General features: G+C 47.0%; 1 protein-coding gene across 1 annotated transcript; it reads right to left on the bottom strand.

The window, feature by feature from the left end:
- Positions 1–15,867: 15,867 nt before the first annotated feature.
- Positions 15,868–60,204, bottom strand: LOC134932213 (inter-alpha-trypsin inhibitor-like). Its single transcript, XM_063926432.1, has 6 exons — positions 60,144–60,204; positions 59,385–59,579; positions 44,563–44,739; positions 39,828–39,884; positions 37,708–37,786; positions 15,868–15,980 (listed from the first exon to the last, which is right to left on the bottom strand). Exons 1-6 carry the CDS (start codon positions 60,202–60,204, stop codon positions 15,926–15,928), a joined length of 624 nt encoding a protein of 207 aa, XP_063782502.1. The 3' UTR covers positions 15,868–15,925.
- Positions 60,205–72,089: the final 11,885 nt, after the last annotated feature.

Raw genomic sequence — 72,089 nt, 5'->3', positions numbered from 1 at the left:
TCACATGGACTGTATGGCTATAGCTACAACCTGTTCACATGGATTGTGTGGCTATAGTTACACCCCGGTCACATGGACTGTGTGGCTATAGCTACACCCCACTGGTCACATGGACTGTATGGCTATAGTTACACCCCGGTCACATGGACTGTGTGGCTATAGTTACACCCCGGTCACATGGACTGTGTGGTTATAGCTACATCCCGATCACATGGACTGTGTGGCTATAGTTACACCCCGGTCACATGGACTGTGTGGCTATAGCTACACTCTGGTCACATGGACTGTGTGGCTATAGCTACACTCTGGTCACATGGACTGTGCGGCTATAGCTACACCCCGGTCATATGGACTGTGTGGCTATAGCTACACCCCACCGGTCACATGGACTGTGTGGCTATAGCTACGCCCCACTGGCCACATGGACTGTATGGCTATAGCTACACCCCACCGGTCACATGGACTGTGTGGCTATAGCTACGCCCCACCGGTCACATGGACTGTATGGCTATAGCTACGCCCTACCGGTCACATGGACTGTATGGCTATAGCTACATCCCACCGGTCACATGGACTGTATGGCTATAGCTACACCCCACTGGTCACATGGACTGTATGGCTATAGTTACACCCCGATCACAAGGACTGTGTGGTTATAGCTACATCCCGATCACATGGACTGTGTGGCTATAGCTACATCCCGATCACATGGACTGTATGGCTATAGCTACACCCCACCGGTCACATGGACTGTATGGCTATAGCTACACCCCACTGGTCACATGGACTGTGTGGCTATAGTTACACCCCGATCACAAGGACTGTGTGGCTATAGTTACGCCCCACCGCTCACATGGACTCTATGGCTATAGCTACGCCCCACCGCTCACATGGACTCTATGGCTATAGCTACACCCCACCGGCCACATGGACTGTATGGCTATAGCTACGCCCCACCGGTCACATGGACTGTATGGCTATAGCTACGCCCCACCGGTCACATGGACTGTATGGCTATAGCTACACCCCACCGGTCACATGGACTGTATGGCTATAGCTACGCCCCACGGGTCACATGGACTGTATGGCTATAGCTACGCCCCACCGGCCACATGGACTGTATGGCTATAGCTACACCCCACCGGTCACATGGACTGTATGGCTATAGCTACACCCCACCGGTCACATGGACTGTGTGGCTATAGCTACGCCCCACCGGTCACATGGATTGTGTGGCTATAGCTACGCCCCACCGGTCACATGGACTGTATGGCTATAGCTACAACCCGGTCACATGGATTGTCTGGCTATAGCTACACCCCACTGGTCACATGGACTGTATGGCTATAGTTACACCCCGATCACATGGACTGTGTGGTTATAGCTACATCCCGATCACATGGACTGTGTGGCTATAACTACACTCTGGTCACATGGACTGTGCGGCTATAGCTACACCCCGGTCACATGGACTGTGTGGCTATAGCTACGCCCCACGGGTCACATGGACTGTGTGGCTATAGCTACGCCCCACCGCTCACATGGACTGTATGGCTATAGCTACGCCCCACCGGTCACATGGACTGTATGGGTATAGCTACACCCTACCGGTCACATGGACTGTATGGCTATAGCTACGCCCCACCGGTCACATGGACTGTATGGGTATAGCTACACCCTACCGGTCACATAGACTGTGTGGCTATAGCTACGCCCCACCGGTCACATGGACTGTATGGCTATAGCTACGCCCCACCGGTCACATGGACTGTATGGGTATAGCTACACCCTACCGGTCACATAGACTGTGTGGCTATAGCTACGCCCCACCGGTCGCATGGACTGTATGGCTATAGCTACGCCCCACCGGTCACATGGACTGTATGGGTATAGCTACACCCTACCGGTCACATAGACTGTGTGGCTATAGCTACGCCCCACCGGCCACGTGGACTGTATGGCTATAGCTACACCCCACTGGTCACATGGATTGTGTGGCTATAGCTACGCCCCACCGGTCACATGGACTGTATGGCTATAGCTACAACCTGTTCACATGGATTGTGTGGCTATAGTTACACCCCGGTCACATGGACTGTGTGGCTATAGCTACACCCCACTGGTCACATGGACTGTATGGCTATAGTTACACCCCGGTCACATGGACTGTGTGGTTATAGCTACATCCCGATCACATGGACTGTGTGGCTATAGTTACACCCCGGTCACATGGACTGTGTGGCTATAGCTACACTCTGGTCACATGGACTGTGTGGCTATAGCTACACTCTGGTCACATGGACTGTGCGGCTATAGCTACACCCCGGTCACATGGACTGTGTGGCTATAGCTACACCCCACCGGTCACATGGACTGTGTGGCTATAGCTACACCCCACCGCTCACATGGACTGTATGGCTATAGCTACGCCCCACCGCTCACATGGACTGTATGGCTATAGCTACGCCCAACGGGTCACATGGACTGCATGGCTATAGCTACACCCCACCGGTCACATGGACTGTATGGGTATAGCTACACCCTACCGGTCACATGGACTGTGTGGCTATAGCTACGCCCCACTGGCCACATGGACTGTATGGCTATAGCTACACCCCACCGGTCACATGGACTGTGTGGCTATAGCTACGCCCCACCGGTCACATGGACTGTATGGCTATAGCTACACCCTACCGGTCACATGGACTGTATGGCTATAGCTACATCCCACCGGTCACATGGACTGTATGGCTATAGCTACACCCCACTGGTCACATGGACTGTATGGCTATAGTTACACCCCGATCACATGGACTGTGTGACTATAGTTACACCCCGGTCACATGGACTGTGTGGTTATAGCTACATCCCGATCACATGGACTGTGTGGCTATAGCTACATCCCGATCACATGGACTGTATGGCTATAGCTACACCCCACCGGTCACATGGACTGTATGGCTATAGCTACACCCCACTGGTCACATGGACTGTGTGGCTATAGTTACACCCCGATCACAAGGACTGTGTGGCTATAGTTACGCCCCACCGCTCACATGGACTGTATGGCTATAGCTACGCCCCACCGCTCACTTGGACTCTATGGCTATAGCTACGCCCCACCGCTCACATGGACTCTATGGCTATAGCTACACCCCACCGGCCACATGGACTGTATGGCTATAGCTACGCCCCACCGGTCACATGGACTGTATGGCTATAGCTACGCCCCACCGGTCACATGGACTGTATGGCTATAGCTACACCCCACCGGTCACATGGACTGTATGGCTATAGCTACGCCCCACGGGTCACATGGACTGTATGGCTATAGCTACGCCCCACCGGCCACATGGACTGTATGGCTATAGCTACACCCCACCGGTCACATGGACTGTATGGCTATAGCTACACCCCACCGGTCACATGGACTGTATGGCTATAGCTACGCCCCACGGGTCACATGGACTGTATGGCTATAGCTACACCCCACCGGTCACATGGACTGTATGGCTATAGCTACGCCCCACCGGTCACATGGACTATATGGCTATAGCAACACCCCACGGGTCACATGGACTGTATGGCTATAGCTACACCCCACCGGTCACATGGACTGTATGGCTATAGCTACACCCCACCGGTCACATGGACTGTATGGCTATAGCTACACCCCACCGGTCACATGGACTGTATGGCTATAGCTACACCCCACCGGTCACATGGACTGTATGGCTATATAGCTACACCCCACCGGTCACATGGACTGTATGGCTATAGCTACGCCCCACGGGTCACATGGACTGTATGGCTATAGGTACGCCCCACGGGTCACATGGACTGTATGGCTATAGCTACGCCCCACCGGTCACATGGACTGTATGGGTATAGCTACACCCTACCGGTCACATAGACTGTGTGGCTATAGCTACGCCCCACCGGTCACATGGACTGTATGGCTATAGCTACGCCCCACCGGTCACATGGACTGTATGGGTATAGCTACACCCTACCGGTCACATGGACTGTATGGCTATAGCTACGCCCCACCGGTCACATGGACTGTATGGGTATAGCTACACCCTACCGGTCACATAGACTGTGTGGCTATAGCTACGCCCCACCGGTCACATGGACTGTATGGCTATAGCTACGCCCCACCGGTCACATGGACTGTATGGGTATAGCTACACCCTACCGGTCACATGGACTGTATGGCTATAGCTACGCCCCACCGGTCACATGGACTGTATGGGTATAGCTACACCCTACCGGTCACATAGACTGTGTGGCTATAGCTACGCCCCACCGGTCACATGGACTGTATGGCTATAGCTACGCCCCACCGGTCACATGGACTGTATGGGTATAGCTACACCCTACCGGTCACATAGACTGTGTGGCTATAGCTACGCCCCACCGGCCACGTGGACTGTATGGCTATAGCTACACCCCACTGGTCACATGGATTGTGTGGCTATAGCTACGCCCCACCGGTCACATGGACTGTATGGCTATAGCTACAACCTGGTCACATGGATTGTGTGGCTATAGTTACACCCCGGTCACATGGACTGTGTGGCTATAGCTACACCCCACTGGTCACATGGACTGTATGGCTATAGTTACACCCCGGTCACATGGACTGTGTGGCTATAGTTACACCCCGGTCACATGGACTGTGTGGTTATAGCTACATCCCGATCACATGGACTGTGTGGCTATAGTTACACCCCGGTCACATGGACTGTATGGCTATAGTTACACCCCGGTCACATGGACTGTGTGGCTATAGTTACACCCCGGTCACATGGATTGTATGGCTATAGTTACACCCCGGTCACATGGACTGTGTGGCTATAGCTACACTCTGGTCACATGGACTGTGTGGCTATAGCTACACTCTTGTCACATGGACTGTATGGCTATAGTTACACCCCGGTCACATGGACTGTATGGCTATAGCTACACTCTGGTCACATGGACTGTATGGCTATAGTTACACCCCGGTCACATGGACTGTGTGGCTATAGTTACACCCCGGTCACATGGATTGTATGGCTATAGTTACACCCCGGTCACATGGACTGTATGGCTATAGTTACACCCCGATCACATGGACTGTGTGGCTATAGCTACACTCTGGTCACATGGACTGTGCGGCTATAGCTACACCCCGGTCATATGGACTGTGTGGCTATAGCTACACCCCACCGGTCACATGGACTGTGTGGCTATAGCTACACCCCACCGCTCACATGGACTGTATGGCTATAGCTACGCCCCACCGCTCACATGGACTGTATGGCTATAGCTACGCCCAACGGGTCACATGGACTGCATGGCTATAGCTACACCCCACCGGTCACATGGACTGTATGGGTATAGCTACACCCTACCGGTCACATGGACTGTGTGGCTATAGCTACGCCCCACTGGCCACATGGACTGTATGGCTATAGCTACACCCCACCGGTCACATGGACTGTGTGGCTATAGCTACGCCCCACCGGTCACATGGACTGTATGGCTATAGCTACACCCTACCGGTCACATGGACTGTATGGCTATAGCTACATCCCACCGGTCACATGGACTGTATGGCTATAGTTACACCCCGATCACATGGACTGTGTGGCTATAGTTACACCCCGGTCACATGGACTGTGTGGTTATAGCTACATCCCGATCACATGGACTGTGTGGCTATAGCTACATCCCGATCACATGGACTGTGTGGCTATAGCTACACCCCACCGGTCACATGGACTGTATGGCTATAGCTACACCCCACTGGTCACATGGACTGTGTGGCTATAGTTACACCCCGATCACAAGGACTGTGTGGCTATAGTTACGCCCCACCGCTCACATGGACTGTATGGCTATAGCTACGCCCCACCGCTCACATGGACTCTATGGCTATAGCTACGCCCCACCGCTCACATGGACTCTATGGCTATAGCTACACCCCACCGGCCACATGGACTGTATGGCTATAGCTACGCCCCACCGGTCACATGGACTGTATGGCTATAGCTACGCCCCACCGGTCACATGGACTGTATGGCTATAGCTACACCCCACCGGTCACATGGACTGTATGGCTATAGCTACGCCCCACGGGTCACATGGACTGTATGGCTATAGCTACGCCCCACCGGCCACATGGACTGTATGGCTATAGCTACACCCCACCGGTCACATGGACTGTATGGCTATAGCTACACCCCACCGGTCACATGGACTGTATGGCTATAGCTACGCCCCACGGGTCACATGGACTGTATGGCTATAGCTACACCCCACCGGTCACATGGACTGTATGGCTATAGCTACGCCCCACCGGTCACATGGACTATATGGCTATAGCTACACCCCACGGGTCACATGGACTGTATGGCTATAGCTACACCCCACCGGTCACATGGACTGTATGGCTATAGCTACACCCCACCGGTCACATGGACTGTATGGCTATAGCTACGCCCCACGGGTCACATGGACTGTATGGCTATAGCTACACCCCACCGGTCACATGGACTGTATGGCTATAGCTACGCCCCACCGGTCACATGGACTATATGGCTATAGCTACACCCCACGGGTCACATGGACTGTATGGCTATAGCTACACCCCACCGGTCACATGGACTGTATGGCTATAGCTACACCCCACCGGTCACATGGACTATATGGCTATAATACTAATGTAATTAGGCGGGCGGCAGCCATGGACACACGCTGAACGCGCCAGTGGTTTTTCAAATTGTAGCGCTGGCCACCAGCCAGTCAGAATGGCCAGTCCAGCAGCCAATAAGGAACTGCTGCTGCTTCCCTGAATAACTGCCGGTCCGCCAACTCTGATTGGCTGGCGGATGGCGCTACATTTGAAATGCTGCCACCGCATTCAGCGTGTGTCCATGGCTGCCGTCATCCTAATAGTAATAGTAAGTATTACTTACACCCAATCTAATCCCGTGAATCTCGGGATTGGAGGCTCCAGTCCTAGGATTCAAATCCCGGCATTTTTGCGCCAGAATCCCGGGATTGGCCTCCCTAATTCTGATATTCTGTGCTCATAACCTACGTCCTCATGCAGCGAATGTATTGACTGTGATCGTGACTAAGAAGCCGCTGTGGGAGGAGCTCCAAAGCCTGTGCTGGTGGCAATCCATATATTTTATTGTTAGCATAATGCACATAACACCAAGTCATGAAAGGAGTTCTGATGGCGGCACTACCACGAGGTTCCCAGAGGAAAAACATCAGGTGACGCTGCAACAACAGTTATTTCAGTTTAAGGGTTTGTGTCCTGATCCTTTGCAGTTCCACACTCCTTCCAGTGGTGCCGCTGTCACCCGCGGCACCTCTCCAGCTCCTTCCAGTGGTGCCGCTGTCACCCGCGGCACCTCTCCAGCTCCTTCCAGTGGTGCCGCTGTCACCCGCGGCACCTCTCCAGCTCCTTCCAGTGGTGCCGCTGTCAGCCGCGGCACCTCTCCAGCTCCTTCCAGTGGTGCCGCTGTCAGCCGCAACGCCTCTCCAGCTCCTTCCAGTGGTGCTGCTGTCACCCGCGGCACCTCTCCAGCTCCTTCCAGTGGTGCTGCTGTCACCCGCGGCACCTCTCCAGCTCCTTCCAGTGGTGCTGCTGTCACCCGCGGCACCTCTCCAGCTCCTTCCAGTGGTGCTGCTGTCACCCGCGGCACCTCTCCAGCTCCTTCCAGTGGTGCTGCTGTCACCCGCGACGCCTCTCCAGCTCCTTCCAGTGGTGCCGCCTTTCCAACTCCTTCCAGTGGTGCCGCTGTCACCCGCGGCACCTCTCCAGCTCCTTCCAGTGGTGCCGCTGTCACCCGCGGCACCTCTCCAGCTCCTTCCAGTGGTGCTGCTGTCACCCGCGGCACCTCTCCAGCTCCTTCCAGTGGTGCTGCTGTCACCCGCGGCACCTCTCCAGCTCCTTCCAGTGGTACTGCTGTCACCCGCGGCACCTCTCCAGCTCCTTCCAGTGGTGCTGCTGTCACCCGCGGCACCTCTCCAGCTCCTTCCAGTGGTGCTGCTGTCACCCGCGGCACCTCTCCAGCTCCTTCCAGTGGTGCTGCTGTCACCCGCGACGCCTCTCCAGCTCCTTCCAGTGGTGCCGCCTTTCCAGCTCCTTCCAGTGGTGCCGCTGTCACCCGCGGCACCTCTCCAGCTCCTTCCATTGGTGCTGCTGTCACCCGCGACACCTCTCCAGCTCCTTCCAGTGGTGCTGCTGTCACCCGCGACGCCTCTCCAGCTCCTTCCAGTGGTGCCGCCTTTCCAGCTCCTTCCAGTGGTGCCGCTGTCACCCGCGGCGCCTCTCCAGCTCCTTCCAGTGGTGCCTCTCCAGCTCCTTCCAGTGGTGCCGCTGTCACCCGCGGCGTCTCTCCAGCTCCTTCCAGTGGTGCTGCTGTCACCCGCGGCACCTCTCCAGCTCCTTCCAGTGGTGCTGCTGTCAGCCGCGGCACCTCTCCAGCTCCTTCCAGTGGTGCTGCTGTCAGCCGCAACGCCTCTCCAGCTCCTTCCAGTGGTGCTGCTGTCACCCGCGGCACCTCTCCAGCTCCTTCCAGTGGTGCTGCTGTCACCCGCGGCACCTCTCCAGCTCCTTCCAGTGGTGCTGCTGTCACCCGCGGCACCTCTCCAGCTCCTTCCAGTGGTGCTGCTGTCACCCGCGGCACCTTTCCAGCTCCTTCCAGTGGTGCTGCTGTCACCCGCGGCACCTCTCCAGCTCCTTCCAGTGGTGCTGCTGTCACCCGCGACGCCTCTCCAGCTCCTTCCAGTGGTGCCGCCTTTCCAGCTCCTTCCAGTGGTGCCGCTGTCACCCGCGGCACCTCTCCAGCTCCTTCCAGTGGTGCTGCTGTCACCCGCGGCACCTCTCCAGCTCCTTCCAGTGGTGCTGCTGTCACCCGCGGCACCTCTCCAGCTCCTTCCAGTGGTGCTGCTGTCACCCGCGGCACCTCTCCAGCTCCTTCCAGTGGTACTGCTGTCACCCGCGGCACCTCTCCAGCTCCTTCCAGTGGTGCTGCTGTCACCCGCGGCACCTCTCCAGCTCCTTCCAGTGGTGCTGCTGTCACCCGCGGCACCTCTCCAGCTCCTTCCAGTGGTGCTGCTGTCACCCGCGACGCCTCTCCAGCTCCTTCCAGTGGTGCCGCCTTTCCAGCTCCTTCCAGTGGTGCCGCTGTCACCCGCGGCACCTCTCCAGCTCCTTCCATTGGTGCTGCTGTCACCCGTGACACCTCTCCAGCTCCTTCCAGTGGTGCTGCTGTCACCCGCGACGCCTCTCCAGCTCCTTCCAGTGGTGCCGCCTTTCCAGCTCCTTCCAGTGGTGCCGCTGTCACCCGCGGCGCCTCTCCAGCTCCTTCCAGTGGTGCCTCTCCAGCTCCTTCCAGTGGTGCCGCTGTCACCCGCGGCGCCTCTCCAGCTCCTTCCAGTGGTGCTGCTGTCACCCGCGGCACCTCTCCAGCTCCTTCCAGTTGTGCTGCTGTCACCCGCGACGCCTCTCCAGCTCCTTCCAGTGGTGCTGCTGTCACCCGCGGCACCTCTCCAGCTCCTTCCAGTGGTGCCGCCTTTCCAGCTCCTTCCAGTGGTGCTGCTGTCACCCGCGGCGCCTCTCCAGCTCCTTCCAGTGGTGCCGCTGTCACCCGCGGCGCCTCTCCAGCTCCTTCCAGTGGTGCTGCTGTCACCCGCGGCACGTCTCCAGCTCCTTCCAGTGGTGCTGCTGTCACCCGTGGCACGTCTCCAGCTCCTTCCAGTGGTGCTGCTGTCACCCGCGGCGCCTCTCCAGCTCCTTCCAGTGGTGCTGCTGTCACCCGTGACGCCTCTCCAGCTCCTTCCAGTGGTGCTGCTGTCACCCGCGGCACCTCTCCAGCTCCTTCCAGTGGTGCTGCTGTCACCCGCGTCGCGTCTCCAGCTCCTTCCAGTGGTGCCGCTGTCACCCGCGGCGCCTCTTTAGCTCCTTCCAGTGGTGCTGCTGTCACCCGCGACGCCTCTCCAGCTCCTTCCAGTGGTGCCGCTGTCACCCGCGGCGCCTCTCCAGCTCCTTCCAGTGGTGCCGCTGTCACCCGCGGCACCTCTCCAGCTCCTTCCAGTGGTGCCACTGTCACCAGCGGCGCCTCCCCAGCTCCTTCCAGTGGTGACGCTGTCACCCGCGGCGCCTCTCCAGCTCCTTCCAGTGGTGCTGCTGTCACCCGCGGCGCCTCTCCAGCTCCGTCCAGTGGTGCCGCCTCTCCAGCTCCTTCCAGTGGTGCTGCTGTCACCCGCGGCGCCTCTCCAGCTCCGTCCAGTGGTGCCGCCTCTCCAGCTCCTTCCAGTGGTGCTGCTGTCACCCGCGGCACCTCTCCAGCTCCTTCCAGTGGTGCCACTGTCACCAGCGGCGCCTCCCCAGCTCCTTCCAGTGGTGACGCTGTCACCCGCGGCGCCTCTCCAGCTCCTTCCAGTGGTGCCGCTGTAACCCGCGGCGCCTCTCCAGCTCCTTCCAGTGGTGCTGCTGTCACCCGCGGCGCCTCTCCAGCTCCGTCCAGTGGTGCCGCCTCTCCAGCTCCTTCCAGTGGTGCTGCTGTCACCTGCGGCGCCTCTCCAGCTCCTTCCAGTGGTGCCGCTGTCACCCGCGGTGCCTCTCCAGCTCCTTCCAGCGGTCCTGCTGTCACCCGCGGCACCTCTCCAGCTCCTTCCAGTGGTGCCGCCTCTCCAGCTCCTTCCAGTGGTGCTGCTGTTGTCACCCGCGGCGCCTCTCCAGCTCCTTCCAGTGGTGCCGCTGTCACCCGCGGCGCCTCTCCAGCTCCTTCCAGTGGTGCCGCTGTCACCCGTGGCGCCTCTCCAGCTCCTTCCAGTGGTGCCGCTGTCACCCGCGGCGCCTCTCCAGCTCCTTCCAGTGTTGCCGCTGTCACCCGCTGCGCCTCTCCAGCTCCTTCCAGTGGTGCCGCTGTCACCCACGGGGCCTCTCCAGCTCCTTCCAGTGGTGCCGCTGTCACCCGCGGCGCCTCTCCAGCTCCTTCCAGTGATGCTGCTGTCACCCGCAGCGCCTCTCCAGCTCCTTCCAGTGGTGCTGCTGTCACCCATGGCGCCTCTCCAGCCCCTTCCAGTGGTGCTGCTGTCACCCATGGCGCCTCTCCAGCCCCTTCCAGTGGTGCTGCGGTCACCCATGGGGCCTCTCCAGCTCCTTCCAGTGGTGCCACTGTCACCCGTGGTGCCTCTCCAACCAGAGCCGGCCCTAACCAATATGATGCCCTAGGCAAGTTTTTGGCTGGTGCCCCCTAGCACTGCCGCTGGTTCCGCCTCTGACCCCGCACCCCTTTCCCAGCACCATCACCCCCAACACATAGCAGTCCTTTTTTTGTTTTCCTACCCCCTGTAATTTAAATAAGAACAGTGTGCACATTCGGTGCACAGCCCAAAAGGTAGGTGTTTTTGCTGGCAAGGGGCATGGCCACACAATAGTACCCCCAATTCAAATTATGCCTCGCAGTAGTGTAACGTCATTCACAATTTATCATGCGATAGTGCCCCTTATTCACATTACATCACACAGTAGTACAACTTTACCTTATATACGTTACTCCTCACAGTAGTGCCCCTCATTCACATAACATAATACTGAATTGCTCCTTATTCACATTACACCACACCATATTGCTCCTTATTCTCATTACACCACACCATATTACTCCTTATTCACATTACACCACACCATATTGCTCTTTATTCACATTACACCACACCATATTGCTCTTTATTCACATTAGACCACACAGTAGTGCCCTTTCTATACGTTACGCCACACAGTAGAGCACTTTATACACATAATGCCACACATTGGTAATGCATTTATACACATAATACCACACAGTAATGCCCCTTACACATCTGACACCCATTATTAATGTCCTTATAAACATAATGCGCCTTACACATTATGCCAACCCTTATTAATGCGCTTATACACATAATGACACACATAATGTCCCTTACATTATTAGTGCCCTTATACACATAATGACACACATAATGTTCCTTACACATGTTACACATTATTAATGCCCTTATACACATAATGACACAATGTCCCTTACACATATGTTACACATTATTAATGCCCTTATACACATAATGACATATAGTACCCGGCGTGAGTCAACTGGAAGCTCTGCTAATGTCGGGTGCCTATTTTTTATGAAAATTCATCTTATTTGCATTGCTATGTGGCTAGGATGCACAAGCAACTTCTGCTGATTAAAATGATATGCGGCATGCCTATATACTGTGTGCGACTGTGGCTGTATCTGCATATGAAATGCTACATACAGAATATAGGCATGCCGCATATCATTTGAATCAGCAGACACTGATTGTGCCCCTAGGCATACCAGATGCCCTAGGCAATTGCCTAGTTTGCCTATACCTAGGGCCGGCTCTGTCTCCAGCTCATTCCTGGCTGGTGCTTTGGTCCATCTGTGATCCTGCAGCCTGGGATAGTGGACATGATTGAGCAGCTGTGGGCTGTATCTGTGACTCACTGATCTTTACCTGCTCCTCAGTGGGTTCCTGGCCAGTTTATCATGTCAGATCCCGTCACAGCTCTTCCAAATCTGATGCTTACTCTGTCCCGGGACTCCAGGTTCCAGTCATTGCTACCTGTTCCTGTATTTCTGCATCATACTACTCTGTGCTTCTTAGCCAAGTATGCTGCAGTCAGCTGACCACAAGTATCATGGCGGTGACCAGTAACCAGAGATGGTGGGGACCCCTGCGGGGTACACGCAGGAAATATCGGGGTGCAGGGAGGGCAGCAGCAGGCACTATGGTACTGAATGCGGGAGATCCCACATGATCTCTGCAGTCTAGTGACCAGCACTTACTAGTGGTACAGTGATAACACTGCGGAAAGTCGGAGCCTGCACACACACAGAAATACTCTCAGGTGGAGAATCAGCAGATAGTAACACAGTCTCAAACTGAAGGAGACTTCTCAGGCCAGAAACTCGGCAAAGCAGGATATCCTGAACTGCAGGACAGGTGGCAGAGATAAGTCACAACACAAGCTAGGGGAACATGAGAGTAGTAAGTCAGGATCATGACACTTAGGGCGGATTTCAGATGTATTTCTCTCCATTGGACAGAGCTATGCTAATGAAGCTCTGTTCGGGCACGATCGGCTGCCGGCGTCTACAATTCAAGGTGGTGAGCTGAAATGTGTGAAAAGTGATCTGTTTGGGGGCCCAAATGGCACTTTTCATGATTTCACTTTTCACAATCGCGCCCATTAGTTTAGTGGAGTATAGCCACTTTATGCCGTTAAACCTGACACTAATGAGGGCGATCAGTGCGATAGGGGACATCAATTGTATGTCACCCCCTGTGATCTCACGTCACTTTAGACAGGAGATTGAGGGTGATAATATTTGAATTCCCCCCTTATATGTTATTACCAAGACTAACATGTATGTACTTTTCTGAGAAACATGATTCCTGTATGCAGCCCTACTCAATGTTCTCCACATTCAGAGCAGGCTGGTGATTAGTCCATATACACCACATTAACCCCTAACGTCATGAGCAAAAAATATGTAAAACATTGTACTGTGCTCCCTTCAATCTGGGAAAGCCTGAGTGGATGTACCAAGCGCTGTAATGTCATATGCTCCACTGTATGTACAGACCAGAGCCGTACACGGGAAAGCATGTCTGGATCTCCCTTTCTCTGCTTCTCACCATCATGTATGCACAGCGGATGACAGATGAGAGAACAGCAAGGACTGCTGGGTAAGGCCGATTCAATAGAGGCACTTCTACTGTCAGTGCAACATGTGTACCCTGATATCATCTGAGACTGCAGAGTGCTGTGCCTCAGTCACTGATGAGCGAGTAGGAATGCCTAGAACTTTAGGAAGTATCACTAAGGAGAAACACTGGAAACCTTGTTTCTCATTCCACATGGGCAATTGCACATCCCGCGATAACGTACGTTTCACCCCATCACATCACCGCCTGCCCTCAATATAATTCAGCGTGGCTCTAGAGATGTTAATGTGCTGTTATCTACTAAACAGACCCTCCATGGCTGCTTCACTTATTACATGAGTGCGCCTTCATGCTGCTAGTGTGCACAAGTCATGGCTTGCTTATGTGTAGTAAGCACATCACTCTGATTTACTATTGATATCTGGATCTAAGTGCTGATACTACTGGATTGTTGCCACATTTAGTATCTTTATGCAGATCTCAGCATTCTGGGTACATTAATATTGTTTATTATACTTACATTACTTATATTGCATGTATTCATTTTGTATGTTATATTGTTTCACTGTTGGTATTGTTCATTTATATGCATATGAATAAAAGTATAGTTGGTAACACAATTATACAGGTCTTTACAGATGCATTCTTATATTGAGGCTAGATCAGTGTAGTGCCTTCCTTTAGTCATCACAATGACTTCACTGCCACGTCTGGCCACCAGAGGGAGATGTAGAGCATAACCACTCTTCCATCATTTATCCATAAGATCCCTGCAAAAAAATTCAGCTGGGATACAAACCTACTTTCTGCCAACATGAATATAGATGATGAACTTACTCTGTGTTCATGGTTTTTACATGTACAATATGGTATATATCTCCTATCTGGCCTCCCTGACAAATGCCTCTCTCCACTCCATCCTCAATGCTGCAGCCCGGCTCATCTTCCTCACCAAACGCACTACATCCACCTCCCCTCTCCTACCAGCCCTTCACTGGCTCCCCTTCCCCTTCAGAATCCAATTCACACTTCTCACACTCGCTTACAAAGCCCTCACCCACTCCTTTCCCACTTACATCTCTGACCTTATCTCCCTTTACTCTCCCTCCGTCCTCTTCTCTCTGCTAATGCACGCCGACTCTCCTGCCTACGGATTACTTCCTCCCACTCCTACCTCCAAGATTTCTCACGTGCTGCTCCCTTTCTCTGGAATTCCCTACCTCTCCCCCTCAGACTCTCCACCTCTCTACAAAACTTCAAACGGGCTCTTAAGACCCACTTCTTCACCAAACCCAGCCAAATCTCATCCTAACCCTCTGTTCTACGCTCTCTATGTACCCCATCTGTGTCACCCCTGTCTGTCTGCCCCTCCCCTTTAGAATGTAAGCTCTCACGAGCAGGGCCCTTTTCACTCAGGTGCATTTCCTTCTCTTACTCAAACCATCTTTGATGGCACAAAATCCTGCGTTTTTCTGGCACCCTGATACTTATGTCAGTGTCATCTGCTGATACAACTACAGATGTGTCCTCACACTTCTTTGCTAAAAAGTGCTGCATGGCATAACGTTGGCGTGATACATATAGCGTACCGCCAGCAGCCCCCTCACAGGAGCGCGCTTATACACACTCCCGCCATTGCTGGAACAATAACTGCATTTGAGAACGGGTTGCAGGAACATAGCTCCCCGCTATGCCGGTTCCCCCTGTAATGTTAGGCAGCGGGACACTGCTACCTCATTGCCTGTGGCCACAATGCGTATGCTTTCCGTAGTGAGTAGCACGCTCCCGCTATGGTACGCCTTGCCGGGGGATGTATTCATGTGCCCGGAGACCGCTGGTCAGCCATACCACAACCCTTGCTGGGAATAGTGAGCTGCAAAGACGTGTGAGGACACATCTGTATGTTCTCTGTACTTGTCCTGAATTGTCATCGGCTGTAAGTCCGTTTTCTTGTTTTCTTTTTGGTTTATGTACTGTGTAATTGGCGCTGCGGAACCCTTGTGGCGCCATATAAATAAATAATAAGTGATTGGTGTCATTTAGTTATGTGGAAAATTGTTAAGACAACATTTTTACCAAGAAAACCCCCTACACATTGTGTTGCCAAATCCTCATTTTATTGTTCATGTATTTTCTTTATAAAACGTTTCATGTTCTCCATCTTTTACTGACGTTATTTCATCTCTGTGGCCGGGACCAGCTTGTGCTGCTGCTTCTTCACTTTCTTCCTATGAACAGTAAAGAACCATGGGATAAGGTGAAGGTAGATACGTAATATATTATACCCCATCGTACACTTACCGGCAGAGTCAGCCACAGTACTTACCAAGCGGCTGTAACCCCCAGTTTAACACCTGGAGCTATTCAATTATTAGGCAATCTCCGTGCGCGGCTAATGACCGTTATCCCACAGATTCTCTAAGTGCCCAGAGTGTCTGTATCAGAGGAGGCATCTATTGTGCAATTCTCCTTTTATGGAATCAGGAATTTAGGACACAAATCTTAATCGCACATGAGATGTGACCTTGGAACCCGACCCTTCCAGGAGCCGTCTACTGGTTAGTAATGTTCCTGTGCCGGTATCGGGTGATGGCGCTATTGATTGTATCGGTGTGTATCCAGCTTCAGACACAATACAATCATCCATAATACTTGATCAATTAAACAAATGAAATATTAATACAGAACAATATCCTTCTCAGTACTAGTCACAGAGTAACACTATGGCCACCAGGATGGAAGACTTACCTTGTGTCACCTCACAAATCAGAACCATGAAATGTCCTATATCTCCAGTATGTGCTCAGTGTCACTGACACGTCTAAGGAGCAAGTCATGCACTTTATAATTAATGGCTGGAAGTGGGTATTAGATACTGAACCGATTTACAGGACGAGGCCAGGGTACAAGTCACCTCAGATCACCACCGAGGACAGGAAGAGACAACACAGTCCATCCCTTCTCCACTTCACAATCATCCAAGAGAAGCTGGAAACCATTTCATGCTCCACTATGTGTCATCAGAACTTCATCAGGGGGATATACAGTATATGAGGGAGATATATATATATAAGGGAGATATACAGTATATGAGGGGTATATATATCAGGGGGATATATATGAGGGAGATATACACTGCTCAAAAAAATAAAGGGAACACTTAAACAACACAATGTAACTCCAAGTCAATCACACTTCTGTGAAATCGAACTGTCCACTTAGGAAGCAACACTGATTGACAATCAATTTCACATGCTGTTGTGCAAATGGAATAGACAACAGGTGGAAATTATAGGCAATTAGCAAGACACCCCCAATAAAGGAGTTGTTCTGCAGGTGGTGACCACAGACCACTTCTCAGCTCCTATGCTTTCTGGCTGATGTTTTGGTCACTTTTGAAAGCTGGCGGTGCTTTCACTCTAGTGGTAGCATGAGAAGGAGTCTACAACCCACACAAGTGGCTCAGGTAGTGCAGCTCATCCAGGATGGCACATCAATGCGAGCTGTGGCAAGAAGGTTTGCTGTGTCTGTCAGAGTAGTGTCCAGAGCATGGAGGCGCTACCAGGAGACAGGCCAGTACATCAGGAGACGTGGAGGAGGCCGTAGGATGGCAACAACCCAGCAGCAGGACCGCTACCTCCGTCTTTATGCAAGGAGGAACAGGAGGAGCACTGCCAGAGCCTGCAAAATGACCTCCAGCAAGCCACAAATGTGCATGTGTCTACTCAAATGATCAGAAACAGACTCCATGAGGGTGGTATGAGGGCCCGACGTCCACAGGTGGGGGTTGTGCTTACAGCCCAACACCGTGCAGGACGTTTGGCATTTGCCAGAGAACACCAAGATTGGCAAATTCGCCACTGGCGCCCTGTGCTCTTCACAGATGAAAGCAGGTTCTCACTGAGCACATGTGACAGATGTGACAGAGTCTGGAGACGACAAGGAGAACGTTCTGCTGCCTGCAACATCCTCCAGCATGACCGGTTTGGCAGTGGGTCAGTAATGCTGTGGGGTGGCATTTCTTTGGGGGGCCGCACAGCCCTCCATGTGCTCGCCAGAGGTAGCCTGACTGCCATTAGGTACTGAGATGAGATCCTCAGACCCCTTGTGAGACCATATGCTGGTGCAGTTGGCCCTGGGTTCTTCCTAATGCAAGACAATGCTAGACTTCATGTGGCTGGAGTGTGTCAGCAGTTCCTGCAAGACGAAGGCATTGATGCTATGGACTGGCCGCCCGTTCCCCAGACCTGAATCCAATTGAGTACATCTGGGACATCATGTCTCGCTCCATCCACCAACACCACGTTGCACCACAGACTGTCCAGGAGTTGGCGGATGCTTTAGTCCAGGTCTGAGAGGAGATCCCTCAGGAGACCATCCGCCACCTCATCAGGAGCATGCCCAGGCGTTGTAGGAAGGTCATACAGGCACGTGGAGGCCACACACACTACTGAGCCTCATTTTGACTTGTTTTAAGGACATTACATCAAAGTTGGATTAGCCTGTAGTGTGTTTACCCACTTTCATTTTGAGTGTGACTCCAAATCCAGACCTCCATGGGTTAATAAATTTGATTTCCATTGATAATTTTTGTGTGATTTTGTTGTCAGCACATTCAACTATGTAAAGAACAAAGTATTTAATAAGAATATTCCATTCACTCAGATCTAGGATGTGTTATTTTAGTGTTCCCTTTATTTTTTTGAGCAGTGTGTGTGTGTGTATATATATATATATATATATATATATATAAGAAATATATCAGGGGATATAATATATATATATATAGGAGAAATATATCAGGGGGATATAATATATATATAGGAGAAATATATCAGGGGGATATATATATATATATATATGGGAGATATATATCAGGGGATGTCTATGAGGGAGATACTGTATATATCAAAGGGAGATATATATCGGGGATATAATAGGGAGGTATATATGAGGGGGATATATATGAGGGAGATAGGACAGAGATATATAACGGGGATATATATGAGGGAGATATATATCAGGGGATATACTGTATATCAGGGGGATATATATGAGGGGGATATACAGTATATCGGGATATCTATCAGGGGGATATATATTAGGTGGGGATATATATATCAGAGGATATACTGTATATGAGGGAGAAATATATATCTCACTCATATATATCCCCCTAATATATTTCTCCCTCATATATACCCCCCTGATATGTATCTCATATATATCCCCGATATACAGTATATCCCCTGATATATATCTCCCTCATATATATATCTCTGTCCTATCTCCCTGATATATATCTCCCTCATATATACCCCCATTATATATATCCCCCTCATATATACCCCCCTGATATATATCTCACTCATATATATCCCCCTAATATATCAGGGGGGGTATATATGAGGGGGATATATATATAATGTGGGTATATATGAGGGAGATATATATCAGGGAGATAGGACAGATATATATATGAGCGAGATATATATCAGGGGGGTATATATGAGGGAGATATATATCAGGGGATATATATAATGGGGGTATATATGAGGGAGATATATATCAGGGAGATAGGACAGATATATATATGAGGGAGATATATCAGGGGGGTATATATGAGGGAGATATATATCAGGGGGGTATATATGAGGGAGATATAGATCAGGGGATATATATTAGGGGGATATATATCAGGGGGGTATATATGAGGGAGATATATATCAGGGGGGTCTATATGATGGAGATATATATCAGGGGATATATATGAGGGGGGTATATATGAGGGAGATATATATCAGGGGGTATATATGAGGGAGATATATATCAGGGGATATATATTAGGGGGATATATATGAGGGAGATATATATCAGGGGGGTATATATGAGGGAGATATATATCAGGGGATATATATAATGGGGGTATATATGAGAGAGATATATATCAGGGAGATAGGACAGAGATATATATGAGGGAGATATATATCAGGGGGGTATATATGAGGGAGATATATATCGGGGGTATATATGAGGGAGATATATATCAGGGGATATATATTAGGGGGATATATATGAGGGAGATATATATCAGGGGGGTATATATGAGGGAGATATATATCAGGGGGGTATATATGAGGGAGATATATATGAGGGGATATATATTAGGGGGATATATATGAGGGAGATATATATCACGGGGATACTGTATATATGAGGGAGATATATATGAGGGGGATATATATCAGGGGATATACTGTATATCGGGGGTATATATGAGGGAGATATATCAGGGGATATATATTAGGGGGATATATATGAGGGAGATATATATCAGGGGATATACTGTATATCGGGGATATATATGAGGGAGATATATATTAGGGGGATATATATGAGGGAGATATATATCAGGGGGTATATATGAGGGAGATATATATCAGGGGATATACTGTATATCGGGGATATATATGAGGGAGATATATATCAGGGGGGTATATATGAGGGAGATATATATGAGGGGATATATATGAGGGAGATATATATCAGGGAGATAGGACAGAGATATATATGAGGGTAATGTATATCAGGGGATATACTGTATATCGGGGATATATATGAGGGAGATATATATCAGGGGGTATATATGAGGGAGATATATATCGGGGGTATATATGAGGGAGATATATCAGGGGATATATATTAGGGGGATATATATGAGGGAGATATATATCAGGGGATATACTGTATATCGGGGATATATATGAGGGAGATATATATTAGGGGGATATATATGAGGGAGATATATATCAGGGGGTATATATGAGGGAGATATATATCAGGGGATATACTGTATATCGGGGATATATATGAGGGAGATATGTATCAGGGGGGTATATATGAGGGAGATATATATCGGGGGTATATATGAGGGGGATATATATGAGGGAGATACATATCACGGGGATACTGTATATATGAGGGAGATATATATGAGGGGGATATATACAGTGGTGTATCTACCCATTGGCCAGGATGGTACTCGCCAGGGTCGCTAGCTGAGGAGGGGGCGCCGGCCGGCAGTGCCACCCTCGGCAGCCGGGTGGAATGACTTAGTAGTGGCATAGTCTGGGCTGGAGGATCTCACAGTAGGCAGGAGCAGGCGCCGCTGTTCAGTACGCAATGCACTAGTGACGAACGTGAAAGTAAACTACAGTTCCCAGCAGCCCTTGCTGTCGGAAGCTGCTGGCATAAGGGTTGATTCTATATTGGAGTGGGAGAAGGGACCTTCTGACGTACCTAGGGGAGGAGACACGTCACCAGGGGGAGGAGCTACGACCGAACAGGGTACCCGAAAAGTACCCTCGCAGGCTCGCTTCGCTCGTCGCCTGATTACTAAAGGTAATAGTTGGTGGCGTGGATAGTAGCGGAACTATCCCGCTGGCCTAGCTCCTCCCCCTTGTGTTGTGGCTCCTCCCCCTGATGGAAAAGGTCCCTTAGGCCACTTGGATCTAGCATCAACCATTCAGGGGGGGAGACTATATGCAGTGAGGGGAGAGGACTATAGGCAGGGAGGCAGGGACATGCGGGGAGGTAAATAGCTCAGAAGACACTGGCTAGTACCAGAGCCAGATTTACACACAATATATGATCCAAAGCGTACATCTGGCCATTTTACACAGGTGCAGAAGTATTTACATGTGGGCATTATACACAGGTGCAGCGGTATATACATGTGGGAATTATACACAGGTGCAGCGGTATATACATGTGGGCATTATACACAGGTACAGCGGTATATACATGTGGGCATTATACACAGGTGCAGCGGTATATACACGTGGGCGTTATACACAAGTGCAGCAGTATATACATGTGGGCATTATACACAGGTGCAGCGGTATATACATGTGGGCATTATACACAGGTGCAGCAGTATTTACATGTGGGCATTATACACAGGTGCAGCGGTATATACATGTGGGAATTATACACAGGTGCAGCGGTATATACATGTGGGCATTATACACAGGTGCAGCGGTATATACATGTGGGCGTTATACACAAGTGCAGCGGTATATACATGTGGGCATTATACACAGGTGCAGCGGTATATACATGTGGGAATTATACACAGGTGCAGCGGTATATACATGTGGGCATTATACACAGGTACAGCGGTATATACATGTGGGCATTATACACAGGTGCAGCGGTATATACACGTGGGCGTTATACACAAGTGCAGCGGTATATACATGTGGGCATTATACACAGGTGCAGCGGTATATACATGTGGGCATTATACACAGGTGCAGCAGTATTTACATGTGGGCATTATACACAGGTGCAGCGGTATATACATGTGGGAATTATACACAGGTGCAGCGGTATATACATGTGGGCATTATACACAGGTGCAGCGGTATATACATGTGGGCGTTATACACAAGTGCAGCGGTATATACATGTGGGCATTATACACAGGTGCAGCGGTATATACATGTGGGAATTATACACAGGTGCAGCGGTATATACATGTGGGCATTATACACAGGTGCAGCAGTATTTACATGTGGGCATTATACACAGATGCAGCGGTATATACATGTGGGAATTATACACAGGTGCAGCGGTATATACATGTGGGCATTATACACAGGTGCAGCGGTATATACATGTGGGCGTTATACACAAGTGCAGCGGTATATACATGTGGGCATTATACACAGGTGCAGCGGTATATACATGTGGGAATTATACACAGGTGCAGCGGTATATACATGTGGGCATTATACACAGGTGCAGCGGTATATACATGTGGGCGTTATACACAAGTGCAGCGGTATATACATGTGGGCATTATACACAGGTGCAGCGGTATATACATGTGGGCATTATACACAGGTGCAGCGGTATATACATGTGGCATTATACACAGGTGCAGCGGTATATACATGTGGGCGTTATACACAGGTGCAGCAGTATATACATGTGGCCATTATACACAGGTGCAGCGGTATATACATGTGGGCATTATACACAGGTGCAGTGGTATATACATGTGGGCATTATACACAGATGCAGCGGTATATACATCTGGCCATTATACACAGGCGCAGCGGTATATACATGTAGGCCGTTATACACAGGCGCAGCGATATATACATGGGGGCGTTATACACAGGTGCAGCGGTAGATACATGTGGACATTATACACAGGTGCAGCGGTATACACATGTGGGCGTTATACACAGGTGCAGCAGTATATACATGTGGGCATTATACACAGGTGCAGCGGTATATACATGTGGGCATTATACACAGGTGCAGCAGTATATACATGTGGGTGTTATACAGAGGTGCAGCGGTATATACATGTGGGCATTATACACAGGTGCAGCGGTATATACATGTGGGCGTTATACACAGGTGCAGCAGTATATACATGTGGCCATTATACACAGGTGCAGCGATATATACATGTGGGCATTATACACAGGTGCAGCGGTATATACATGTGGGCATTATACACAGACGCAGCGGTATATACATCTGGGCATTATACACAGGTGCATCGGTATATACATGTGGGCATTATACACAGGTGCAGCGGTATATACATGTGGGCATTATACACAGGTGCAGGGGGAGGAGACTCTGTGCTGGGAGGGGAGAGGACTATATGCTGGGAGGAGGATGGATGCTATGTGCTGTGAGCGGGATGGAGACTATGGCTATGTGTTGGCAGGAGGAGGGGACTACGGCTATGGGAGGGGAGAGCAGGGCCGTAACTACGCGTGTGCCAAGGGGGCTTGGCACACAGCGCAGTTGCCCTGAGGGCGCAACGGCCAGCGGCATGTAATGAGTCAAATTGACTCATTACATGCCGCCGAAGTCTGCGCCGTGCGCCCCGCTGTGTAGGGAGAAGAGGACCAGCGCCGGGCAGCGGAGAGAAGAAGGAGGAAGGAGGGGGAGCAGTGAGCCGCAGCAGCGCTATTTGATTGGTAGTAAGCGCCGCTGCAGCATCCCCCTCTCCTCCTGTATTGGCTGCCCGGCGCTGCTAAGGATGCTGGGATGCGGTTCCCCAGCATCCACAGCAGCGCCAGGCAACCAATACAGGAGGAGAGGGGGATGCTGCAGCGGCGCTTACTACCAATCAAATAGCGCTGCTGCGGCTCCCTGCTCCTCCTCCTCCTTCTCACCTCACACAGCCTGCACCGAGAGGGAGCTGCACGAGGAGCCTGTCAGCGGGGAGAAGGTAAGTATGTCTCTCTCTCTCTCTCTCTCTCTCTCGGACACCGTCTGCCGCAATGTGTAAAATGGGGTCTCGTCTGCCGCAATGTGTAAAATGGGGTCTCGTCTGCCGCAATGTGTAAAATGGGGTCTCGTCTGCCGCAATGTGTAAAATGGGGTCCCGGCTGCCGCAATGTGTAAAATGGGGTCTCGTCTGCCGCAATGTGTATAATGGGGTCCCGGCTGCCGCAATGTGTAAAAAGGGGTCCCGGCTGCCGCAATGTGTAAAATGGGGTCCCGTCTGCCGCAATGTGTAAAAAGGGGTCCTGGATGCCGCAATGTGTAAAAATGGGGACTGGCTGCCGCAATGTGTAAAAAGGGGGACTGGATGCCGCAATGTGTAAAGAGGGGGACTGGCTGCCGCAATGTGTAAAAATGGGGACTGGCTGCCGTAATGTGTAAAAAGGGGGCCTGGATGCCGCAATGTGTAAAAAGGGGGCCTGGCTGCCGCAATGTGTAAAAATGGGGACTGGCTGCCGTAATGTGTAAAAAGGGGGACTGGATGCCGCAATGTGTAAAAAGGGGGCCTGGCTGCCGCAATGTGTAAAAAGGGGGACTGGCTGCCGCAATGTGTAAAAAGGGGGACTGGCTGCTGTAATGTGTAAAAAGGGGGACGCTGTCTATTGTAATGTATAAAAGGGGCGCTACTGTGCAGCGTAATTTGAATAATGTAGACTACTGTGCACCGTAGTATGAATTGCTATTATTTTGTGGCCACGCCCCTTCCCCATTAAGCCACGCCCCTATAAATTTTTTGGTCGCCTACGGCGCGCACTGCCCCTATCTTACATTGGGGGGGGGGGGGGGCCACTATCATTTCTTGCACACAGCGCTAAAATGCCTAGTTACGGCACTGGGGGAGAGGACTATATGCAGGGGGAGGAGACTCTGTACTGGGCGGGGAGAGGACTATATGCAGGGGGAGGAGACTGTGCTGGGTGGGGAGGGGACTCTATGCTAGGAGGGGAGAGGACTATATGCAGGGGGAGGACACTGCGCTGGGCGGGGAGAGGACTATGTGCTGGGAGGAGGATGGATGCTACGGCTATGTGCTGGGAGGGGGACTATGGCTATGTGCTGGGAGGGGGATGGGGACTATGGCTATGTGCTGGGAGGGGGAGGGGGACTACGGCTATGTGCTGGGAGAGGGATCAGGACTATGGCTATGTGCTGGGAGGGGGATGGGGACTATGGCTATGTGCTGGGAGGGGGTGGGGACTATGGCTATGTGCTGGGAGGGGGATGGGGACTATGGCTATGTGCTGAGAGGGGGACTATGGCTATGTGCTGGGAGGGGGAGGGGGACTACGGCTATGTGCTGGGAGAGGGATCAGGACTATGGCTATGTGCTGGGAGGGGGATGGGGACTATGGCTATGTGCTGGGAGGGGGTGGGGACTATGGCTATGTGCTGGGAGGGGGATGGGGACTATGGCTATGTGCTGGGAGGGGGAGGGGGACTACGGCTATGTGCTGGGAGAGGGATCAGGACTATGGCTATGTGCTGGGAGGGGGATGGGGACTATGGCTATGTGCTGGGAGGGGGTGGGGTCTATGGCTATGTGCTGGGAGGGGGAGGGGGACTACAGCTATGTGCTGGGAGGGAGTGGGGACTATGGCTATGTGCTGGGAGGGGGAGGGGGACTACAGCTATGTGCTGGGAGGGGGAGGGAGACTACGGCTATGTGCTGGGAGGGGGTGGGGACTACGGCTATGTGCTGGGAGGGGGTGGGGACTACGGCTATGTGCTGGGAGGGGGTGGGGACTACGGCTATGTGCTGGGAGGAGGAGGGGGACTACGGCTATGTGCTGGGAGGGGGATGGGGACTACTGCTATGTGCTGGGAGGGGGTGGGGACTACGGCTATGTGCTGGGAGGAGGAGGGGGACTACAGCTATGTGCTGGGAGGGGGAGGGAGACTACGGCTATGTGCTGGGAGGGGGTGGGGACTACGGCTATGTGCTGGGAGGGGGTGGGGACTACGGCTATGTGCTGGGAGGGGGTGGGGACTACGGCTATGTGCTGGGAGGAGGAGGGGGACTACGGCTATGTGCTGGGAGGGGGATGGGGACTACTGCTATGTGCTGGGAGGGGGTGGGGACTACGGCTATGTGCTGGGAGGAGGAGGGGGACTACAGCTATGTGCTGGGAGGGGGTGGGGACTACGGCTATGTGCTGGGAGGGGGTGGGGACTACGGCTATGTGCTGGGAGGAGGAGGGGGACTACGGCTATGTGCTGGGAGGGGGATGGGGACTACTGCTATGTGCTGGGAGGGGGTGGGGACTACGGCTATGTGCTGGGAGGAGGAGGGGGACTACGGCTATGTGCTGGGAGGGGGATGGGGACTACGGCTATGTGCTGGGAGGGGGTGGGGACTACGGCTATGTGCTGGGAGGGGGTGGGGACTACGGCTATGTGCTGGGAGGGGGTGGGGACTATGGCTATGTGCTGGGAGGGGGATGGGGACTACGGCTATGTGCTGGGAGGGGGATGGGGACTACGGCTATGTGCTGGGAGGGGGATGGGGACTACGGCTATGTGCTGGGAGGGGGTGGGGACTACAGCTATGTGCTGGGAGGGGGTGGGGACTATGGCTATGTGCTAGGAAGAGGAGGGGGACTACGGCTATGTGCTGGGAGGGGGATGGGGACTACTGTTATGTGCTGGGAGGGGGTGGGGACTACGGCTATGTGCTGGGAGGAGGATGGGGACTACGGCTATGTGCTGGGAGGGGGATGGGGACTACGGCTATGTGCTGGGAGGGGGATGGGGACTACGGCTATGTGCTGGGAGGAGGTGGGGACTACAGCTATGTGCTGGGAGGGGGTGGGGACTACAGCTATGTGCTGGGAGGGGGTGGGGACTACAGTTATGTGCTGGGGACATAGCTGTAGTCCCCTGTGGTCAGGATGGTGCTCACCAGGTGCACTGGCCGAGGAGGGGGCGCTGCTTGGGGGTGTCACCCTTGGCCAGGCAGTGGAATCACTTAGTAGTGGCAGTGCCAGGGCTGGTGGGTCGCACAGCAGCCAAGAGCTGGCGCCGGTGTTCGGCGCCACAATGCACCACAGTGAAGAAACACAAAATAAACTACTAGAATGCTATTCTTAATATATCACTACATCACCACTACTAGGTAGCGCACAGAGATACCTTTTCACTGCCATTAATGTTTCATTATACCCCCTGACTGCGGGTGACATCGCTGGACAGTGCCCGTCCTTGGCCGTGACAGGGACTGCTGATATCTCCACAGTGTGACAAGGATTACTGTGTAGCATGATGTGTAAGGGGCACTAGTGTGTGACATAATGTGTATAAGGGGTACTACTGTGCAATGTTATTTGAATTGGGAGTACTATTGTGTGGTCATGCCCCTTTCCCACAAGATCATTCCCCTTTTTTGCACATGCACCTTCCCTATTTCAAATATGGGGGGTGGGCATGCCAGTCCCTTACTTTGCCAGGGGCGCCCGGTCCCCTAGATACACCTCTGCTACTCGCTAAAAAGTTTGGGCAGATAAAAAGAGGAGAGTGGTGCCTAAATTAGTAGTCAGGAATTATATCTGGCTATCTCCGCGTGACTTGAGGTTACGCATTCCATCTATGAACTTCGCTCCTCGCTACATTGGACCCTTCCCTGTGGAACATGTGATCAATTCTGTAACTTACAGGCTCAAGTTACCTCCTTACCTGAAAGTTTTTCCAACCTTTCATATTTCGCTCCTGAAGCCGTTAATATTAAACAAGTTTTGTAAAGTCCTTCCTCGTTTTCCAAAAGTTATAACGGATCAGGGTATTGAATTCGAGATCAAGAGGATCCTTGACTCCAGAGTAAGACATGGACATCTACAATATCTTCTGGACTGGAAGGGTTATGGTCCTGAGGAGCGTTCCTGGGAAAATTCTGCAGATGGATTCTGTCCAGTGGCCATCCCTAAAAGGGGGGGTAATGTCACGGTCCGGCGGGTCGGGCTCCGGGTGTGCCGGTACTTACCTGTCCGGATGCTCTGGCGCTGTCCCTCCGGTGGGGGTGCGGGGTGCTGGCGATAGGCACAACTGACAGGCATGTCTGGGAAGAGAGGTCTCAGAGGCAGCAACAAGTGTTGTGCAGCTTCCAGCTGCAGAGATCCGGGATGGGCGTCGCCATCTTGGGAGGGGTCAGTTGACCTAATTACCCAGAGACCTGCACGGGAAAACGGGCTGTAGGTATAAATCTGGGGATTTCTGGGTAAGAAATCACCAGTGCAACGTCTTTCACTCAGCTTTGTGTGTGCTAGTTACTCTGTGCTTTTCAGCATTGCATCTAAAGTATCAAGATTCCTGAGATTCACCTGGATACCTTCCATGCCTGCCAGTTCCCTGAAGCTCCTTCTCTCCCAGCGAGCCTCAGTACATTCCAGCTTTCAGTCTTCCTAATCTGGGAATCTGCCAGGCGTCCGCTTACGGGCAACCCGGTTCTGCTGATCCATCCGCTCTAACAAGTGACAGCTACAGCATCAATGGAACCTCTTGTTAAGGACCTATGAAAAAGACCTTTATTCAGCCTGCCCAGCTAATTCTGTTAAACCCATCGATACCGAACCTCAAACTGCAAGTCCGGATACACAAACCCCCACAGCCCTGACAGGGATGCAGTTAATACGACGCCGGAATCCCAGCAACAGTCAAAATGCCGGCGGTCAAAATTCCGACCTCCTCCCGGTATTCCCACTAGGGTGGTGGTCCAGACCACCACCCGAGGGGGAATATAATACAGAGCCCGAAGCGTGGCAAGCCTGTGAGGGCGCACGCTGTGCTCGATGTTGGGATTTTGACTGTCGGAATTCCAGCGTTGGTATTTCACCACCGGGATCCCACCTATCAGGAAATCCTACTGAATCTAATAAAAGAATAGATATTGAGGAATAGGAAAATATAGAAATAATCTAATACTTTACATCTTATTAAGTTCTAGAGAGTTATTTAAAATGGCCACAAATACTTATGTAGTTATATAAGATAAAATGGCTGCCGAACATTGGGCTATGTAGAGTAAGGGTGAGGAACATTAGCCAAGGTCAGGAAGGGTACGGCACATGCACAGGCCTTCATATGCCATGCAAGTTGACACACTGATGTATCTACAGATGTTGAGACAGATAAGAAGGACCATCTGGATGAGATAGATAAGAAGGACCACCTAGATGAGACAGATAAGAAGGACCACCTGGATGAGACAGATAAGAAGGACCACCTAGATGAGACAGATAAGACGGACCATCTGGATGAGATGGATATGAAGGACCATCTGGATGAGAGGGATATGAAGGACCACCTGGATGAGACCGAAAAGAAAAACCAAACTGTATGGATGAGTCTTGGTGACATCATCTGATAGAAAATAAATACGGAGGCAAAAGTTGAGTCTGGGGAGACTTAGGACTGGAGTTCTGGCGTGGCAGATGCTGTGACATGTAACTATAATGTCTTTTGTTGGCTGAGTTATTTTTTTCTCTGTAATGTATTTCTCTATTTGTACTCTTCATTATCTGATGTTAATGAATTTTTACTAATGAGTATAATATATAATTATTATCTAACTTTTGACTGGACATTGAAATATACAGTATTTCTGTTTGCTGTTTATTTGTCTAAGAGATTGACCATCATGTTTGAGAGTATGAGTCTGGGCCAGTCTTCACGGGGGACGGTTTCTGATAAGAGTATTACTTCGGTTAACACTTGAGGGAAGAATAGTCAGACCCAAGTCATGTAGTGAGAGAAGGAGGTGATTGACAAGGTTGTCTGGAATTTACATGAAAAGGGAGGTTTGTGTGAAATGTTCTAATTCTGAAAAGTAGTTCCTATCAAATAGGGATCTTATCAACATGCTATAGTACATATAGAACAAAAAATTCACACAGTCCCAGGATCGCAGCAACCACCATCCCAAGTTCATAAAAGAAATAGTAGTCTCACCTGGAGACAAGCAGGATAGAACAGTTTACAGACCTTCAATTTCAGGAACTCATCAAAGTATAGAGCAGCATGAGAGTAGTTATAGAGAGTAATAGATCCACCACCTCTAGGCAGGGCAAGAAAGCGATTGGAGGGGGGTTCAGCAGTGTGGACGCATACTGGGACTATGCCATAGAAGATCACATTTGATTCACGATAAATATAATTATTTTAGAGATGTGCGGCGGACACTTTTCAGGTTTTGTGTTTTGGTTTTGGATCTGGTTCTCCGCTTGTGTTTTGGATCTGGATTGGTTTTGCCAAAACCACCCTCTCGGGTAGTAGGACCAAACAAGAGATCAGTCCCATAGTATATGCCAAAAGGTGCCCTAGAATTTACATTTGGGACAATAATCAGTATCATGGCCACCAAATCTCATTAACTGCTCATGGATAAGGTAAGTCCTGTGCAGAATTATCAGTTTATGACCCTGGGTAGGGAAGACAAGGCCATTGACATACACATGTGCCCTTGGGGCAGAATACAACCAAACCTATTTAAAAAAAAACAGGGCCAAGCCCAAAGCACAGCATGCCCACCCACAGGAAGGTCCACTTCACTCCTTGGAACCAAAGGCTTTAGTGGCATCCCAAGATAAAATGACCAATGAAGAGTACTCCCAGTGCGAGACCTGAAAATGCACAATAAATATCTACAGAAGTGGATTGCTTGATATAAAACCTAACATTTTAGCATCCTTGTGGAGTAGGGAGACAGGTCGATATGAGTCATGGACCCTTGGATCCTTCCCAAGCTTGGATAATATAATCATAGCCTCAGGCAGAGGGAAATTAATTGACCTCGTTCAATCCAAAATATATATCTCCAATAGTTTGAGGTCATAAAATTATGTTTTTATAAAATTCTAAAGGATTACTTTTCAATTCAGGAGCTGTGCTCCCAGACATGGAGTGGAGGTAGCAGTTACAAGTGATATCGGGTCCTCGGGACTACAGGATACTGTAGACCAGTGGTTAAAATCCACAGGTGACCTGGAAAATTGGAACGGTCAGTGGTCTTTTGGGAATATGGTTAGGAACCATTGTTCTCGACGAATACAAGGATTTATAGAATGACAGGAAATTATCAGCAATGGCAAGGGATGGGGGGGGATAGTCTATACCACAGAGCCATCTACAACAATCAGTTCAGCTACGGCAGCAGTAGGTCTTTCAGCCTTGACTAGAGTAGCCAGATAACTACCAGGTCGGTCAGCAGCATAAGTGTACTGAGAGTGGGACACACACAAAAGTCAATGGCTAATCCTGGGCTGGAGATGGTCCTCCACTCTTTTTGAGAAGACAGCCAATGAATTCTAGAGGATTTACACCCATCACTCAAATAGGTCAGTTCCAGATCCTTATAGGTAGTTTCAAGATCCATCTCTCTCCTCCTATAAAAAACAGTTCAGCCACACATTATGTCAAAGTGCCTCATAAATTGGCTTTAAACAGTCCTAAAATAGGTGGAGAATGGTCCAAAATACCTTATGACTTATATTCAAACATATGTACCTGAAGGAGAGACCAGGACCATATATTCTCAAGGAGGAATGCTGAGTTTAGGAAAAGCAAGACTACTGATGCATTCCAGGATGTCTACCCAGCCCAAGTCTGCTACAAAATGAACAAACATCCCACCTCTCTGCATGATGGTACTAGGGAATTCATGCCACTTACTGTATCCATGTTTGGATCTAGAACATTTTTGAAGCCCCCCCAGTCAAAACTCAGGAGCACTAGGGGATAATAAGACAAACTCAGCTGTCCTCTTTGGCTCACCATGAGAGAAGGGCTGGGCAGGGCAATACAAGAAGGGGTATGGAGTTTATCTTTCAGTCAAGTAAAAATATCCACCCCTATGGTCAGTCTGAATAGAATGTATAGTTTTCCTAATAAGGACAGAGATCCCCCTGGGAGGAGGGAATATGGTGAGCATGATACTCTATGTGTAACCAATCCAGGACTTCCTAAATGAGAAGAGTTTGCCCCAAGTAAGTGTGTTACAGGCCTATGAACCAGTGTGTCACGCTGCTGCCGATGTCCTCTTTATGATTAATTGCACTTCGGAGTGCCCCCTTATCTATTTTGTTCTGAACTCTTTGTGCCCGAAGATGGATGAAGGAGTTTACAGAACCCACTGAGCTTGGAGCATCGTAGTATGCCAGGCTATACCTTTACTGAGGTAGATCATCACATTTGTGCATTGAATGTGTAATAATTATATTCAGCTTTACTGTAGGTGAAATAAAGTGGGGTTCACATAATATTATCATATGTGTGTGGACCATCTGTGCTCCTGATGTAATAGGAGCTGGGCCGGAGGTGTGATGAGGGTAATGCACATGGATGAGACAGGACCAGTGATGAAGTTACACCTCAGCCTGTTTCTGGGATTTCTCTGTACCCCGCTATGCCTGGGTGGAATTCTTGTGCTAATCTCATTTCTCAGACTTTGCTGATGCAGGATATGGGATAGTCCAGGAAAAACTGCAAGGTTCCTCCATTTGCATTTTAGAATGTATGCTCTTGGGAGCAGATGCCTACATAGGTAACTATGAACATTTCATTCAATATTTGCAGAATATCTCTTGAAAACACCAATTTTGGGGGGATACTCACAATTATTGCCCACATGTAAGAAGAAGGTACCATAGAAGGTATCGCCAATATCTGACTGCAGCCGTAGCCCCCAAAGGTTATATTGGGGGCTGATGTGCTGCCAGAGTTACCAAGCTCCGGAACGTGAAGATGGCATTAGCTGCTGATGCCGGTATGTGAAGATGGCATTAGCTGCTTACTCCGGAATGTGAAGATGGCATTAGCTGCTGACTCCGGAATGGGAAGATGGCATTAGCTGCTGATGCTGGTATGTGAAGATGGCATTAGCTGCTGATGCCGGTATGTGAAGATGGCATTAGCTGCTGACTCCGGAATGGGAAGATGGCATTAGCTGCTGACACCGGAATGTGAAGATGGCATTAGCTGCTGACTCCGGAATGGGAAGATGGCATTAGCTGCTGACTCCGGAATGGGAAGATGGCATTAGCTGCTGACTCCGGAATGGGAAGATGGCATTAGCTTCTGACTCCGGAATGTGAAGATGGCATTAGCTGCTGACACTGGAATGTGAAGATGGCATTAGCTGCTGACTCCGGAATGGGAAGATGGCATTAGCTGCTGACTCCGGAATGGGAAGATGGCATTAGCTGCTGACTCCGGAATGTGAAGATGGCATTAGCTTCTGACTCCGGAATGTGAAGATGGCATTAGCTGCTGACACTGGAATGTGAATATGGCATTAGCTGCTGACGCCGGTATGTGAATATGGCATTAGCTGCTGATGCCAGTATGTGAAGATGGCATTAGCTGCTGATGCCAGTATGTGAAGATGGCATTAGCTGCTGATGCCAGTATGTGAAGATGGCATTAGCTGCTGACGCAGGTGTGTGAAGATGGCATTAGCTGCTGATGCCAGTATGTGAAGATGGCATTAGCTGCTGATGCTGGTATGTGAAGATGGCATTAGCTGATGATGCCGGTATGTGAAGATGGCATTAGCTGCTGACTCCGGAATGTGAAGATGGCATTAGCTGCTGACTCCAGAATGTGAAGATGGCATTAGCTGCTGACTCCGGAATGTGAAGATGACATTAGCTGCTGACTCCGGAATGTGAAGAAGATGGCATTAGCTGCTGACTCCGGAATGTTAAGATGACATTAGCTGCTGACACCGGAATGTGAAGATGGCATTAGCTGCTGACTCCGGAATGTGTAGATGGCATTAGCTGCTGACTACGGAATGTGTAGATGGCATTAGCTGCTGACGCAGGTATGTGAAAATGGCATTAGCTGCTGATGCCGGTATGTGAAGATGGCATTAGCTGCTGACGCAGGTATGTGAAGATGGCATTAGCTGCTGACGCAGGTATGTGAAGATGGCATTAGCTGCTGACTCCAGAATGTGAAGATGACATTAGCTGCTGACTCCAGAATGTGAAGATGGCATTAGCTGCTGACTCCGGAATGTGAAGATGGCATTAGCTGCTGACACCGGAATGTGAAGATGGCATTAGCTGCTGACTCCGGAATGTGAAGATGGCATTAGCTGCTGATGCCGGTATGTGAAGATGGCATTAGCTGCTGATGCCGGTATGTGAAGATGGCATTAGCTGCTGACTCTGGAATGTGAAGATGGCATTAGCTGCTGACTCCGGAATGTGAAGATGGCATTAGCTGCTGACACTGGAATGTGGAGATGGCATTAGCTGCTGACTCCGGAATGGGAAGATGGCATTAGCTGCCAAGACTGGAATGTGTAGATGGCTTTAGCTGCTGTAGCCGGAATGTGAAGATGACATTAGCTGCTGACACCGGAATGTGAAGATGGCATTAGCTGCTGACTCCGGAATGGGAAGATGGCATTAGCTGCTGACTCCGGAATGGGAAGATGGCATTAGCTGCTGACTCCGGAATGGGAAGATGGCATTAGCTGCTGACTCCGGAATGTGAAGATGGCATTAGCTGCTGACTCCGGAATGGGAAGATGGCATTAGCTGCTGACTCCGGAATGGGAAGATGGCATTAGCTGCTGACTCTGGAATGGGAAGATGGCATTAGCTGCTGACTCCGGAATGTGAAGATGGCATTAGCTGCTGTTACCGGTATGTGAAGAAGGCATTAGCTGCTGATGCCGGAATGTGAAGATGACATTAGCTGCTGTTACCGGTATGTGAAGATGGCATTAGCTGCTGTTACCGGTATGTGAAGATGGCATTAGCTGCTGTTACCGGTATGTGAAGATGACATTAGCTGCTGATGCCGGTATGTGAAGATGACATTAGCTGCTGTTACCGGTATGTGAAGATGGCATTAGCTGCTGTTACCGGTATGTGAAGATGACATTAGCTGCTGATGCCGGTATGTGAAGATGGCATTAGCTGCTGATGCCGGTATGTGAAGATGACATTAGCTGCTGATGCCGGTATGTGAAGATGGCATTAGCTGCTGACTCCGGAATGTGAAGATGGCATTAGCTGCTGACTCCGGAATGTGAAGATGGCATTAGCTGCTGACTCCGGAATGTGAAGATGACATTAGCTGCTGACTCCGGAATGTGAAGAAGATGGCATTAGCTGCTGACTCCGGAATGTGAAGATGACATTAGCTGCTGACACCGGAATGTGAAGATGGCATTAGCTGCTGACTCCGGAATGTGTAGATGGCATTAGCTGCTGACTAGGGAATGTGTAGATGGCATTAGCTGCTGACGCAGGTATGTGAAAATGGCATTAGCTGCTGATGCCGGTATGTGAAGATGGCATTAGCTGCTGACGCAGGTATGTGAAGATGGCATTAGCTGCTGACGCAGGTATGTGAAGATGGCATTAGCTGCTGACGCAGGTATGTGAAGATGGCATTAGCTGCTGACTCCGAAATGTGAAGATGACATTAGCTGCTGACTCCGGAATGTGAAGATGGCATTAGCTGCTGACTCCGGAATGTGAAGATGGCATTAGCTGCTGACTCCGGAATGTGAAGATGACATTAGCTGCTGACTCCGGAATGTGAAGATGGCATTAGCTGCTGACACTGGAATGTGGAGATGGCATTAGCTGCTGACTCCGGAATGGGAAGATGGCATTAGCTGCTGACTCCGGAATGTGAAGATGGCATTAGCTGCTGATGCCGGTATGTGAAGATGACATTAGCTGCTGATGCCGGTATGTGAAGATGGCATTAGCTGCTGATGCCGGTATGGGAAGATGACATTAGCTGCTGTTACCGGTATGTGAAGATGACATTAGCTGCTGATGCCGGTATGTGAAGATGGCATTAGCTGCTGATGCCGGTATGGGAAGATGACATTAGCTGCTGATGCCGTTATGTGAAGATGACATTAGCTGCTGTTACCGGTATGTGAAGATGGCATTAGCTGCTGATGCCGGTATGTGAAGATGACATTAGCTGCTGTTACCGGTATGTGAAGATGACATTAGCTGCTGATGCCGGTATGTGACAATGACATCAGCTGCTGTCGCCTATGACACACTTATGGAGCCCCTGCATTTGTATTTTGATACATCCCATGAATATTAGTTTCTTACTACTGTAAATAGTGCCAATAGGAAATTACAATTATCAGGTCTGAAACGCTATATTAGATACACATAAACATTTGTGTCTTTGTTCTGTATGGCGCTGTAAAATTCATGTTGCGTTACAAATAAAGACTAATTGCAATAATTGTGACTCTGATCCTTTTAATGTGGATGTGATATGATAAATATTTCATGCTTACACTATTCCGCTGCTACCTGGTTGGGTTCCCTGATGCGCACTGTACTGCGCGAGTGTTGACCAGCTTATGCCTCACCGTGGGCAGACCATAAAACTTGCAAAATAGTAGCCATAGGCTATAATAATATTGGTATTGGTGCAGATTAAATGAAATATAGATTTGTAGTGTTGTAGCAGAGAAAACCTCCCAGCTGTTGGTAGAGTCCTAGTCCCAGCCAAGTTCCTGCAGCCTGAGGAAGCCGTCGAGAGCTTGTGGAGGTAGGAAATGAGTATTTACCACCAGCTGGACAGATGACCCACTCCTGAGGAGGTCCTGCAGTAAGGTTGGACTTTTGTCCCTCCAGAGATGGCTGTGGACTATACCAACAGCCGGGAGGTCAGGGTCAGGTTGGGGTAGGAATATTTGGGATTGAAGGTCCCAGACAGGTTTTGGGCAGGAATATTAGGGGCCGGGGGTCACAGCCAGATCTCGGACAGGAATATTATGGGCCAGGGGTCACAGCCAGGTTTGGGGCTGGAATATTAGGGGCAGGGGGTCACAGCCAGGTTTGGAGCAGGAATATTAGGGGCCTGGGGGTCACAGCCAGGTTTGGGGTAGGATTATTAGAAGCCCAGAGGTCACAGCCAGATTTGGGACAGGAAGGAATATTAGGGGCCCGGGGGTCACTGCCAGGTTTGGGGCAGGAATATTAGGGGCCCGAGGGTCACAGCCAGGTTTGAGGCAGGAATATTAGGGGCCCGGGGGTCACAGCCAGGTTTTGGGAAGGAATATTAGGGGCCCGGGGGTCACAGCCAGATTTGGGGCAGGAATATTAGGGGCCTGGGGGTCACAGCCAGGTTTCGGGTACGAATATTAGGGGCCCGGGGGTCACAGCCAGATTTGGGGCAGGAATATTAGGGGCCCGGGGGTCACAGCCAGATTTGGGGCAGGAATATTAGGGGCCTGGGGGTCACAGCCAGGTTTGGGGCATGAATATTAGGGGCCAGGGGTCACAGCCAGGTTTGGGGCAGGAATATTAGGGGCCTGGGGGTCACAGCCAGATTTGGGGCAGGAATATTAGGGGCCAGGGGTCACAGCCAGGTTTGGAGCAGGAATATTAGGGGCAGTGTCTCATGTGACAGCTGCTCAGTATGGACGAGGCATACTGTATGTACTATGGGGCATTCTTAGGAACGTTCCACAGGTAGGCGTGGAAAAGATGCACAGTGAAACCTATCAGAAAGAAACTTTGTTATCTAGAACAGTTTAGAATATAAAAGGAAATGTTTGGTTGCTCTTGGCAATGCTATGTGTTCTACACGCTTCCTACACTAATGTACAGAAATGTCTCTTAGTTCCAGCTACAAAACAGGACAACTTACCTCTGTGCTAGGTACATTCCAAGGGTGATGAGGAAAGCTGCTCCAAATACACATCCAAACACAATCCCAATGATGAGACCTAGGTGCACAGATATGAGAGGATATGAGAGGGGCACAAGACATAACATTGGAGAAGACATAACATGAGAGCCATCCAACGTACAGTAAGTTACAGCAAATTGCATCAGAATCTGGATGTGGCGGACAAGTCTGCAAAGCTCATATTCCAGACTGGTGTCCAGCAGAACTGGAACAATCACTTTACTTAGGTGTATATATAATGGGAGCGTTTTCCCCTATTTTCCTGTTCCAGCCCAAGGTGAGATCAGGGGCTGGTTATGGAGAAACCCCATGCATTCTTTTTCATGTTTCACCTTTATTTACCTTGTTTAGTAAAGAAGCCTATACAGACCATATAGATCAGCTCAGGGCTTCTGTTTAAACTGGTTTGCCACTGAATATTAACTCTATTTGCCATTGGATTTAAACTGAAATATCTAAACTGACTGCATTTAGAGTTGATTTTATGAAAGCAAAGCGATGCGATCACGGGTGGTTTCCGACTTTTTTTTTATAACCAAAGCTGACAATTCGTAAATTTACTGCATGTGTGTCTGATTGGATGGAACTGTTCAGGGGCTGTGATGTTCCTCTGAATGTAATGTTACATTTTATTAATCTAAAGAAGAAAGAGAGAAAAGCTATCCCCCAGCACACCAAGAAGTGTCAGAGAAAAGTTCCCCCCAATATACCAAGAAGTATCAGAGAAAAGTTCCCCCCAAGCACACCAAGAAGTGTCAGAGAAAAGTTCCTCCTAATATACCAAGAAATATCAGAGAAAAGTTCCCCCAGCACACCAAGAAGTATCAGAGAAAAGTTCCCCCAGCACACCAAGAAGTATCAAAGTTCCCCCCAGCACACCAAGAAGTATCAGACAAAAGTTCCCCCCAGCACACCAAGAAGTATCAGAGAAAAGTTCCCCCAGCACACCAAGAAGTATCAGAGAAAAGTTCCCCCCAGCACACCAAGAAGTATCAGAGAAAAGTTCCCCCAGCACACCAAGAAGTATCAGAGAAAAGTTCCCCCCAGCACACCAAGAAGTATCAGAGAAAAGTTCCCCCAGCACACCAAGAAGTATCAGAGAAAAGTTCCCACCAAGTACACCAAGAAGTATCAGAGAAAAGTCTCCCCCCCCCCCCCCCCCCCCCAGCACACCAAAAAGTATCAGAAAAAGGCTTTCCTCCAGAACACCAAGAAGTATTAGAGAAAAGGTTTCCCCCAGCACACCCAGAAGTAGCGGAGAAAAGTTTTCCCCCAGCACAACAAGAAGAACTAGAGAAAAGGTTTCCCCCTGGCACACGCAGAAGTAGCGGAGAAAAGTTTTCCCCAGCATACCCAGAAGTATTAGAGAAAAGTTTTCCCCAGCATACCCAGAAGTATTAGAGAAAAGTTTTCCCCAGCATACCCAGAAGTATTAGAGAAAAGTTTTCCCCAGCATACCCAGAAGTTTTAGAGAAAAGTTTTCCCCAGCATACCCAGAAGTATCAGAGAAAAGTTTTCCCCAGCATACCCAGAAGTATTAGAGAAAAGTTTCCCCAGCATACCCAGAAGTATTAGAGAAAAGTTTTCCCCAGCATACCCAGAAGTTTTAGAGAAAAGTTTCCCCCAGCATACCCAGAAGTATCAGAGAAAAGTTTCCCCCAGCATACCCAGAAGTATTAGAGAAAAGTTTTCCCCAGCATATCCAGAAGTATTAGAGAAAAGTTTCCCCCAGCACACCAAGGATTATACTAACAGTCATGGTTACGTTATGTTGGGACCCATGTTTTGTGTTATACTTTTCTGTAATACTAATGCCACTGGAGGACATGCTAGTTACTTCTACAGTACGTATACATTTTTCTTCAGTTAATAAAATTGTCATTTGTTATTTTCCTGAGGTATGTCCCTGGGTACAGTATGTTGCTGTCTGCTCCCCTGCTCTATGTATTATTCTCCACTCCCCGGGTGTAAGGGTCACTGTTACTGCCAGTAATACTCATCAGACGGACATATAGCGATACTACACTGTTACCACATCTATGGTCTGCGAGAGAAGGATGGATAAGGACAATTGTTACCTGCATCATTTTGTGAATCGGAGGGTTCCTCCGACAGAGACGAACCACCGGACTTTCCTGCAGCAAGACATGTGAGAAGACGGAACACACAAAAAAAGTTGGTCAGGCACCAATTGAACATATTGAAAAATCACTATGAATCTAAAAAAACAAAAGCAGCATTAAAATCACCAGCATCGGATCACCAGCGCGCCCATTCTGCTCAGCGCACCTACAAAATGGAGCCAATGCGCCAACATTTGTAGAACAACCCCGGTTGCTGCCACTGCACCGCCCCCCAAACACCTCAGCATGTCAGCCATACTGTGGCTAAGGGGGGCTGTGAGTGAGCGTGCAGGAACAATGCAGAACGTAAACCATGGGGTACAAATCTGCACTAGGACCAATATTCGTTTCCTCATAAAAGCATAATGGCTGCTCTCCCGCACATAATATAAACTACGCAGCGATAACATGATGTCATTACGTTGGATGTGGTGACAGGTGATCTGAGCTCTGAGCCCGCCCACCTGTGTCAGCTGGATGGCGCAGGTAGGGTTAGGTGCTTACATACCACAAGCTGATTTAAAAGGATAATTTGTCAGAAGGAAGATCAGGACCTGGTTATGTGACCACAGTCCAGCGTCATAATTCTACTCACCAGAGCCGGCCCTAACCAATTTGATGCCCTAGGCAAAATTTTGGCTGGTGCCCCCTAGCACCACCGCTGGTTCCGCCTCTGACCTTGCACCTTTTTCCCAGCACCATCACCCCTCACCTATAGCAGTCCTTATTTTGGGGTTTGTACTCCCTATATTTTAAATAGGAACAGTTCGCATATTTGGCACACAGCCCAAAAAGGGGTGTGTTTTTGCTTGCAAGGGGCATGGCCACACAATATTAACACCAATTCCAATTACGCCACACAGTACTGCAACTTTATTCACACTTTATCTTGCGATAGTGTCCATAATTCATATTACATCCCACAGTAGTATCACTTTACCTTATAAACGTTACTCCTCACAGTAGAGCCCCTTATTCACATTACATCACACTGAATTGCTCCTTATTCACATTACACCACATTCTATTGCTCTTTATTCACATTAAATGACACAGTAGTGCCCTTTCTATACGCAACGCCACATAGTAGAGCACCTTATACACATAATGCCACACATTAGTAATGCATTTATATACCTAATTCCACACAGTAATGTCCCTTACACATATGAGACACATTATTAATGTCCTTATAAACATAATGCGCTTTACACATTATGACAACCTTTATTAATGCCCTTTTACACATAATGTCCCTTACACATATGCCGCACATTATTAATGGCCTTATACACATAATGACACACATAGTGCCCCCTACACATTTGCTGCACATTATTAGTGCCCCTATACACATAATAACACACACAGTGCCCCTTTACACATATGTAGCACATTATTAATGCATTTTTACATGACACACATAATGCTCGTTACACATATTCTGAACACTACTGCACAACCAACCCACTCACACACACACACACAGCACTCACACTGCCACTAACACTGTGACCTCTGCCTCTGCTTGGATACAGATGTATACTCATAAATCTTGCCTCAATGCTAACGTCGGGCACACCTTTTTTATGAAAATGCATTTTATTTGCATTACTATGTGGCTAGGATGCACAAGCAGCTTCTGCTGATTAAAATGATATGCAGCATGCCTATATACTGTGTGAGACTGTAGCTGTATCTGCATATGAAATGCTACACACAGAATATAGGCATGCTGCATATCATTTTAATCAGCAGAAGCTGCTGATGCCCCTAGGCATATCAAATGCCCTACGCAATTGCCTAGTTTGCCTATGCCTATGGCCGGCTCTGCTACTCACACAGTCACTAATCCAGCTGCTGCACATACAGTGTGCATTATGTTATTGCTTCCTACACACTGAGGCTGCACTGCCCCCTACTGTCTATTAGGATTAATGTATATGATGCACATTGAACTTTGTACCATTCTCTCTGTGAAAGTATTTATTACGTGTGTTCAGACGGCCGCACCTAGGTAAGGGAACAGAGCGGGGACTAAACCTATTGCTGCCCAGTGCCAGAAAGAGAATTCCTCCACCCCCCAAACACAGGGACACCAGGGGTTATTCAGGTGTGTTAGCAAACCAGAAAAGCACACTAATGGTCAAACCCATGTGCAGTGCAGGTGGGGCAGATGTAACATGTGCAGTGCAGGTGGGGACAGATGTAACATGGGCAGTGCAGGTGGGGCAGATGTAACTTGTGCACTGCAGGTGGGGACAGATGTAACATGTGCAGTGCAGGTGGGGACAGATGTAACATGTGCAGTGCAGGTGGGGCAGATGTAACATGTGCAGTGCAGGTGGGGACAGATGTAACATGTGCAGTGCAGGGGTGGGACAGATGTAACATGTGCAGAGAGAGTTAGATGTGAGTGGGTTATAGTGTTTCTGTGCAGGGTAAATACTGGCTGCTTTATTTTTACACTGCAATTTAGATTTTAGTTTGAACACACCACACCCAAATCTAACTCTCTCTGCACATGTTACATCTGTCACACCACACCCACATCTAAGGGGGCACCTATTAGCCACGATATTGCGGTTTAGCGATGATTTATCACAGATGCAATAGTTTGCTATTCTATTAGCAGTGATAAGTCTCCATAGGGTTTATAGCAGCTTTCTCTTCGCCATCTTAGAGCTGGGATATGTAGTACAAGATCCCTATTTTAAGGTAAAAATGTTGGGATTTGGCTGAGAACATGAATCTGGACACAAATCCTCGTTATACCACATTAACGCCCTTGAGAGCTGGCTGTTATTCAGGTACAATACCCTTTATTTAGTAACACATTTCAGTATACTGCCATACCCCGGATTCACACCTATCACCTGCTGCATTCTTATCAAACACCCTACTCATTGCTTTATGTGATCCTTTCTACAGGACATTGGGCCTAATGTTACATCTGCCCCCCCTGCAGTGCACATGTTACATCTGCCCCCCCTGCAGTGCACATGTTACATCTTCCCCACCTGCAGTGCACATGTTACATCTTCCCCACCTGCACTGCACATGTTACATCTGCCCCACCTGCACTGCACATGTTACATCTGCCCCACCTGCAGTGCACATGTTACATCTTCCCCACCTGCAGTGCACATGTTACATCTGCCCCACCTGCACATGTTACATCTGCCCCCCCTGCAGTGCACATGTTACATCTTCCCCCCCTGCAGTGCACATGTTACATCTTCCCCACCTGCAGTGCACATGTTACATCTGCCCCCCCTGCAGTGCACATGTTACATCTTCCCCACCTGCAGTGCACATGTTACATCTTCCCCCCCTTCAGTGCACATGTTACATCTTCCCCACCTGCACTGCACATGTTACATCTGCCCCCCCTGCAGTGCACATGTTACATCTTCCCCACCTGCAGTGCACATGTTACATCTTCCCCCCCTGCAGTGCACATGTTACATCTTCCCCACCTGCAGTGCACATGTTACATCTGCCCCCCCTGCAGTGCACATGTTACATCTTCCCCACCTGCAGTGCACATGTTACATCTGCCCCACCTGCAGTGCACATGTTACATCTTCCCCACCTGCACTGCACATGTTACATCTGCCCCCCCTGCAGTGCACATGTTACATCTTCCCCCCCTGCAGTGCACATGTTACATCTTCCCCACCTGCAGTGCACATGTTACATCTTCCCCACCTGCAGTGCACATGTTACATCTTCCCCACCTGCAGTGCACATGTTACATCTTCCCCCCCTGCACTGCACATGTTACATCTGCCCCACCTGCACTGCACACGTTACATCTTCCCCACCTGCAGTGCACATGTTACATCTTCCCCACCTGCAGTGCACATGTTACATCTGCCCCACCTGCAGTGCACATGTTACATCTTCCCCACCTGCAGTGCACATGGTATTGCCCATTAGAGAACAATTTTGCTGCTGTGATCAGGTCTGAATTAGGCCCGGGTAGCCATGACCGCTGACAGGGGGGATTGTTACCTTGTTTGCACATTTCTCTATTTGTAGTTGTTTTTTTTCTTATTTCTATAATCTCTGTAATTGTTTTATTGTTGGTGTGACGTCAGTGTGACATCACAACTAGCTTCTGCGTCACCGCTGTCCCCCGGCTCTTGCACCGTTGTGTGTGAGTGTGCGGTCATAGTCCTGAGTACTCATACTGCTGTAATGCTCTAATCCTGCTTCTGGAGAATCCATTACTCTATTGAGGGTAATCAAGTAGCGGTGACGGCCGCGAGCTTCCGGCATTCTGACCGTGTTCCGGGCACCAGGTGACCACTGCAGATTATTCCTCACACCACATAGAGGGAGTAGGAAAATGTGGGGTTACTGTGATTATGGTATTGTGCGCAACTGTACATCGCAACCACACATTGGGGTACATGTATGAAGCAGTGATAAGAGTGGAGAAGTTGCCCATGGCAACCAATCAGCTGCTCTGTATAATCTTATAGTATGCATTGCCATGGGCAACTTCTCCTCTGGCTCACTTCTCCGCTCTTATCACTGCTTCATACATTTACCTCATTGCCACTTATTAATATATCCCTATACGCCGAGACCCTACTCAGCAGGTATTCAGACAGCAGGCAGGACCTCTAGGAGCAGACAGTAAGACAGGAATACACCGGTGTGTCCCACGTGTCACACTCACCTTTCTTGGGGATGACACAGAGTTTTGTACAATTATCCTTGTTGTCGAATCTATTACCATTTCCCTGACAGCCGCCATAAAAAAACGTGTCGCAGGCTTGACGCGTCTTGTCATAATACCACATGAGAATCAACGCCATACAGGGACCTGTTTCCTGCGGCAGATCACACGCATCATCTGTGACATGAGAAACACATACAGATGAAAACATACAATATATTTACAGTATGTATCGATATCTATATATATATATGACAAAAAAGAAGACTGACTCACTGATTGACTCATCACGAAATCTCTTAAACCACAAGGCCTACAATATAGAAACTTGGCAGGTAGCTTCTCCTTAGGTGTGTGTGTGTGTGTGTGTGTGTGTGTGTGTGTGTGTGTGTGTGTGTGTGTGTGTATATATATATATATATATATATATATATGTATCAGCATAACTCTGGAGTGCCTGCAGCAATTTACACCAAACTTGATACACATTTGACTTACAATCTGGGCACAAACACTATGGGGGTAAGACACCCCTAGGGGTGAGGCATCAGCACAGAGTATTTCAGCAGACAGCATAACTCCCGCCGCCTCCACCACCTGAGCCTGCCGCTGCTTACGCCTTCTCAACGCTGACCCTCCAATGTCCACTAACATTGGTATTCCTGCACAGCTCACTTTCAGTCCAGGTCTGCCTGGCCGCTCTGTATTGTGCACTGGCGTTCTCATTGTGCTACTGTACTAAAAAAGTGGTTTCTGTTTTATTTGTGACGTTCCTCATATTATTTGGATAAACTGTTATTTTTTGACTTGACTGATTGTTACTTTGGCAGAGTAAAATGGCTGATGTTGAGGTGATTCACATAAGGGGTAAAGGTGCCTCACTGCGTAGTCCACACGCCCGGGGACGGCGCATGCCTGTTCCCTGCCCTCTCCTACAGTGTGCACGGCTTATTCTCGTGGACACTTCACATACGGGCCCAGATCGTGGACCACATCTCTAACAACTGGTGGAGGCTCAAGCCGTTCACCATGACGCGGGCAGGGGCCCCTACACCAACAACCCCCAGTACCTCTCCAAGATGTCATGGCCTTACGCTTACGGTACATCCTGCAAAGTCAAGGCTGCCGGGGAGAGTTTTCCCTATGAGTTCCAGGTGTACCATGATGGCCTCATCTTGGCCAACTATGTATGGAGAGCCTAGTGATGGGATAAAACGGCTTCAGGTCACGGGGGACTTTGTGGAGGGTCATTTTTACTACTATAATTCTAATTTACAATCCTCATCCCGTAGCGAAGCACAAGTATTCAGCTAGAACTGTATATATGTACAGTATGTATGGATATTCTGTATATATGTACAGTATGGATGATATTCTGTATATATGTACAGTATGGATGGATATTCTGTATATATGTACAGGATGGATGGATGGATATTCTGTATATATGTACAGTATGTATGGATATTCTGTATATATGTACAGTATGGATGGATGGATATTCTGTATATATGTACAGTATGGATGATATTCTGTATATATGTACAGTATGGATGGATATTCTGTATATATGTACAGTGTGTATGGATGGATATTCTGTATATATGTACAGTATGGATGGATATTCTGTATATATGTACAGTGTGGATGGATGGATGGATATTCTGTATATATGTACAGTATGTATGGATGGATATTCTGTATATATGTACAGTATGGATGGATATTCTGTATATATGTACAGTATGGATGGATGGATATTCTGTATATATGTACAGTATGGATGGATATTCTGTATATATGTACAGTATGGATGGATGGATATTCTGTATATATGTACAGTATGGATGGATATTCTGTATATATGTACAGTGTGGATGGATATTCTGTATATATGTACAGTATGTATGGATATTCTGTATATATGTACAGTGTGGATGGATATTCTGTATATATGTACAGTATGGATGGATGGATATTCTGTATATATGTACAGTATGGATGGATGGATATTCTGTATATATGTACAGTATGTATGGATATTCTGTATATATGTACAGGATGGATGGATGGATATTCTGTATATATGTACAGTGTGGATGGATATTCTGTATATATGTACAGTATGGATGGATGGATGGATGGATATTCTGTATATATGTACAGTGTGGATGGATATTCTGTATATATGTACAGTGTGGATGGATATTCTGTATATATGTACAGTATGGATGGATGGATATTCTGTATATATGTACAGTATGGATGGATGGATATTCTGTATATATGTACAGTGTGGATGGATGGATGGATGGATGGATATTCTGTATATATGTACAGTGTGGATGGATATTCTGTATATATGTACAGTATGGATGGATGGATATTCTGTATATATGTACAGTGTGGATGAATGGATATTCTGTATATATGTACAGTATGTATGGATATTCTGTATATATGTACAGTATGGATGGATGGATATTCTGTATATATGTACAGTGTGGATGGATGGATGGATATTCTGTATATATGTACAGTATGGATGGATATTCTGTATATATGTACAGTATGGATGGATGGATATTCTGTATATATGTACAGTGTGGATGAATGGATATTCTGTATATATGTACAGTATGTATGGATATTCTGTATATATGTACAGTATGGATGGATGGATATTCTGTATATATGTACAGGATGGATGGATATTCTGTATATATGTACAGTATGTATGGATGGATGGATATTCTGTATATATGTACAGTATGGATGGATGGATGGATGGATATTCTGTATATATGTACAGTGTGGATGGATATTCTGTATATATGTACAGTATGGATGGATGGATATTCTGTATATATGTACAGTGTGGATGGATATTCTGTATATATGTACAGTGTGGATGGATATTCTGTATATATGTACAGTATGGATGGATGGATATTCTGTATATATGTACAGTATGGATGGATGGATATTCTGTATATATGTACAGTGTGGATGGATGGATATTCTGTATATATGTACAGTGTGGATGGATATTCTGTATATATGTACAGTATGGATGGATGGATGGATATTCTGTATATATGTACAGTATGTATGGATGGATGGATATTCTGTATATATGTACAGTATGGATGGATATTCTGTATATATGTACAGTGTGTATGGATATTCTGTATATATGTACAGTATGGATGGATGGATGGATATTCTGTATATATGTACAGTATGGATGGATGGATATTCTGTATATATGTACAGTATGGATGGATATTCTGTATATATGTACAGTATGTATGGATATTCTGTATATATGTACAGTATGGATGGATGGATATTCTGTATATATGTACAGTATGTATGGATATTCTGTATATATGTACAGTATGGATGGATGGATATTCTGTATATATGTACAGTATGTATGGATATTCTGTATATATGTACAGTATGGATGGATGGATATTCTGTATATATGTACAGTATGTATGGATATTCTGTATATATGTACAGTATGGATGGATATTCTGTATATATGTACAGTATGGATGGATGGATATTCTGTATATATGTACAGTATGGATGGATATTCTGTATATATGTACAGTATGTATGGATATTCTGTATATATGTACAGTGTGGATGGATATTCTGTATATATGTACAGTATGTATGGATATTCTGTATATATGTACAGTATGTATGGATATTCTGTATATATGTACAGTATGGATGGATGGATATTCTGTATATATGTACAGTATGTATGGATATTCTGTATATATGTACAGTATGGATGGATATTCTGTATATATGTACAGTATGGATGGATGGATATTCTGTATATATGTACAGTATGGATGGATATTCTGTATATATGTACAGTATGTATGGATATTCTGTATATATGTACAGTGTGGATGGATATTCTGTATATATGTACAGTATGTATGGATATTCTGTATATATGTACAGTATGTATGGATATTCTGTATATATGTACAGTATGGATGGATGGATATTCTGTATATATGTACAGTATGTATGGATATTCTGTATATATGTACAGTATGGATGGATATTCTGTATATATGTACAGTATGGATGGATGGATATTCTGTATATATGTACAGTATGGATGGATATTCTGTATATATGTACAGTGTGGATGGATATTCTGTATATATGTACAGTATGTATGGATATTCTGTATATATGTACAGTATGTATGGATATTCTGTATATATGTACAGTATGGATGGATGGATATTCTGTATATATGTACAGTGACAATGCTAAATTCCTTTGTCGTATAAACAACCCTTTATGAAGCTAAGAACACTGTACGCTGTTTACTTAAGAAGTACCGTAATGGTACGCTGTTGGCGTAACGATCGCTCGGCCGTAGGCGAGACGCTCAAGCGTCACGTTCGCTCGCGGCCCAGTGATCACAGGACACGTTATTGGTTATGTCTAGGGTAATGATTCGCTATGGCGTAGCTTACGCTCGAGACCACGAGGAGGTCACCAGCGATGCAGACGCTCACAACACTATACCTTTATGATAAAACCTTATACCAATGAAATACACAGAATACCTTAATGTGAATACAGGGTGTAAGTGCAACCTTGTGTAACCTGACTAACTACAAAGCTGCTTGAGCGTCACCGACGCTCAAGTGAACACTTAACACTATAGAAAATACACAGATGCTGGTTTAGGTTCCAAGGCCTATTAACTGTATTATGTCTAATATACTTGTAAAAGGGGATAACAGTACATATGATACACTACAATATAACAGAGACTTCCTAACCACAGAACTAAACAATAAATACAAAAAGACAATACTACACTGACCTAAATGCAATACAATACAATACTATAATACTATGAGAGATATAAGAGAAAAGAGGAGAGAGAGAGACGGGGAGAGATGAGAGAAATTGGCTCACAGAAAGACAATGATTACGGAGAGAAACTTACGCACAAGGGGAAACGATCGCATGCGCCTGGACATCCAGCTCCCGATTTTCAGCAATGAGAACCGTTGAAGAGTGAGTGCTGGATGTGGTCGGCCTGCCTATTTATGCCCCACACACAATGCAATCTCCTGGTCCTACAATCCCATTGTCCATTGGCCGAAGGAATTCGGCCCTGCATCATAACAAAAGGTCATAGGGTGATTCATACAGGTGGGCTGTGACGATTTCCAACAGCTCAGGTGGGTGGGAAACTGGGTTTCCCGCCGCATACCTGAGTATGTGTAAATAATAGAAATGGACATAAACTTCTTATGTCCATAACTATTCGCACGAGCGATTAATACGCTCCAAACCAACACCGGAATATTGCTAATTAAATACTCTTCCGATGGGTACCAAACACTGCTGTATGATTCCTGTTAGACCCTTCGTACGATATAAAGAGGGATTCCTCAGCTCTGGGACATTGTATTTATTTTTAACCAAACTTTCAGAATCTATCAAAGGGACCATGATCTATAAACTACATTAATTGTGAACATTTGTAACGAATGAGTCGCACGCTACGACTACATAAACTCTACCGTAAATACGCATACCGCGCCTGCGAGTGCACGCTATTGCGGGTATGCGCCTCCACGGGAGAGCGTACGCACGCGCAGCGCGGACCAGTGTGCGGTGCAAATATGGCAACGTGCATTGAGACATTTTTCTGACTTTGACAACAGTATGTATGGATATTCTGTATATATTTACAGTGTGGATGGATATTCTGTATATATGTAAAAGGGGATGGATATTCTGTATATATGTACAGTATGGATGGATGGATATTCTGTATATATGTACAGTATGGATGGATATTCTGTATATATGTACAGTATGTATGGATATTCTGTATATATGTACAGTATGGATGGATATTCTGTATATATGTACAGGATGGATGGATATTCTGTATATATGTACAGGATGGATGGATGGATATTCTGTATATATGTACAGGATGGATGGATATTCTGTATATATGTACAGGATGGATGGATGGATATTCTGTATATATGTACAGGATGGAAGGATGGATATTCTGTATATATGTACAGGATGGATGGATATTCTGTATATATGTACAGTATGGATGGATATTCTGTATATATGTACAGGATGGATGGATGGATATTCTGTATATATGTACAGGATGGATGGATGGATATTCTGTATATATGTACAGGATGGATGGATATTCTGTATATATGTACAGGATGGATGGATATTCTGTATATATGTACAGTATGGATGGATGGATATTCTGTATATATGTACAGTGTGGATGGATGGATATTCTGTATATATGTACAGTATGGATGGATATTCTGTATATATGTACAGTATGTATGGATATTCTGTATATATGTACAGTATGGATGGATGGATATTCTGTATATGTACAGTATGTATGGATATTCTGTATATATGTACAGTATGTATGGATGGATATTCTGTATATATGTACAGTATGTATGGATATTCTGTATATATGTACAGTATGGATGGATATTCTGTATATATGTACAGTATGTATGGATATTCTGTATATATGTACAGTATGTATGGATATTCTGTATATATTTACAGTGTGGATGGATATTCTGTATATATGTAAAAGGGGATGGATATTCTGTATATATGTACAGTATGGATGGATGGATATTCTGTATATATGTACAGTGTGGATGGATGGATATTCTGTATATATGTACAGTATGGATGGATATTCTGTATATATGTACAGTATGTATGGATATTCTGTATATATGTACAGTATGGATGGATGGATATTCTGTATATATGTACAGTATGTATGGATATTCTGTATATATGTACAGTATGGATGGATGGATATTCTGTATATATGTACAGTATGTATGGATATTCTGTATATATGTACAGTATGGATGGATGGATATTCTGTATATATGTACAGTATGGATGGATATTCTGTATATATGTACAGTATGGATGGATGGATATTCTGTATATATGTACAGTATGTATGGATATTCTGTATATATGTACAGTATGTATGGATGGATATTCTGTATATATGTACAGTATGTATGGATATTCTGTATATATGTACAGCGTGGATGGATATTCTGTATATATGTACAGTATGTATGGATATTCTGTATATATGTACAGTATGGATGGATATTCTGTATATATGTACAGTATGAATGGATATTCTGTATATATGTACAGTATGTATGGATATTCTGTATATATTTACAGTGTGGATGGATATTCTGTATATATGTAAAAGGGGATGGATATTCTGTATATATGTACAGTATGGATGGATGGATATTCTGTATATATGTACAGTATGGATGGATGGATATTCTGTATATATGTACAGTATGTATGGATATTCTGTATATATGTACAGTATGTATGGATATTCTGTATATATGTACAGTATGGATGGATATTCTGTATATATGTACAGGATGGATGGATATTCTGTATATATGTACAGGATGGATGGATATTCTGTATATATGTACAGTATGGATGGATGGATATTCTGTATATATGTACAGTGTGGATGGATGGATATTCTGTATATATGTACAGTATGGATGGATATTCTGTATATATGTACAGTATGGATGGATGGATATTCTGTATATATGTACAGTATGGATGGATGGATATTCTGTATATATGTACAGTATGGATGGATATTCTGTATATATGTACAGTATGGATGGATGAATATTCTGTATATATGTACAGTATGGATGGATGGATATTCTGTATATATGTACAGTATGGATGGATATTCTGTATATATGTACAGTATGGATGGATGGATATTCTGTATATATGTACAGTATGTATGGATATTCTGTATATATGTACAGTATGGATGGATGGATATTCTGTATATATGTACAGTATGTATGGATATTCTGTATATATGTACAGTGTGGATGGATATTCTGTATATATGTACAGTATGGATGGATGGATATTCTGTATATATGTACAGTATGTATGGATATTCTGTATATATGTACAGTATGGATGGATGGATATTCTGTATATATGTACAGTATGGATGGATATTCTGTATATATGTACAGTGTGGATGGATGGATATTCTGTATATATGTACAGTGTGGATGGATGGATATTCTGTATATATGTACAGTGTGGATGGATGGATATTCTGTATATATGTACAGTGTGGATGGATATTCTGTATATATGTACAGTATGTATGGATATTCTGTATATATGTACAGTATGGATGGATGGATATTCTGTATATATGTACAGTGTGGATGGATGGATATTCTGTATATATGTACAGTATGGATGGATATTCTGTATATATGTATAGTGTGGATGGATGGATATTCTGTATATATGTACAGTGTGGATGGATGGATATTCTGTATATATGTACAGTGTGGATGGATGGATATTCTGTATATATGTACAGTGTGGATGGATATTCTGTATATATGTACAGTATGTATGGATATTCTGTATATATGTACAGTATGGATGGATGGATATTCTGTATATATGTACAGTGTGGATGGATATTCTGTATATATGTACAGTATGGATGGATATTCTGTATATATGTACAGTGTGGATGGATATTCTGTATATATGTACAGTGTGGATGGATATTCTGTATATATGTACAGTATGGATGGATATTCTGTATATATGTACAGTGTGGATGGATATTCTGTATATATGTACAGTGTGGATGGATGGATATTCTGTATATATGTACAGTATGGATGGATATTCTGTATATATGTACAGTGTGGATAGATATTCTGTATATATGTACAGTGTGGATGGATATACTGTATGTACAAGGTGGCCATAATTAAACTCTCCCTATTCTCTAGCTTGATCTAACAACAGGAAAGTCACCAGCTCTGTTAATGTGATTGGGGCATGCAAAAAACAAATAAATGATTGCGAAAAGTCATCGATATGGAAAATATAGCGCTATACAATAAGAGGGCAGTACAAAAATGGACAGAACTATGGTCCTCATTCCGAGTTGTTCGCTCGCTAGCTGATTTTAGCAGCCGTGCACACGCTAGGCCGCCGCCCTCTGGGAGTGTATCTTAGCTTAGCAGAATTGCCAATGAAAGATTATCAGAATTGTTACTAAATAATTCCCTGCAGTTTCTGAGTAGCTCCAGACCTACTCCTAGACTGTGATCACCTCAGTCCGTTTACTAATTATCACTTTTCTTAGAAATATTTTTGATCAACACAATTTACCAAAACAAAAAACATCAGCTGGAGACCTGGGCGATCCCCGGGACTGAGCAGTAGGGCGTCATTTACCATTCACCGGCCCAGTCTGTGTGCAGCAGATGTGGTCCTGGGGCTGCAATCACACTGATCTGGGCTCCCAGTTACACATACATGATATATACTGTATGATAAAAAGAAAGTAGATTTCATTTATTTAAAAAATCTAAATTGAAAAACATTTAATCATTAAAAAACGGCTTATACATCTACCGTCTTCAAAATGTTATTGCCACCCTGAGAATACTGCTGTGTTACTTCCCCACGCAGAGGTAAGTGCTATCATCTGCACAAGATATCGCCTGCACATACAGTAGCAACGCCTGCAAGGGTTATTATTTATTATTATTATTATTATTATTATTATCAGTTTCTTCTATAGCAGCATATTCTGTTGCGCTTTACAACTGGAAACAATAGTGATAGAACAAAACTGGGTAATAACAGACAGACCTAGAGGCTTACACTCTGTAGGGATATAGGCATGGATACACAAGGACAGGTGATATCTATTACATAATGGTCCAGCCAGATAGCAGAGTCTCTTGGTGGCTGTATGATGTGGTCACACAGTGATGTTGCCCTGGGGTGAGGAGGATGGAAAGTAAAGAAAGAGATATGTGAGGATGTGTGTGCACTGTACTGTGGGGAGGTAAGTAGATAGGAAGGTTTATGAAGGTTATGTGGGTGGGTCTGGAATGTGATAGGCTTGTCTGAAGAGATGAGTTTTCCGGGAACGCTTGAAGGTTTGGAGACTAGAGGTGAGTCTTATTGTGCGTGGGAGGGCATTCCACAGAGTGGGTGAAGCACGGATAAAGTCCTGTAATTTTGAGTGTGAACAAGTAATGTGTGTGGATGAGAGACGTAGATCTTGTGCAGAGCGGAGAGGTCGGGTAGGGAGATATTATGAGATGAGAGAAGTGTTGTATGTTGGTGCAGTTTGGTAAATAGCCTTGTATGTCACGGCTGTAGTTATTTGTGAATCCGAACTAAGACTAAATATTGGGTCTGGTCTTGAGAGTTGTGGACGGAACTGGGCAGGCTTTATAAATGATCTACTCATGCAGGCATGGCAGGTTGCTGAGAGATTAGGGTAGATGGTGACCAGCTAAGAGGGTACCGGAACACTTGTGGAGTGACCCACCAGTGCAATAGATTGCTGGGTTGTCACCAATACGGATTGTCTTTGTGAAGACTGAAATGTTCTGGTGATGAATGTCAGAATGCTGGGTGGAGCCAGCACAGCAGGTTTTCCGGATGCTGAACGGAACCAGTGGAGTAGATTTGCAGAAGACTGGGCGGAACCAGCACAGCAGATTTTACAGATGTCAGGATTGGCTTTCCGACAAGGCAGGTTTTCCAGATGTCGGGATTGGCTTTCCAACAAGGCAGGGTTTCAGGATGTCGGGATTGGCTTTCTGACTAGGCAGGAGTTCAGAATGATGGACAGAACCAGCAAAGTCACTATGACCGCAATGATATACAGGACAGTCCCTCTGGATCACTGGAATGGCACACTAGTGAATCTGGAAATGCTGCGGTGTAATTGCAGTAATGGCCCTTTAAGAACTTCCAAAGAGTCAGGTAGTGCTGGATGTGAATACTGCACTATGGGCCTAATTGAGAGTTGATCGCAGCAGCAAATTTGTTAGCAGTTGGGCAAAACCATGTGCAGTGCAGGTGGGGCAGATGTAACATGTGCAGAGAGAGTTAGATTTGGGTGGGGTGTGTTCAGACTGAAATCTAAATTGCAGTGTAAAAATAAAGCAGACAGTATTTACCCTGCACAGAAACAATATAACCCACCCAAATATAACTCTCTCTGCACATGTTACATCTGCACCACCTGCACTGCACATGGTTTTGCCCAACTGCTAACAAATTTGCTGCTGCAATCAGGTCTGAATTACCCCCTATGTCTTTATCAGCAGGAGATACTGGAGCTCACACCAGGTTGAGAGACAACAAAGCAAAAGCACTGACAGCTTGCCAGTGCTGGGACTTGGAACTTAAACCAAGCTCACTGCTGACTGGATGAGGGAGTCACATGATGAGGAAGGGACTCTGGATTGGACCCAGGGAGATCAGCTGACCAGGAACTGTCATGGTGACATCCATATGTGGTTTTGGAGGGAAGTCCGGTGTGGTGTGGTTTGCATAGATGTGCTATGACACAGAAGCAGAGCACAATGATTGCTGTGTAGGCACAGCATGGAGAGACTTGCTGAATTCAGTGTTCACATAGAAGGTTAATCAACACAGGTGCAGCTCGTTAGCAACTCTCACCTTCCAGACAGAGAACTCAGCACTCAGGGAACTCATGGTACTGGAGCTGTTTATCCCAGTGAGCAGAAAACATGCAGAATCCAGGACAGATGGCAGAGGTAACTCACCAAATTATATGAATTTAGACAGGATTGTGACAGTGTGGGAGCAAAATAATTTTTTATTGAATATAACCAATGGAGGGACTGACAGAGCGGATCTGCAGACGATGAACGTCTAGCGAGGAAGATTAGCCTCGTAGCTGCAGTCAGAATGGATTGAAGTGGTGAGAGTCCATGTTTAGGAAGACTGGTCAGGAGACTATTACAATAATCAATGCGGGAGATAATGAGAGCATGGATTAGAGTGTTATCTGTGTCTTGTGTAATGTGTGGTCGTATCTTGGATATGTTTTTCACATTTCTCAGCCCTCGTTACTTTCCTCTCTTTCCGTGAGCCGCCCGATCACTGCTGGCCACAGTGATCAGGACGTGGCTGCTCGAAGGAAAAGTAATGTTCAGTGTTTGAAGTGCCGGTATGCCATACCATTGTATACTGGAACACTATGAGCACTGGTGTGGACTGTATAGAGATGATATAATTGGGCAGGATAGGTTATGTGGGTGGCTCTGGGCTGCAGAGAGGAGTTATCAGGGAAGGCTTGATGGTTTGGGGACTAGAGGAAAGTCTTATTGTGCGTGGGAGGGCATTCCACAGAGTGGGCACAGCCTGAATACAGTCCTGTAACGGTAGCTGGCAGAATGTGAATGAGACGCAGAGAGGTCAGGTTGGGAGATGATATTAGAGGTTCCTGTTAGTGTAGTTTGGTGTATAGCCTTATCTGTAGGTGAAAGTAGAGTGCAGTTCAGGTGCAATCCAGCAGTCTCAGGAGAAGTGAGTGTAGAAATGGTGAGACTAGAGGAAAGTCTTATTGTGTGTGGGAGGGCATTCCACAGAGTGGGCGCAGCCTGAATACAGTCCTGTAACGGTAGCTGGCAGAATGTGAATGACACGCAGAGAGGTCAGGTTGGGAGATGATATTAGAGGTTCCTGTTAGTGTAGTTTGGTGTATAGCCTTATCTGTAGGTGAAAGTAGAGTGCAGTTCAGGTGCAATCCAGCAGTCTCAGGAGAAGTGAGTGTAGAAATGGTGAGACTAGAGGAAAGTCTTATTGTGTGTGGGAGGGCATTCCACAGAGTGGGCGCAGCCTAAATACAAATGTAACGGTAGCTGGCAGAATGTGAATGAGACGCAGAGAGGTCAGGTTGTGAGATGATATTAGAGGTTCCTGAAAGTAGAGTGCGGTTCAGGTGCAATCGAGCAGTCAGGAGAAGTGAGTGTAGAAATGGTTAGAGTAGTTGTTGCAGACATGGAAAGCCGTTGAAAATGAATAGCGTAAATTTTTCTGTACATACACTAAGCGGACAAGAATCTGATTTTAGAGAGATATACAGCGGGGCCCGATTCAGGTAAGTAGCTAAGTAGCAGAATTTGCAATCCATGAGATTGCATGCTGGAGGTCATCCAGCATGCTGACCGCCGCTCCCCCTCCCCCCTTTATCAAGTAGAAATTGCGATTGCATCGCAATTTCTGCTTGATAGCAGAAATTAGGGTTGCCTCCTGCCGGCGCAGCTTAGCTGCGCCCACAGGAGGTCCACCGCCATCTTTCCGATTGCGGCAGTGTGACATCACGCAGCTGCCACGATCACGCCCACGCCATGCCCCGTTTGTGCCGCACCCCCCATTTTTTAACCACGCCCCTGCAATGCTCTGTCACCGCCTAGGAAACTGAGCGTTGCCGCCCCCCGCCCCAAAAGCACTTCGGCGCCCCCCGCAGAAAATGTGGGCGCATGCGCCAGCATCCTTTTTGTAATATTTGCAGTAACCTGAGTCCCATAGAGTTTAACACTGTTACCTAATTCCCCCGGAGCACGGCCCGGTAACGAGGAAACGGTCATATCTCCAATCTGCACAATATCTACAAAATAGGATAAATATTCCCAGTGTACAATGAACAGATCTATTATCCTCACAAAGACACAAGTAGGGACCTGTGATAGATAGAGCGTTGTTGTCATACTGCTATTGTCCTGAGAAAACAGAGTTGTCGGGATCCATCACAAGATCGGATCCCTGAATATGATATTTCTCCTATTGTGTGTGATATAAAGGGTTATTTCCTGTGAAGTGACTGTCATACTCCCCTGCTAGGGTGTAAATACTGTGGACATAAGCCCAGGGGGGCAGGACTTTATCACTGAGGGCATCTCACCAGGCCACTCTGTCCTGAGGCCATAAAAGTGTTTAGTAGGGACAAGATCAAAACCCAGCAATAAAGTGGGAGAAGAAATGTATGTTCAGTTTCTGGTCTCTCATCCTATGATAAATGTTTGGGGGTGGAAGACTGCATCAGTCAGTTCCCAATTTCAAACAACCTGGGATCAGATAATAAAGCACAGAGGAATGTCTGTGTCCCCCTCTCCAATGTATTTGCGAGACAGTATTGAGCTGGTTAAAAATCCCAAGGGGGGGGGAGGGGGAGGGGGAGGGGGGGGGGGGGGGAGTCCCTTCCACTGTACAATGTGTGTTCATTTTTTACGGGATGTAGCTGCGGCTAGAAGTGAACCGATAAACCCACCTGTGTTGGCTCCACAGCCGGGCCCTAAATTTGTGTGTAAGTTTAGGTTTCTGAATTATTATCCCCTTTTATTTGTTGTTTGAGATTGTACTATACTCTGGGTGTAGTTTTTAAATATTCTTAATAATCTTTGTAACACTTTTTGTAACTAAAGCTCTGAAGTATTCTTGGAACTAAAATCTAAATTCTTATCCTGATTCTGTGTTTCTTAGAACCCAAGACCTCGTGTGGCCCACATCTACCTATTACTTCTAAGTATTGCAGTGTGTTTGTAGGTAAAAGCAAAAGCGTACCTTGCGCACAGCGCTAAATTAGTCTTTTGCTGGTGGCAGCGAATGTGTTTGTATAATCCTGTGTGTCCAAAGTGACCCCCACGTCACAGGTGGCAATTCTCAGATTGGCATATCTGGAGAAGCGACTGGCTGGTTCGTGACATGGGTGTAGGTATAAGAGAGTGATGCCTCCATCTGACGGTCTACGGAGGGAGAACCATCTATCCACACTCCCAACACTGAAGACACAGAACCTGCCTGTGATGCCCCCATTGGGGCTGCTCTCTCACCTGCTCTGGGGTAAACCTCGGCATTCTCCTGGATGCACCGTCTCTGACAGTCCGCTATAGTCTGGAATATGTTGCTGCCAGTGACAGACTCTTTCAGTCGGATGTTTTTACACAACTTCTGAGACGGGTCATACGTCCATCTGGGATACGATCCTGCCCCAGGGTCCTCGGTTACAGCAACTTCACATTCACTGTCTGTACAAACAAGAATATATGTTACCAAGAGGCTAAACTACTACTGGAACAGTGTGACACATTGCAGACGGTGGGAGATTCACAGTTAGTATCAAGTAACCTCAAGGAGCAATTTGCATCTTGGCATATCGATAAAGCATTGCAGGTGGGGTAGATGGGGCACTAATTCTAGGTGAAAATCAGTGCTGCCACGTTCTCTACATGCAGAAGCAGCCAATGTTCCCCTGCTTGCACCCCTTGCATTTATAGATTGAGGCATGTGCTACTGCACTGACACCAGTCTTCCTGTTCTCCAGGGAGGCTTCATTCCATATCCCAATATGACCACCCAGATCTCTACCGAGCATGTGCAGTAGCCATCTTGGAAGACTGTGTTGCGTGATTCTGTGGACAGAAGTCTTCTGCTTAGTTCCTATGAAGACCTAGTAAATACCTGAATATAAAGCTGTTCAAGCAACCCTGCACTGCCCCACAATTGCAGCATACACTTATCAGCTGGTGATCTGTATGAAACCTCAATCCACTCCATCACCAGTGTACATGTAACAGTGAGTACAGCTGTACCTGCTATCCAGGGGTTAAAGTGAGCCATAACGGGGCGGAAACTGTGCTCCATCAGTTCCATTTGGAGATGGAACACAGTTCCGCCTCCTCCGTGTCACCTAACCCGATGTCAATCCGGAGCCACAGGGAGATGCTGGGAGCCCGCTGAGTTTGTGTTACCAGAGCATGGCCGGCTCCTTCCCCACAGCGGCTGCTGGAGGCAAGAGCTCAATACTGAGCTCCACCTTCCGGCTCCCAAGTCCCGCAGCGTGCACTGCAGGAGAGATATCATGACATCTCTCCCATAGTTCAGAGTATGCAGATGGATGGAATCGGGCGGAGGCTGGAGCGGGGTTTTAGGGAAGTATGGTTTTGTTTTGTTTTTTAATGTGTATGTGTGGGCAATACTAAAGGGGGCATTACTAGGGGCATTACCAAAAGGGCAATACTACAAGGGCCATAGCTAGGGGCACTACCAAAGAGGCAATATTACAGGGGGTATTGCTAGAGGCACTACTACAGGGGGCATTACCAAAGGGGCATTAATACTGGGGGCTCTACTAATAGGGGCAATACTACATGGGGCATTACCACTGAGGGCTATACTATGGGGGGGGGGGGGGCATTACTGCTGGGAGCACTACTACAGGAGGCATTACTACTGGGGGCACTACTAATGGGGGCACTGCATAAGTGGCATCACTCCTGGGGGCATAAGGGGCACGACTACTATGGGCTCTGCATAAAGGGCACTACCACTGTGAGCATTGCATAAGGGGCACGACTGCTCTGGGTATTATGTGATTAGTGGCAGTAATACTCTGGGCATTGTGTATAAGGGGCACAACTGCTCTGGGTATTATGTGATTAGTGGCAGTAATACTCTGGGCATTGTGTATAAGGGGCACTACTGCTCTGGGTATTATGTGATTAGTGGCGGTAATACTGTGGAATTGTGTATAAGGGGCACTACTGCTCTGGGTATTATGTGATTAGTGGCAGTAATACTGTGGGCATTGTGTATAAGGGGCACTACTGCTCTGGGTATTATGTGATTAGTGGCAGTAATACTGTGGGCATTGTGTATAAGGGGCACTACTGCTCTGGGTATTATGTGATTAGTGGCAGTAATACTCTGGGCATTGTGTATAAGGGGCACTACTGCTCTGGGTATTATGTGATCAGTGGCAGTAATACTGTGGCATTGTGTATAAGGGGCACTACTGCTCTGGGTATTATGTGATTAGTGGCAGTAATACTGTGGCATTGTGTATAAGGGGCACTAATGCTCTGGGTATTATGTGATTAGTGGCGGTAATACTGTGGGCATTGTGTATAAGGGGCACTACTGCTCTGGGTATTATGTGATTAGTGGCGGTAGTACTGTGGGCATTTGTATAAGGGGCACTACTGCTCTGGGTATTATGTGATTAGTGGCAGTAATACTGTGGGCATTGTGTATAAGGGGCACTACTGCTCTGGGTATTATGTGATTAGTGGCAGTAATACTGTGAGCATTGTGTATAAGGGGCACTACTGCTCTGTGTATTATGTGATTAGTGGCAGTAGTACTGTGGGCATTGTGTATAAGGGGCACTACTGCTCTGGGTATTATGTGATTAGTGGCAGTAATACTGTGGGCATTGTGTATAAGGGGCACTACTGCTCTGGGTATTATGTGATTAGTGGCAGTAGTACTGTGGGCATTGTGTATAAGGGGCACTACTGCTCTGGGTATTATGTGATTAGTGGCGGTAATACTGTGGCATTGTGTATAAGGGGCAGTACTGCTCTGGGTATTATGTGATTAGTGGCAGTAATACTGTGGCATTGTGTATAAGGGGCACTACTGCTCTGGGTATTATGTGATTAGTGGCAGTAATACTGTGGGCATTGTGTATAAGGGGCACTACTGCTCTGGGTATTATGTGATTAGTGGCGGTAATACTGTGGGCATTGTGTATAAGGGGCACTACTGCTCTGGGTATTATGTGATTAGTGGCAGTAGTACTGTGGGCATTGTGTATAAGGGGCACTACTGCTCTGGGTATTATGTGATTAGTGGCAGTAGTACTGTGGGCATTGTGTATAAGGGGCACTACTGCTCTGGGTATTATGTGATTAGTGGCGGTAATACTGTGGGCATTGTGTATAAGGGGCACTACTGCTCTGGGTATTATGTGATTAGTGGCAGTAATACTGTGGGCATTGTGTATAAGGGGCACTACTGCTCTGGGTATTATGTGATTAGTGGCGGTAATACTGTGGGCATTGTGTATAAGGGGCACTACTGCTCTGGGTATTATGTGATTAGCGGCAGTAGTACTGTGGGCATTGTGTATAAGGGGCACTACTGCTCTGGGTATTATGTGATTAGTGGCAGTAATACTCTGGGCATTGTGTATAAGGGGCACTACTGCTCTGGGTATTATGTGATTAGTGGCAGTAATACTGTGGGCATTGTGTATAAGGGGCACTACTGCTCTGGGTATTATGTGATTAGTGGCGGTAATACTGTGGGCATTGTGTATAAGGGGCACTACTGCTCTGGGTATTATGTGATTAGTGGCAGTAATACTGTGGCATTGTGTATAAAGGGCACTACTGCTCTGGGTATTATGTGATTAGTGGCGGTAATACTGTGGGCATTGTGTATAAGGGGCACTACTGCTCTGGGTATTATGTGATTAGTGGCAGTAGTACTGTGCGCATTGTTTATAAAGGGCACTACTGCTCTGAGTATTATGTGATTAGTGGCAGTAATACTGTGGGCATTGTGTATAAGGGGCACTACTGCTCTGGGTATTATGTGATTAGTGGCAGTAATACTGTGGGCATTGTGCATAAGGGGCAATACTGCTCTGGGTATTATGTGATTAGTGGCAGTAATACTGTGGCATTGTGCCTAAGGGGCACTACTGCTCTGGGTATTATGTGATTAGTGGCAGTAATACTGTGGCATTGTGTATAAAGGGCACTACTGCTCTGGGTAATATGTGATTAGTGGCGGTTATGCTGTGGCATTGTGTATAAGGGGCACTACTGCTCTGGGTATTATGTGATTAGTGGCGGTAATACTGTGGCATTGTGAATAAGGGGCACTACTGCTCTGGGTATTATGTGATTAGTGGCGGTAATACTGTGGCATTGTGTATAAGGGGCACTACTGCTCTGGGTATTATGTGATTAGTGGCAGTAATACTGTGGGCATTGTGTATAAGGGGCACTACTGCTCTGGGTATTATGTGATTAGTGGCGGTAATACTGTGGGCATTGTGTATAAGGGGCACTACTGCTCTGGGTATTATGTGATTAGTCTCGGTAATACTGTGGCATTGTGTATAAGGAGCACTACTGCTCTGGGTATTATGTTATTAGTGGCAGTAATAATGTGGGCATTGTGTATAAGGGGCATTACTGCTCTGGGTATTATGTGATTAGTGGCGGTAATACTGTGGGCATTGTGCATAAGGGACACTACTGCTCTGGGTATTATGTGATTAGTGGCAGTAATACTGTAAGCATTGCATTAGGGGCACGACTGCTCTGGGTATTATGTGATTAGTGGCGGTAATACTGTGGGCATTGTGTATAAGGGGCACTACTGCTCTGGGTATTATGTGATTAGTGACAGTAATACTGTGGGCATTGTGTATAAGGGGCACTACTGCTCTGGGTATTATGTGATTAGTGGCAGTAATACTGTGGGCATTGTGTATAAGGGGCACTACTGCTCTGGGTATTATGTGATTAGTGGCAGTAATACTGTGGCATTGTGCCTAAGGGGCACTACTGCTCTGGGTATTATGTGATTAGTGGCAGTAATACTGTGGCATTGTGTGTAAAGGGCACTACTGCTCTGGGTATTATGTGATTAGTGGCGGTTATGCTGTGGCATTGTGTATAAGGGGCACTACTGCTCTGGGTATTATGTGATTAGTGGCGGTAATACTGTGGCATTGTGTATAAGGGGCACTACTGCTCTGGGTATTATGTGATTAGTGGCAGTAATACTGTGGGCATTGTGTATAAGGGGCACTACTGCTCTGGGTATTATGTGATTAGTGGCGGTAATACTGTGGGCATTGTGTATAAGGGGAACTACTGCTCTGGGTATTATGTGATTAGTGGCAGCAATACTCTGGGCATTGTGTATAAGGGGCACTACTGCTCTGGGTATTATGTGATTAGTGGCAGTAATACTCTGGGCATTATGTATAAGGGCACTACTGCTCTGGGTATTATGTGATTAGTGGCAGTAATACTGTGGGCATTGTGTATAAGGGGCACTTCTGCTCAGGGTATTATGTGATTAGTGGCGGTAATACTGTGGGCATTGTGTATAAGGGGCACTACTGATCTGGGTATTATGTGATTAGTGGCAGTAATACTCTGGGCATTGTGTATAAGGGGCACTACTGCTCTGGGTATTATGTGATTAGTGGCAGTTCTACTGTGGCATTGTGTATAAGGGGCACCACTGCTCTGGGTATTATGTGATTAGTGGCAGTAATACTGTGGGCATTGTGTATAAGGGGCACTACTGCTCTGGGTATTATGTGATTAGTGGCAGTAGTACTGTGGGCATTGTGTATAAGGGGCACTACTGCTCTGGGTATTGTGTGATTAGTGGCAGTAATACTGTGGGCATTGTGTATAAGGGCCACTACTGCTCTGGGTATTATGCGATTAGTGGCGGTAATACTGTGGGCATTGTGTATAAGGGGCACTACTGCTCTGGGTATTATGTGATTAGTGGCAGTAATACTGTGGGCATTGTGTATAAGGGGCACTACTGCTCTGGGTATTATGTGATTAGTGGCGGTAGTACTGTGGGCATTGTGTATAAGGGGCACTACTGCTCTGGGTATTATGTGATTAGTGGCAGTAATACTGTGGGCATTGTGTATAAGGGGCACTACTGCTCTGGGTATTATGTGATTAGTGGCGGTAGTACTGTGGGCATTGTGTATAAGGGGCACTACTGCTCTGGGTATTATGTGATTAGTGGCAGTAATACTGTGGGCATTGTGTATAAGGGGCACTACTGCTCTGGGTATTATGTGATTAGTGGCAGTAATACTGTGGGCATTGTGTATAAGGGGCACTACTGCTCTGTGTATTATGTGATTAGTGGCAGTAGTACTGTGGGCATTGTGTATAAGGGGCACTACTGCTCTAGGTATTATGTGATTAGTGGCAGTAGTACTGTGGGCATTGTGTATAAGGGGCACTACTGCTCTGGGTATTATGTGATTAGTGGCAGTAATACTGTGGGCATTGTGCATAAGGGGCACTACTGCTCTGGGTATTATGTGATTAGTGGCAGTAATACTGTGGCATTGTGCATAAGGGGCACTACTGCTCTGGGTATTATGTGATTAGTGGCAGTAATACTGTGGCATTGTGTATAAAGGGCACTACTGCTCTGGGTATTATGTGATTAGTGGCGGTAATACTGTGGGCATTGTGTATAAGGGGCACTACTGCTCTGGGTATTATGTGATTAGTCTCGGTAATACTGTGGCATTGTGTATAAGGAGCACCACTGCTCTGGGTATTATGTTATTAGTGGCAGTAATAATGTGGGCATTGTGCATAAGGGACACTACTGCTCTGGGTATTATGTGATTAGTGGCAGTAATACTGTAAGCATTGCATTAGGGGCACGACTGCTCTGGGTATTATGTGATTAGTGGCGGTAATACTGTGGGCATTGTGTATAAGGGGCACTACTGCTCTGGGTATTATGTGATTAGTGACAGTAATACTGTGGGCATTGTGTATAAGGGGCACTACTGCTCTGGGTATTATGTGATTAGTGGCAGTAATACTGTGGGCATTGTGTATAAGGGGCACTACTGCTCTGGGTATTATGTGATTAGTGGCAGTAATACTGTGGCATTGTGCCTAAGGGGCACTACTGCTCTGGGTATTATGTGATTAGTGGCAGTAATACTGTGGCATTGTGTATAAAGGGCACTACTGCTCTGGGTATTATGTGATTAGTGGCGGTTATGCTGTGGCATTTTGTATAAGGGGCACTACTGCTCTGGGTATTATGTGATTAGTGGCGGTAATACTGTGGCATTGTGTATAAGGGGCACTACTGCTCTGGGTATTATGTGATTAGTGGCGGTAATACTGTGGCATTGTGTATAAGGGGCACTACTGCTCTGGGTATTATGTGATTAGTGGCAGTAATACTGTGGGCATTGTGTATAAGGGGCACTACTGCTCTGGGTATTATGTGATTAGTGGCGGTAATACTGTGGGCATTGTGTATAAGGGGAACTACTGCTCTGGGTATTATGTGATTAGTGGCAGCAATACTCTGGGCATTGTGTATAAGGGGCACTACTGCTCTGGGTATTATGTGATTAGTGGCAGTAATACTCTGGGCATTATGTATAAGGGCACTACTGCTCTGGGTATTATGTGATTAGAGGCAGTAATACTGTGGGCATTGTGTATAAGGGGCACTTCTGCTCAGGGTATTATGTGATTAGTGGCGGTAATACTGTGGCATTGTGTATAAGGGGCACTACTGATCTGGGTATTATGTGATTAGTAGCAGTAATACTCTGGGCATTGTGTATAAGGGGCACTACTGCTCTGGGTATTATGTGATTAGTGGCAGTACTACTGTGGCATTGTCTAAAAGGGGCACCACTGCTCTGGGTATTGTGTGATTAGTGGCAGTAATACTGTGGGCATTGTGTATAAGGGCCACTACTGCTCTGGGTATTATGCGATTAGTGGCGGTAATACTGTGGGCATTGTGTATAAGGGGCACTACTGCTCTGGGTATTATGTGATTAGTGGCAGTAATACTGTGGGCATTGTGTATAAGGGGCACTACTGCTCTGGGTATTATGTGATTAGTGGCGGTAGTACTGTGGGCATTGTGTATAAGGGGCACTACTGCTCTGGGTATTATGTGATTAGTGGCAGTAATACTGTGGGCATTGTGTATAAGGGGCACTACTGCTCTGGGTATTATGTGATTAGTGGCGGTAGTACTGTGGGCATTGTGTATAAGGGGCACAACTGCTCTGGGTATTATGTGATTAGTGGCAGTAATACTGTGGGCATTGTGTATAAGGGGCACTACTGCTCTGGGTATTATGTGATTAGTGGCAGTAATACTGTGGGCATTGTGTATAAGGGGCACTACTGCTCTGTGTATTATGTGATTAGTGGCAGTAGTACTGTGGGCATTGTGTATAAGGGGCACTACTGCTCTGGGTATTATGTGATTAGTGGCAGTAGTACTGTGGGCATTGTGTATAAGGGGCACTACTGCTCTGGGTATTATGTTATTAGTGGCAGTAATACTGTGGGCATTGTGTATAAGGGGCACTACTGCTCTGGGTATTATGTGATTAGTGGCAGTAGTACTGTGGCATTGTGTATAAGGGGCAGTACTGCTCTGGGTATTATGTGATTAGTGGCAGTAATACTGTGGCATTGTGTATAAGGGGCACTACTGCTCTGGGTATTATGTGATTAGTGGCAGTAATACTGTGGCATTGTGTATAAGGGGCACTACTGCTCTGGGTATTATGTGATTAGTGGCAGTAATACTGTGGGCATTGTGTATAAGGGGCACTACTGCTCTGGGTATTATGTGATTAGTGGCAGTAGTACTGTGGGCATTGTGTATAAGGGGCACTACTGCTCTGGGTATTATGTGATTAGTGGCAGTAGTACTGTGGGCATTGTGTATAAGGGGCACTACTGCTCTGGGTATTATGTGATTAGTGGCAGTAATACTGTGGGCATTGTGTATAAGGGCACTACTGCTCTGGGTATTATGTGATTAGTGGCGGTAATACTGTGGGCATTGTGTATAAGGGGCACTACTGCTCTGGGTATTATGTGATTAGTGGCGGTAATACTGTGGGCATTGTGTATAAGGGGCACTACTGCTCTGGGTATTATGTGATTAGCGGCAGTAGTACTGTGGGCATTGTGTATAAGGGGCACTACTGCTCTGGGTATTATGTGATTAGTGGTGGTAATACTGTGGGCATTGTGTATAAGGGGCACTACTGCTCTGGGTATTATGTGATTAGTGGCGGTAATACTGTGGGCATTGTGTATAAGGGGCACTACTGCTCTGGGTATTATGTGATTAGTGGCAGTAGTACTGTGGGCATTGTGTATAAGGGGCACTCCTGCTCTGGGTATTATGTGATTAGTGGCAGTAGTACTGTGGGCATTGTGTATAAGGGGCACTACTGCTCTTGGTATTATGTGATTAGTGGCAGTAATACTCTGGGCATTGTGTATAAGGGGCACTACTGCTCTGGGTATTATGTGATTAGTGGCAGTAATACTGTGGGCATTGTGTATAAGGGGCACTACTGCTCTGGGTATTATGTGATTAGTGGCAGTAATACTGTGAGCATTGTGTATAAGGGGCACTACTGCTCTGGGTATTATGTGATTAGTGGCGGTAATACTGTGGGCATTGTGTATAAGGGGCACTACTGCTCTGGGTATTATGTGATTAGTGGCGGTAATACTGTGGCATTGTGTATAAAGGGCACTACTGCTCTGGGTATTATGTGATTAGTGGCGGTAATACTGTGGGCATTGTGTATAAGGGGCACTACTGCTCTGGGTATTATGTGATTAGTGGCAGTAGTACTGTGCGCATTGTTTATAAGGGGCACTACTGCTCTGAGTATTATGTGATTAGTGGCAGTAATACTGTGGGCATTGTGTATAAGGGGCACTACTGCTCTGGGTATTATGTGATTAGTTGCAGTAATACTGTGGGCATTGTGCATAAGGGGCACTACTGCTCTGGGTATTATGTGATTAGTGACAGTAATACTGTGGCATTGTGTATGAAGGGCACTACTGCTCTGGGTATTATGTGATTAGTGGCAGTAATAATGTGGGCATTGTGTATAAGGGGCATTACTGCTCTGGGTATTATGTGATTAGTGGCAGTAATACTGTGAGCATTGCATTAGGGGCACGACTGCTCTGGGTATTATGTGATTAGTGGCGGTAATACTGTGGGCATTGTGTATAAGGGGCACTACTGCTCTGGGTATTATGTGATTAATGACAGTAATACTGTGGGCATTGTGTATAAGGGGCACTACTGCTCTGGGTATTATGTGATTAGTGGCAGTAATACTGTTGGCATTGTGTATAAGGGGCACTACTGCTCTGGTTATTATGTGATTAGTGGCAGTAATACTGTGGCATTGTGCCTAAGGGGCACTACTGCTCTGGGTATTATGTGATTAGTGGCAGTAATACTGTGGGCATTGTGTATAAGGGCCACTACTGCTCTGGGTATTATGCGATTAGTGGCGGTAATACTGTGGGCATTGTGTATAAGGGGCACTACTGCTCTCGGTATTATGTGATTAGTGGCAGTAATACTGTGGGCATTGTGTATAAGGGGCACTACTGCTCTGGGTATTATGTGATTAGTGGCAGTAATACTGTGGGCATTGTGTATAAGGGGCACTACTGCTCTGGGTATTATGTGATTAGTGGCGGTAGTACTGTGGGCATTGTGTATAAGGGGCACTACTGCTCTGGGTATTATGTGATTAGTGGCAGTAATACTGTGGGCATTGTGTATAAGGGGCACTACTGCTCTGGGTATTATGTGATTAGTGGCGGTAGTACTGTGGGCATTGTGTATAAGGGGCACTACTGCTCTGGGTATTATGTGATTAGTGGCAGTAATACTGTGGGCATTGTGTATAAGGGGCACTACTGCTCTGGGTATTATGTGATTAGTGGCGGTAATACTGTGGGCATTGTGTATAAGGGGCACTACTGCTCTGGGTATTATGTGATTAGTGGCGGTAATACTGTGGGCATTGTGTATAAGGGGCACTACTGCTCTGGGTATTATGTGATTAGTCTCGGTAATATTGTGGCATTGTGTATAAGGAGCACTACTGCTCTGGGTATTATGTGATTAGTGGCAGTAATAATGTGGGCATTGTGTATAAGGGGCATTACTGCTCTGGGTATTATGTGATTAGTGGCGGTAATACTGTGGGCATTGTGTATAAGGGACACTACTGCTCTGGGTATTATGTGATTAGTGGCAGTAATACTGTGAGCATTGCATTAGGGGCACGACTGCTCTGGGTATTATGTGATTAGTGGCGGTAATACTGTGGGCATTGTGTATAAGGGGCACTACTGCTCTGGGTATTATGTGATTAGTGGCAGTAATACTGTGGGCATTGTGTATAAGGGGCACTACTGCTCTGGTTATTATGTGATTAGTGGCAGTAATACTGTGGCATTGTGTATAAAGGGCACTACTGCTCTGGATATTATGTGATTAGTGGCGGTTATGCTGTGGCATTGTGTATAAGGGGCACTACTGCTCTGGGTATTATGTGATTAGTGGCGGTAATACTGTGGCATTGTGTATAAGGGGCACTACTGCTCTGGGTATTATGTGATTAGTGGCGGTAATACTGTGGCATTGTGCCTAAGGGGCACTACTGCTCTGGGTATTATGTGATTAGTGGCAGTAATACTGTGGGCATTGTGTATAAGGGCCACTACTGCTCGGGGTATTATGCGATTAGTGGCGGTAATACTGTGGGCATTGTGTATAAGGGGCACTACTGCTCTGGGTATTATGTGATTAGTGGCAGTAATACTGTGGGCATTGTGTATAAGGGGCACTACTGCTCTGGGTATTATGTGATTAGTGGCAGTAATACTGTGGGCATTGTGTATAAGGGGCACTACTGCTCTGGGTATTATGTGATTAGTGGCGGTAGTACTGTTGGCATTGTGTATAAGGGGCACTATCTGCTCTGGGTATTATGTGATTAGTGGCAGTAATACTGTGGGCATTGTGTATAAGGGGCACTACTGCTCTGGGTATTATGTGATTAGTGGCGGTAGTACTGTGGGCATTGTGTATAAGGGGCACTACTGCTCTGGGTATTATGTGATTAGTGGCAGTAATACTGTGGGCATTGTGTATAAGGGGCACTACTGCTCTGGGTATTATGTGATTAGTGGCAGTAATACTGTGGGCATTGTGTATAAGGGGCACTACTGCTCTGTGTATTATGTGATTAGTGGCAGTAGTACTGTGGGCATTGTGTATAAGGGGCACTACTGCTCTGGGTATTATGTGATTAGTGGCAGTAGTACTGTGGGCATTGTGTATAAGGGGCACTACTGCTCTGGGTATTATGTTATTAGTGGCAGTAATACTGTGGGCATTGTGTATAAGGGGCACTACTGCTCTGGGTATTATGTGATTAGTGGCAGTAATACTGTGGCATTGTGTATAAGGGGCACTACTGCTCTGGGTATTATGTGATTAGTGGCAGTAATACTGTGGCATTGTGTATAAGGGGCACTACTGCTCTGGGTATTATATGATTAGTGGCAGTAGTACTGTGGGCATTGTGTATAAGGGGCACTACTGCTCTGGGTATTATGTGATTAGTGGCAGTAGTACTGTGGGCATTGTGTATAAGGGGCACTACTGCTCTGGGTATTATGTGATTAGTGGCGGTAATACTGTGGGCATTGTGTATAAGGGGCACTACTGCTCTGGGTATTATGTGATTAGTGGCAGTAATACTGTGGGCATTGTGTATAAGGGGCACTACTGCTCTGGGTATTATGTGATTAGTGGCGGTAATACTGTGGGCATTGTGTATAAGGGGCACTACTGCTCTGGGTATTATGTGATTAGTGGCAGTAATACTGTGGGCATTGTGTATAAGGGGCACTACTGCTCTGGGTATTATGTGATTAGTGGCAGTAGTACTGTGGGCATTGTGTATAAGGGGCACTACTGCTCTGGGTATTATGTGATTAGTGGCAGTAGTACTGTGGGCATTGTGTATAAGGGGCACTACTGCTCTGGGTATTATGTGATTAGTGGCGGTAATACTGTGGGCATTGTGTATAAGGGGCACTACTGCTCTGGGTATTATGTGA

The sequence above is a fragment of the Pseudophryne corroboree genome, chromosome 1 (genome assembly GCF_028390025.1).
Source record: "Pseudophryne corroboree isolate aPseCor3 chromosome 1, aPseCor3.hap2, whole genome shotgun sequence".
In the NCBI taxonomy this organism is placed as follows: Eukaryota; Metazoa; Chordata; class Amphibia; order Anura; family Myobatrachidae; genus Pseudophryne; species Pseudophryne corroboree.
Note: the sequence above shows the minus strand (reverse complement) of the source record. Positions and strands in the feature narration are given on the sequence as shown.

Coding starts and splice junctions, on each gene's coding strand:
- LOC134932213 (XM_063926432.1), bottom strand. CDS start 60,204: ATGGAACTGATGGAGCACAGTTTCCGCCCCGTTATGGCTCACTTTAAC. Junction 59,580..60,143: donor CTTTAACCCCTGGATAGCAG/GTACAGCTGTAC, acceptor TTGTTTGTACAG/ACAGTGAATGTGAAGTTGCT. Junction 39,885..44,562: donor CTGTGTCATCCCCAAGAAAG/GTGAGTGTGACA, acceptor GTCTTGCTGCAG/GAAAGTCCGGTGGTTCGTCT.